General features: G+C 31.6%; 4 protein-coding genes across 26 annotated transcripts in view; 1 reads left to right on the top strand and 3 right to left on the bottom strand.

The window, feature by feature from the left end:
* Nucleotides 1-11323, top strand: part of LOC129889883 (oxysterol-binding protein-related protein 2A) — a 13991-nt gene extending 2668 nt beyond the window's left edge. For 2 of the 5 annotated variants that reach the window (XM_055965344.1, XM_055965348.1), the window contains exons 2-11: nt 1-4; nt 4794-4887; nt 6812-7200; nt 7965-8120; nt 8943-9110; nt 9215-9355; nt 9489-9710; nt 9822-9935; nt 10215-10415; nt 10801-11323. The exon at nt 1-4 is cut by the window's left edge and continues 356 nt beyond it. In XM_055965344.1, coding sequence (XP_055821319.1) covers nt 1-4; nt 4794-4887; nt 6812-7200; nt 7965-8120; nt 8943-9110; nt 9215-9355; nt 9489-9710; nt 9822-9935; nt 10215-10394 — 1468 coding nt within the window. In that variant the 3' untranslated portion in view covers nt 10395-10415; nt 10801-11323. Of the gene's footprint in view, nt 5-4793; nt 4888-6811; nt 7201-7964; nt 8121-8942; nt 9111-9214; nt 9356-9488; nt 9711-9821; nt 9936-10214; nt 10416-10800 lie in introns of those variants that run through there. The other 3 variants (XM_055965345.1, XM_055965346.1, XM_055965347.1) reach the window with 3 other exon arrangements.
* Nucleotides 11324-26565: 15242 nt separating this feature from the next.
* Nucleotides 26566-31571, bottom strand: LOC129889882 (protein NRT1/ PTR FAMILY 6.3-like). The gene is made up of 5 exons (XM_055965343.1): nt 31365-31571; nt 31035-31212; nt 30906-30945; nt 29605-30173; nt 26566-27685 (listed from the first exon to the last, which is right to left on the bottom strand). The coding sequence occupies exons 1-5, from the start codon at nt 31480-31482 to the stop codon at nt 26818-26820; spliced, it is 1773 nt and encodes a 590-aa protein (XP_055821318.1). The 5' UTR covers nt 31483-31571; the 3' UTR covers nt 26566-26817.
* Nucleotides 31572-53235: 21664 nt separating this feature from the next.
* LOC129889880 (pentatricopeptide repeat-containing protein At3g06430, chloroplastic-like) lies at nt 53236-63598 on the bottom strand. 19 transcript variants are annotated; one of them, XR_008766957.1, is made up of 7 exons: nt 63139-63597; nt 61496-62648; nt 60931-60999; nt 58985-60641; nt 57276-57358; nt 54681-54783; nt 53236-54591 (listed from the first exon to the last, which is right to left on the bottom strand). XR_008766957.1 is itself a non-coding variant. In XM_055965342.1 (2 exons), the coding sequence occupies exons 1-2, from the start codon at nt 63511-63513 to the stop codon at nt 61503-61505; spliced, it is 1521 nt and encodes a 506-aa protein (XP_055821317.1). In that variant the 5' UTR covers nt 63514-63598; the 3' UTR covers nt 61286-61502. The 19 variants fall into 19 exon arrangements, 1 of the variants encoding a protein (XP_055821317.1); XR_008766951.1 differs by having other exon boundaries at nt 60931-61021; nt 63139-63596; XR_008766952.1 differs by having other exon boundaries at nt 57276-57330; nt 60931-61021; nt 63139-63596.
* A 6515-nt stretch (nt 63599-70113) lies between these two features.
* On the bottom strand, nt 70114-71009 carry LOC129889878 (14 kDa proline-rich protein DC2.15-like). The gene has a single exon (XM_055965339.1). The coding sequence runs from the start codon at nt 70941-70943 to the stop codon at nt 70524-70526; it is 420 nt and encodes a 139-aa protein (XP_055821314.1). The 5' UTR covers nt 70944-71009; the 3' UTR covers nt 70114-70523.
* Nucleotides 71010-72089: the final 1080 nt, after the last annotated feature.

Here is a 72089-nt window from a genome sequence, read left to right as displayed (position 1 = left end):
GGAGGTAACTTTATTATATTCTCCTCATAATTTACATGTTGAAGTGAATGGAACCAGTTCATGCAAATTAGTAAGGAATATAGCTTAATGCTTTTGATTCGATTTTACTAGGAATATTCATTTCTCTAAATATCGTTGGATTTGAATCTGTGACTAAACGTTCTGAAACTATCTGAAGTAACATAGAAGTTTGGTTTTCCAGTGATTTTGGTTAAAGCTAAGCTAATGTCATGAGAAAGTCCTCTCTGTATTATCTTGGTAATATGATTTCTGGATCATCTTAGAATAAGATCCTTAGTGGCTTAGATTATAATGTTTAGAATTCTCTAGTCATATTAGAAACAAAGGTTTCAAAACACATTGTCGTTGTGACTTTTAACTACAGTTGTGATACTTTTTGTTACCTCTATGGCCCCCTTATAAAGGTTTGTGTCTTCTCAAGATGAATGCCGATTGCACCTAACGGGTTTCTCCGACTCATTGTGAATAACAATAACAATTACATTTCAATCCCAATCAAGTTGGGTTGGCTATTCTCACTGACCATGTTGTTGAATTTAATTTCACTTTAGATCAATGATTATATTACTAAATATAAACAGCAAGCACTAGAAATCATTTATATTTTCACTAGCATATAAATTTCTGATAGGATTAGAGAGCTTCTAGAAAACATGAGACCTAAAGTAAACGACTAAACTTACTGATATGACTAAAATATATTCCCAAATTGTACAATCTTTTGTTCTTCCCTTGTGTCCTATTTTTGCTAGGTACATATGCTTCTAAGAAGTTGTTGGTCTTTTGAGATAACCTTTTTCCGTTTGTTGTTAGGTCTACCTTGTTACCTTTTTAATACGTTCATTCACCTAGGCTTAACTCCTACATACAGGTGCATCTGAAGGTTAATGAAGGATATGACCAAATCATTTTAAGCGAATTTCTCTCATTTTATCATTGAAGCGTGCTACCCGCACCCTTTGCTGAATGTGTTTACTTTTAATCCTGTATGACTTCACATCTATCTTAGCATCTGCATCTCTGCAACACTCAGTGGATGTGTTGGACTTTAAGGGGTCGTTTGGTCGGAAATAAGTTATCCCAGGATTAATTATCTTGGGATTAGCTATCCTAGAAAAACTTATCCCACCATGTATATGAGATAACTTATCCCATCACTATGGTATAAATGGTGGGATAAGTTATCCCAAACTTGACAACCAAACAAAACACCAAAATTTTATCCCGAGACTATTATTTTATCCCAAGATTATTTGTTTTTATCCCTCACACCAAACGACCCATAACAACCCAAATTCACTTCCATATAACATTGCTGGTCTTACACGGTGTTATAGGAATAGATATATACAATCCTACTTAGAATAGAAATAGAAATAAGAATAGTAGTAGGAATAGAAATAGTAAATAGTATCCTACTTGGTAAAGGATTGTATTGTAGTGTCTATAAATAGGGGCTCTGTGTAATAATATAGATACACAATTCAATAATATTTTTCTCTTATATTTCTCACTTGGTATCAGAGCCTCTACGATCTTGGTAGAGAATCAAAGAACTTCCGTTGCCGGCGGGCGGCTATTACCCATATATGCCGCCCGCCTGGCCAATGATTATGTTAGCAAAAGTCGGGGTCATCGTGTATCTTTTCGGTGACTATTTTCTCATATCTAATTTGTGTAGCACTGTGCATCTTTCTGGTGATTACTATTTCATATTTAATTTGCGTAGTACCGTGCATTTTTTCGGACTACTTTCTCATATCTGATTTGTGTAGCACCGTGCATCATTCCAGTGACTACTTTTTTATATCTTATTTGTGTAGCACCGTGCCATGTTTTCGGCGACTACTTTCTCATATTCGATTTGTGTAGCATTGTGCCATCTTTCCAGTAACTACTTTCTCATATTCGATTTGTGTAGCATCGTGTCATCTTTTCAGTAACTACTTTTTCATATCTGATTTGCATAGCACCGTGCCATTTTTTCGATGATTAATTTCTTATTTGTATAGGGCCGTGCCATCATTTCGACCCAACCTATATAATTTCTATTTTCCAGTAAGCTCGTGCTATCATTCCGACCCTACCCATATCATTCTCTTTCTCAGTAGGGTCATGCCATCATTCCGACCCAACCTATATAATTTCTAGTTTTCAGTAAGCTCGTGCCATCATTCCGATCCTACCCATATCATTCTCTTTCTTAGTAGGGTCATGCCATCATTCCGACCCATATAATGTTATTTCTCAGATTGTAACCACTTTCAGCCATCAAATCTAATAATCAAGCGCATGAGCATGTTCCTGCCAGTTTCACGGTGACTTTCTTGTTTAAAATCTAGTCATCTCTTGATTTTGAGTCATTCCATATATTTTATACCATATTTTTTTAATAGTTAATGTACAATAAAAATTTATCCACATTTAATATTTAAATTAACCTAAAGAATACATCTTAACTTATATTTTTATTACTACACCATAATTAAGTAATATATGCATTTTAACTTACCGAATACTGAAACCGAAATTGCTCTGAAGCCACATTCTACGGAGGAAAAATGATACATCGTAAACAAAGAGAAAATAATTTATGAATAGATACAGAAGAAAAAAAATATTACCATGTAATAAAAATGATGAAAAAGAGTGAAAACAAAAATCTCTAATATATCACACATAATTTTTATACATATGTTTTTCTTTGAATTATCCAAAATCTCTACATTACTGCACTAATTATTAATTAGTTCCTACAAAGATATGAAAGAGTTGGAATTTTTTGGTTTTCAATATAACTACCAAACAGTTTGTGTATATAACTGACGTGGTGAATCATGCAAAGTGAAATTGGAATTCTTAACCAATTGCATAAATTTGAAATTAAAATTTATAATTTTTACATGTACATGAATTTAAATTTTAGCAGTTATCCATAATGTACGTGTTTGAAAGTGTGCATATAGTATGCTGTAAACGTGGGAAAGTTGAAATGAAAATGGTAAGGGAAATGAAAAAATGGGATAGTTTCCTCTTACTAAACTCTTCTCTTTTTGGTAATTTTTCTTCTTTTTTTTTCCACTTTTTTTGTTGTAAAAAAAATAAAAAATCGGTATTCTGTATTTCCCAAAAACCAAAATCGAAATACCGAAACCGAAATATCAAATTTTATATTTCAGTACCGAATACCGAACCGAATTACCGAATTATCGAATTACCGAATACTAAAATAGCCGGTTCGGTTCGGTAATTCAATTTTCGGTATTTTATGCCCGACCCAAGTTTCAGATTACTTTTGCCAAAAAAAAAGGAGGATATACTCAGATATTTGAGTTCGATTAGAGTGATATTTTCTCTCCTGTGGCTAAAATAGAATATGTCCCTTTTTTCTATCTATGGTTGTTGTTCTCCATTGACCTTTTTAATTAGCTGGACAGTAATAATGTTTTTCTCTACGAGAATCTTGAGGAAGAAGTCTATATAGACCAACCACCTGATTTTGTTGCTCAAAGGGAGTCTGCTAGCCTTGTATGTCGATTGTGTAAGTCACTCTATGGTGTGAAACAGTCTTCTCAAATTTGGTTTGGGAAGTTCAACACTGCAATTCAAGAATTTATCACTCTGTGTTTTATCGACATATGCATCAAATTTAGTATTTCATGAGAAGACTAAGCACATTGAGATTGACTGGCATTATACATCAAATTCAATATTTCATGAGAAGACTAAGCACATTGAGATTGACTATCAATTTTGTGAAGTCGAGCGATCAACTTGCAGATATCTCACCAAGCCCCTCATCTGTCCTGGTATTAATTACATTTGTAACAAGCTAGGTACATATGACTTGTATGCACTAGCTTGAGGGGGAATGTTATAGGAATAGGTATATACAATCCTACTTAGAATAGGAATAGAAATAGGAATAGTAGTTGGAATAGAAATAGTAAATAGTATTCTACTTGGTAAAGGATTGTATTGTAGTGTCTATAAATAGGGGCTCTGTGTAATAATGTAGATACACAATTCAATAATATTTTTCTCTTATATTTCTCACACACGGAATAGCTGTTTTACAGAACTTGCCTTTTAGTTTAACGCGTATTTCATGTCCTTCTATTACATAACATCTTGTAGCAATTCTCCATTTCAGCCATCATATTTTGATTTTCTGTTAACATAAAACATCTTTATCTATAATGACCAGCTCACTGCTTCAGAATAAATTTGGAAGACTGTTGCAGATTCTCTTTTAATAATTGACTACCAGTGTTCTTTATTTGGGGGGGGAAAAAAGGAGAGGAAAATTGACTGGCAGTTTCCCAAGGTTATGTCATTCATATATAAGTTCGACACACAGTCATCTCAAATTATAAGATTCTGTTTGTGTGACATATTTTAGGCACCACGCAGATCTATTTTCCAGACAGGTTTTCTCTACCTTTCTATAGCCTCTCTTTATTTTCATGAGCTTTCTGCACATATAACTGTGAAACTTTGTCAGTTATGTGATTCTTTAGTTTAAAACTTGTGAAATATTTCAGTGAGGTCGCATTGCAGGATGAATAAGTTGGGTTTGTCATATTACTGAATTTATTCATCTGCACGAATTCCTTTTTAAGTTGAATACACAGTATTGTTCTGGACTTCTGATCCATATAAATTTTGATGCAGTCATGTTACATGAGTTAACTAACTTTGCTTCGATGATTTGCATATTTCTGTAAAATGAGCTCCACTATCTCTAAATTGCATAAGTTTTGCTTCTGAAGGCAGCTAATATCGAAGGTGAAGCTTCCGGGGTTCACGATGGTTCATTCCAACTGATGAAGCAATTTTCCAGTTTAGGACGTGGCAAGTACAGCGGTATGTTATACATATACTTCATCTACTTCTACCTGTACAAGTACAATTAAGTAAGCAAAACACACAAACAAAAATATATTTCCCTTACAAGTTTCTTCAACTTTTGACAAATCGTTGCACATTAGGCCTATGATATCAGATGAACTAATTTGAATGAGTGAAAGTTTTGAGGTTATCTTCCACTCATAATCCCTTTCGTTAAGCATATTGCAGCAGAAATGCTAGTTGTTCTGCTAATACTATCTGATTTACGGCCTCATTGTCAGCTCTATTTCACTTCATTATGCTGACATTCGTTGTAGTTGTAAAGAGATAGGGATTCAGCAAATTATTTGCTCCAGGTTTTCACAATTTCTCTTGCTTATGATGTACTGGAATTCTGCCACACATCACTAAAATAGTTTCAGTTGCTGTACCTCACATCATATGTTCAAGATGCTGAACTTATCTTGTATATTAATAGAACTGGAATATCCGTTGAATATTGGCATAATTTTAGTGGCTTCAAATAAGTGTAACTTCTTTGAATTGATTCTCATACTCCCCTGCTGAAATACACTCTTTCTAGAATTGATTTATGCTCGTATCACATTTTATATGACATTGTTTGACGAACATAGAGTTTAAGATTGTAGTTTAAAATATTTATTGTATTTAGTGGTAGGGGAATAAATATTTGAGTAATGATTGAAAAGTTAGTTTGGCACCGAAAACATTACTTTTAAGTTTGAAATTGGAATATTTATATGTTTTTGAATTTTTTAAAGGTGCGAAAGTTATGTAAGAGTAATATTATTAGTGGAATAATGTCACGGATTTTGGAACATCCCGAAATTGGGTAAGTGACATATAATTAAGATTTTTTGGGGCATTTCCTTTTCCTGATTGTACCAAGGCAATAATAGATTAAGAGTCTTGCAATATTTCGGAGAAGAATTACTGAAGCTGGCTGTGCTGAAACATTATCAATTGTTATGAGGCGGAGACATCAGATGTTTGCACGCAGAATCTAATAGTTGTCCCAATTACCATTTCACTTTCTCATATATATGCACTGAGCCCAATAACAGCCTACTACAAGGCTGTGCCTGCTTTTATCTATTTATCAAAAGATCAACTCTGTCTGCACTATTCCTTGTCAATATTTTTCAATTATAATTTCTGGATGTTGGAATGGTGAAATAAAAGTTGGGCAAATATATTTTGATGATTTGTTGGCCAGCTAAATCAGTTATGGACACCACCAAAGAATCATGATAATAGACCTAAATAGATATATCCATAATCCACAGGGCTTTATCTCAGTGGACCATTGAGAAGCATTTTTCTCGTTTAAAGGTGCTTAGTATGTTAAAATGTAGAATTTTGAATAACTTAAAATGTTTGAACTTTGAATAACTTAACATAGTCACGGTAGTCTATCGTATTAGTAGACTCTTTAGCACACTATAATTTCTTGTTCACTGATGTCTGCTATTATCTAGTACTTTCCGTACTTTCCTTACTTTTCGTACTTTGATTACTCTATTTTATTTGTAGCGCTCCCGTTATTTGCCTTTTCATATCGCTTTGAACTTATTAACCTCTTAACTTCTTATCTTTATCTAACGTCTTTTTATGCTTTATTGAGCCGAGGGTCTCCCAGAAACAGCCGTCCTACCTTGGTAGGAGTAAGGTCTGAGTACAATTTACCCTTCCCAGACCCCACGTTGTGGGATTTCACTGGGTTGTTGTTGTTGTTTGAACTTTGAAAGCTGTACATGACTCCGGCAAACTTCTGTTAGCCTTTGGTAAAACATCTCAATAAGGGATGAGAACCTTTCAGTTCGGAGATTTATGTTTTCTTAGTCAAAGAGGTACAAACTGTTATGTGGAAGAGTGTTGGGTGTATGCACATCATTTGACCTCATACATTTCATTTCAGAATATAGTACAACTGAATCGTCTGATGATATTGAGAAGCAAGAGCTTGATGAAGCGTCAGATGAAGAGGAAGCCAACTATCTTGACGCAAATGAATGCTTTTCTGAACTTCATATATCTGGTGGGTCAGTAGTTGGGGACAACATGGAAAACAATACCATTGATGCATCTGTGCGTGCACAAGTTGTACGCAGAACGAAGCTTCCAGATCCAGTTGAAAAAGAGAAAGGGGTCAGTCTTTGGGCTATGATCAAAGACAATGTCGGGAAAGATCTAACTCGAGTTTGCCTGCCAGTGTATTTCAATGAGCCAATTTCCTCCCTGCAAAAGTGCTTTGAAGATTTAGAGTACTCATATCTTCTAGATAGAGCATATGAACATGGAAAATCGGTACGATCTTTAATACCTTCACCTCTTGTTACTACGAGAACATGACTTGGCATTTGTGTTTACCTTCTTGCTTTCTACTCTAGAAGGTGCTTATCAGGCTTTTCTAAATAAAATGATTACATGAAGTTGATATTGCTTGAATTCTATTCAGCTAATTTGTTACTTGCCACATATCTCATTCAAGTAGTAAAACAAGTACACTTGGAGTTTTTCTGTCAGATAAATGTTTAGGTATTGGGAGGCGCAGAAAAGGTCTATCTACTATCTCCCTTTTAATCATTCTATCAAAAGAAAAAAAAAGGAATGTAATTAGTGAATCTTCTTTTGTTAGGGCAGTCATTGCTTGTATACTTCTAGACTGCAAAGATGCCAACTCTTAATTGCTAGGTATAATTTGTTTGTCAGAACACACATTTTTGGAATAATTGTTTCAGAACATAAGTTATAATCTTTTGTTTTGATGAACAACACAAGTTATACTCTTATTCAGATAATATAATAGTCCTCACATGACAGCTATGGCTCAAAACTTGATATTGCGTGTATGAGCCGAATTTATAACTTTGTACGTGGTACTAAAGCATAACTGTTGCTTTCATTCCTGTCTGTTTTTCCCCCCTAAAGGTTTATATAAACTTGCTATCTCTCACTAGGAGCAGGCTTCTTCGAGTTTTTTTCCAATTATATTTACATGGTGTAGAGCAATTCTTGGTTAGATGTTTAGCTTTATGTTGATCATCATTTGAATTGTCTTGCTCTTCCAGGGGAACAGTCTTTTAAGAATTCTAAACGTTGCTGCTTTTGCTGTGTCTGGTTATGCTTCAACTGAAGGCCGGAATTGTAAACCTTTCAATCCTTTGCTTGGAGAAACCTATGAAGCTGATTTTCCTGAAAAAGGAATCCGGTTTTTCTCGGAGAAGGTATTTTATCAAGAATATATGGTGCTGTTATATATTGAATTGATTCTAGAAATACTAGGTTTATATCTGGGCATGCAACTTCCCCTTGCAGTACTATTTTGTTAGCAAAACTTGGTTTGTCGTCAATCAAATCGTACCCATAAAAGCATGTCATATGACTACGGCTAATTCAAACAGCTTCTTCATATTACATTAAGAATTTGCAAAAACTGGATGTACACATATCAGATCTTACACCATTTGCATCGGTTATGTTTCCAGAAAAGACTGTCTATAATAGAATGGAATTTATTTATTTTTGTAGTAGTGTCTCTAGGATTGGACATAACATGATTTGAGATTGAAGGATACGACATATTTTCAACACGCTAGGTCGGTCAAGTCACTCCATTGCAGTTTGTTTTCCGTGTAAAGTTTCTATAAATGTGAGGATTTACTTTTTCAACTTCTTTTCTTAAGTAATCAAGGGAGCTTATTCTGTGGAAATTTTTTTATGGTAAAAGAGACAAACATCATATTAGAGAATGATAACAAAAGAAAACATCTTATGTTATTGAGGGAGCTTATTCTGTGGGAAGCTTTTTATGATAAAAGAGACGAACATCATATAGAGAATGATAACAAAAGAAAACATCTTAGATTTTCTTAGCTTTTGCGACCAAAGTGAATTACTATGAAAAATCAGTAGGCGCACTTGGTAGTTTAACTTACCGAAGAAAGAATGAATTTGGAACACGAGACGTTGAAGCTGGAATTTCTTATTTAAGTATCTGATTGAATGAGTTGATATTTATGATAGTAATTAGCCAATTCTTGAAACAGGTTAGTCACCACCCAACACTTATTGCCTGTCACTGTGAAGGTAGAGGATGGAAATTCTGGGCTGACAGTAATCTTAAGTCAAAATTTTGGGGGAGATCAATTCAAGTTGATCCTGTTGGAACACTTACCTTAGAATTCGACGATGGGGAGATCTTCCAGTGGAGCAAGGTAGACAGAACGTCATGATGATCATTGAGCAGTTTAAAAAGATAGTTTGGTTCCTATTGAGGTTCTTGTTTTGTTTGTTTAATTCGAGACTTTAATATCCTCAGGTCACAACAAGTATCTACAATCTTATTCTTGGTAAGATATATTGTGATCATCATGGGACAATGCATATACGTGGCAATCGTCAGTACTCATGCAAGCTCAAGTTCAAAGAGCCATCTATTATCGAGCGTAATCCTCATCAGGTAATGAGAAATCCTGTAACTAATTTAACAAATGTCTTATTTTTGTCTACTACTCCACACACTAATATGTGTATACATTAAAATTTTGTTGTACTGTTGGCTGGATAATTCAAAATTCAAACTAACTCTACAGGTTTATGGATTTGTTGAAGATGTCTCTGGGAAGAAAGTTTCTACATTATTCGGAAAGTGGAACGAGAGCATGTACTATATCAATGGAGAATGGGCCAGCAAGCCTAAGGATTTATCTGATTCATTTTTATTGTGGACAAGGAATAATCCACCCCCAAATCTCACTCGATACAACTTGTCTTCTTTTGCTATTACACTGAATGAATTAACACCAGGACTTAAGGTACAACAGAGTGTTAATGAAATTTTTATGTGAAAGATCAATTTCCTCTTTTATGTTCAGCTAATTGTCGTGTATAACCTGTCTAATCTGCGTGTTTAATCTTGAATAAAGGAGATTCTCCCACCTACAGATTCAAGACTCAGACCTGATCAGCGACATCTGGAGAATGGGGAATATGACAAGGCAAATGCAGAGAAGTTGCGGTTAGAGACACGACAGAGAATGGTATGTCTGCTTCCACTCTATTCTTCCTCATTTATTTCTGTGCACACTTTCTTTTTTTGACTGTTTATCGTTCTTTCTTTAGTCCGCAATATTGTTGTCAATCTGATAACTCAGACTTCTTGTGTGTCTGGCCATCTCCTTGGGTTTGCCACTTGCCCTGTAATCCTCTCAAGTTTCCTAAAATCTTCAAATTGTCACATAGCAAACTTTCAGCTAATATTATTAATTTATGAATCTTTATTTTTTTAGTCTAACAAAGCAGTTTCTCTTTCCTTACAGTCCAGGAAATTACAAGAGAATGGTTGGAGACCCCGATGGTTTCAAAGAGAAGGTGAAGATGGGACTTTCCGGTACATGGGTGGCTACTGGGAGGCAAGGGAGACGTCTACTTGGGATGGCTGCCCAAATATTTTTGGCGAGATTGATCAAGATCTCCTCAACTCCTTTGAAGGATCCTGATGGTTTTAGAAGGCATAAAAGGTTTGAGAAACTACTTTTCTACTTAAATTATGTGCTTTTAACACTTCCATTTCCTGGCTATTACTTTCACATACGTTTTAGAAAACAACTGAATGGCTACGTGATCAACTCGTGCCTTGACAAGGCTCCGCTTCTAGTTACCTTGTTACCTTTTCAAACACTGTTATCTTGACAAATTTCTTTCTTGACACATACTTGTCTGATTCATATCACATTTGTTGTAACCTCATTTATCTTTGTTCCCATCATATGAACACATTTAGGCCTAATACCAAATCACACCTTCAAAAATTTCCTCTCTGCCTCGGTAAACCAGAAACCTAATCTTGTTATATTTTCCCTGCCTGTTTTCTCATCAAAAGTCAATTTGGTACACATTTTTCAGGAACCTGAATATTTGTAGATTAAGGACAACATCTTGAGCAGAGTATTATCGGGGAATTCTATAGACAGATGGGAGTATGTGGTCAGTCTGCGACTGCCCGAATTTATAGTAGTTTAAAGATTGTTCTCAGAGGTTGATAAAAGTCAATCCAGAATCCTGAAGGCTTTTTTCAGAACGAAGAGACAATCTTGCAAAGAGTCGACAAACGATGGAAGCAAAAAACGTGAGAAGTTTCTTACTAGATCTATGCATCAAGCTGCTTTGATCAAGCTTATATTTTGTGTTGAAATTGATCCCATTTTCATTATGCTTCATTTTTCTTTGGCTAGGGATTAGTTTAGGTTAATATTATTATCTGTACTTTTTTTGTTGAAAATAAAAATTAGCAAAAAAAAAAAGTGGATGTACTAAAGAAGTAAACTGAGCACAAATAGCTTTTGTAAAGACCTAATGTAGATTAGTGCTACACATGTTGAGATATACACAAAAGAACTAGCTTCCTGGATTCTCATTTACCCAAAAATTCAAAGTTTTTCTAAAGCTTTTTTGTTATTTATCCTTTTGAAACATCTTGTTAGATATTCAATTATAAATATTACGGAAATGATAATTTTATAAATAATAATTAATTATTGTAATTTAAAACATAATTTTGAATTGAATATTACGGAAATTATAATTTTACTATTTTTTAAATTAAATAAATTTTTTATGTAAATACATATATAATGCATTTCTAACCCAATAAAAGAAATAAATATAAATGATAATTGTAATATATTTTTAATTCAATATATTATACATATTGTAGACATTTTCAATGTACGTGGTGAATACATAACTAAAATATTTTTAATACAACAATATATTCCCTTAATAAGAGAAAAAAATTAAAAATAATTATAATAGATTTTGAATGCAATACATTATATTATAGGCATATGTCAATGCATGTGGTGAATATATAAATAAAACATTTTTAATACAATAATATATTTTAGCACCGTTAATAAGCGAAAAAATTAAAAATAATTACAATTTTTTTAATTCGATATATTATACATATTATAGGTATGTTTCAATGCACGTGGTGAATAAATAACTAAAATATTTTTAATACAAATGTATTATAAGTATTATATGTGAATTTCAAACATTCCAGTACTATTCAAATTAATTTACGTTAGAAATGTATTATATTTTTTGAAATAAAAAAAATTGAATTCATAACAATGTACAATATTGAATACGAATTGTAATATATTTTGAATTTAATATATTATATATAGTATATACATATTTTAATGCACGTACTGAATATATAACTAAAATATTTTTAATACAATAATATATTCCGTTAATAAGAAAAAAAATAAAAAAAAATTATAATTAATTTTATATTTAATATATTATAATTATTATTTTTAAAATAGGGAAAAATAGAAAAAAAAAAAAGAAGGAGAAACACATGCACAAAGAGAGAGAGAAAAAAATAAAAAAATAAAAAGAGAAGGAGAAACAGGGGCACAAAGATAGAGAGAGAAAAATGGAAGGCAAAAGAGAGAGAGAGGGGGGGGGGGGGAGGGAGAGACTAATGGGGTGATTTTAATTGATAATTGCAAGAAATATGTTATAGCTCATAATTTTTAAAAAATACCTTAAAAAGGATAATTATTAATCTAAAATAGTTTATTTATGTAATTTTTCCACATAAAATCAGGAATATTATGAGTATTAAATTGTAAGGTAAAATACATTATTCTTTAAATATGTCAACAATATTATATTTAAACACTTGAACACTTGTCGAGATGAGAATGTTGAGATGGATGTGTAGGCATACCAGGAACGACAGAATTAGGAACGAGGCTATTCGGGACAAGGTAGGAGTGGCCTCGATGGAAGACAAGATGCGGGAAATGCGACTGAGATGGTTTGGGCATGTGAAGAGGAGGGACCCAGATGCCCCAGTGCGGAGGTGTGAGAGGTTGGCCGTGGATGGTTTCAGAAGAGGTAGGGATAGGCCGAAAAAATATTGGGGAGAGGTGATTAGACAGGACATGACGCAGATGCAGCTGACCGAGGACATGACCTTAGATAGGAGGGTGTGGAGGACCCACATTAGGATAGAAGGCTAGTACATAGTCACGGTAGTCTACTGTATTAGTAGACGCTTTAGCAAACTATAATTTCTAGTTCTCTGATGTCTGCTATTATCTATTACTTCCCGTACTTTTTCTACTTTGATTACTCTATTTTATTTGTAGCGCTCTCGTTATTTGTCTTATCATTTCGCTTTGAACTTATTTTTTTCCTCTTCACTTCTTAGCCTTATCTAACATTTTTTTTATGCTTTTTTTTTAGCCCAGGGTCTCCCGGAAACAGCCGTCCTACCTTGGTAGGAGTAAGATCTGCGTACAATTTACCCTCCCCCTGACCCCACGTTGTGGGATTACGCTGGGTTGTTGTTGTACACTTGAACACGTTTTTATATTTTGCATCTAAACACATGATACAATGTTCTTATTAGACACTTTCGACTCAGGTTTTTAAAAAAGCTTTTGCGCATATTATCAAGCATCAATTATAATTTATACCTAGATAATTTAACCACTTTAAGTATTTCACATTTTTTAGTTGCAACATTAGCTTTAATAAGTCGTAAAATCTCAAGTTTTTTCCTCTTGATGTTTATATGTAAAAAGATTTTTAAAAAAGATTTTGTGCGTATTATCAAGCATCGATTATAATTTATATCCAGATAATTTAACCACTTTAAATATGTCGTTTTTTAGTTGTACATATTAGCTTTAATAAGTCGTAAAATCTCAAGCTTGTTCCTTTTGATGTTTATATGTAAAAATAAAAGAGATGACATATTTATATAATTAATTTATTTACGTAACAAACGCTTTAAAACAAGCGCAATTTTTTCTAAAAAATTGAGGCCAAAGTGTCCAAGTCCATAGAAATTGGGTCATGTGGCCCAAGTGAAGGATTGGGCTGCTGGGCTCCTAAAGCGGGGTGGATTGCATGAGGCTCCATTCAGTGGAAAGATAATGGGCTGATGTCGTTCAAGCCCAATGAATGCATGTTGGGCTTCTTTAATTAACGTTGAGATGAATATATCTGGGCATATATCGACACATTTAAGTGTACAATAATATCATTTAGAAGATCAAATATGATTAACTACTAAAAAGCAAACATTGGCGACAAGGTAATTTTTATAGCTAAGCAATAAAAATGTGATTTTAGTTCTATCTAGCAACAAATTAATGACAAAATCTATATAAAATTATTGTTTGCTACAAGTTATTTAATGATTAATTAGCAACGAAGTTTATAGCAGATTTTAAGTAATTATTTTTTTCAAGAAGGTAAAATGTTGGAGTAAGAGGTAGGCTTCGTCGATTTTATATTAGAAGGCATAATAACAAGTTATTTTAGTAATAAAAACTATAAAGAGAGAGTTCTATATGAAAAGATGGAACCATATGCTTTATGAATCTATCTATCTATACTATATTAAAAGCACGAAGATCCTTAAAATGTTAATTGAACTTTTTGTCCTTCATTAAAAAATTTCTCTTTAGACAAAATCGTTTTTTCACCATTTTTCTTCAATTATTATATTATTATTTTAATAATATTGAATATTGAATATAATAAATATAACAAATATTAAATGAAGAAGGTTTTCTTATTATGGTTAAATTCCTATCCAAAAAATCTTTCTCCAACTAAAATAGACTTGATCTAGAAAGAAAATAGTCAAAAAAACTTTCAAAATAATAATTTAAAAAAGTAGAAAGAAAAGAAAACGTCCGAAAACAAAAACAAAAACACTATAAGAAGTCTTAAAAACCGTCCAAAAAAAAAATTAGACTTGATCCACGTCAAAAAAAAACTTTCAAAATAATAATAAAAAAAGGTATAAAAAAAGAAGAAAAGAAACGTCCAAAAACAAAAACATAAACAAAAGTCCCCAAAAAATTTTAAAAACCGTCAAAAAAATTAGGAAAAGAAAAATAAAAAATCCAAAAAAATAAGTAAAAAAGTCAAAAGAAAATGTCCAGCCCGCCCCCCTCCCTACGCCCAAAAAGAAAGGCTAAATTTTTCTACTAACCTAAAGTTCTACGATCCAATACTAATTTTAATTAGATAATAACACTCAAACACACACTATCTATATAAGGAGTAAATTTGTGTTTACGTTTTCTAAGTCTTTCATCTTATTTTAGCTCTCAATAATTAATGTAATAATATTGTAGTTTGTAATTATCATTGTTTTTTTCTATCTTATGTTATATTATGAGGATAAATATAGTTTATACTAGGTTTACAAGTGTACTACTTATTCTTTCTCTTTTTTTTATTTGTAATAATCTTACACATGTCATCATTGAGATTTACCTTATTTTAGTTTAAAACACGAGAAGCTTCACTTGCTTGAGAATGGGGCCCTACGTGGCGCAAATTCAGATTAGTCGGACTTCAATACGGATATCAGACACTAATGAAAAATAAAAGTATCATGGCTTGGACTATCAACATAATGCAAAATTAAAGGAAGGGAGGAATTAGTTTTTCCGATTTAATTTTCACAATTTTCAGCAGTATAACACATTATTCAACTCTTAGCAATCAACTAGATTATTATAATTTCGTCCAACTTCTAAAAGGAATAGAAAGCCATAGCGGCAATCTCAAATAAAGCTTCTCTCGACCTTAACAACTTTACTTTTGTATATTATTATTTGGACTTTTTGAAATATGAACTTTGTTAAGTAACTATTTTTGCTATTTTTTGAGCTTCAGACTAGTGATACAATGGATAACAATCAAGGTTAATGGAAGATTATAAGTGAGATCGGAGATAAGGAAGCATCAAACATGTTAGTGTTGCAACGTGAGGAAGTTAGTTAAACATCTATATAACTTTCATCTCCTATATTTCAACTTGGTGTTTTGTCACTAGAAACTATTATGGGCATATATGAAAATACAATGTTAAAGCAAAAAGTGTTGCAACATGCTTTTTTATAGAAATAAATAATAATTATGTGTCGAATATATTGAATTTCTAAAAAGAATGTCAATGTCGTTAACGGGAGTTATGATTATGATGAAAATATCAAATGAAAAAGTTGCCAAAAAAAAAATAAACGATACTAAAAGGAAAGTGAGATAAATCAATAGAAAGGGAGTATATCTTTTTGGCCTTTTGGCCATCTCAAAAAGAAAGAAAAAAGTCTTAAGCGATGATTTTGTATGGTTTCCTTTTGTCTTATATTAATAACAAAAGGGACTTTAATACTCTATCCTTTTGTAGGAGGAAAATTTGACAGCAATACATTTTCAATAATAATCGCATAATACACGTGCCATCATATGTACTAAATACACATAATAATTCATATATATATATATATATATATATATATAATAATATATATATATATATATTATTATATATATATATATTATTATTAGTTAGCGCGACACACACGTGCAAAGCACGTACTCTAAACTAGTACTATATTAAAAACATGAAGATCCTTAAAATGTTCATTAAATTTTTTATCCATCATTAAAAGACTCCACTTTAGACAAAATCGTCTTTTCACCATCTTTTTCAAATTAATATTTAATTATTTTTTATAATATTGACTAGACTCCTAAAATATATGAGAAGAAAAATTAAATAGTTTTCTCTTACTAAACTCCTAAAATATATGGGAAGAATATAACTTGAAAATCAATTAAGTTTTATATATTAAGTTCTTCCCTATTTAAAGATCACTTTTCATTCCTTTTAATTTACAAACACTAACGGGATTATTATTTTTCCAAAAGAAAAATTTAATCACATTTTATTGGGTTTTAAATATATTTTAAATAGTATTCTTTAGATATATATGTTAACAAATAAAAATATTGAATTCTTTAATATATTTAAGAATAGTAATTTATTTTTTCTTTTCCTAATTTTTAGAATTTTAAAATTAACTAAATATTGTGTATTAATTATTTTCTTGTTTGTATGAAAAAGCAATTATAGTAGACCACGGCAAGAAAAATCCTAATTTGTCATGTGTTCTTAGGGATAGAATCTATATATATGGCCTTTATAAAAATAAAAAAAATAAGAAAATCTTGAATAGGGTTTATTGTTAGGTGATTTGTTCTATTTTTCTTTTGAAGCTTTTACATTATATCTCACATTCTTTATTTCTTTTTCGTGTTTTGTTTTTATTTAACTATATTTTTTATTTTTTTAATAATATGATTTTGATTTATGTTGTAGTAGTTCATGGCATAATTCATGAACTCTACCTTTTTGAAAAAATTCAGAAAAGAGTTGATTGTGACAATTGATGATTTATCAAAAGTTGCAACAAATTTTTAATGTCTTACTGGTGAGTAATGTCATTCATTTTTTATATTCAAATTGGATTTGTCATATTTATCATTGAAATATTCACATGCACCTTACTACAACTAATTTAATTTTTTTAGTAACTATATTTAATTTTCTGTCAATAATTAATTTTATATATCTAATTCAAAAACCGTAAGAAAAATTGATGCTTGAAGAGAGTAATCAACATTCAATAGAAATTTATTATTTTCTCTAAGAACTAATCTATGATCGGAAGCTGATTACACAATAAATCGATAATTTTCAGAAAATAAAATTTTATTCCTAATATTAAACTCCTAAAATAACAATAAGTAGGTAAATGTATCATATATTTTTTTTCCACTTTTTCATTCATTCATTACAATTTTGTATTGTTAGAATAGATATACTAAAAATATCATTACACTAGTTTAATAATTTGCCGAGGAAAGCTATAGATCAGTACCAATGTAAAAATTTATATGAAAATAAATTTTATTCATAATATTAGACTACTAAAAATAACAATAAGTAGGTAAGTACTTGTAACTAAAATATATAGGAAGTAAAATTAAGTAGTTTTCTTTTATTAGACTCCTAAAATATATGGGAAGAATATGACTTCACAATCAATTATGTTTTATGTATTAAATTATTCCATATTTAAACTATATAAATTGTTCTTTTAAGATTCAAGTTTTTGAGATAAATTTATATTCTTAAAAAATTATAAAAAATAATATAAATCATGATAGTTAATATATTTTTTATCGGTGAATTATATAGTCATAATCTATCGGGAAGAATAAGAACTTCTTAAGTCTAAACCAAAAAGGAATTCTAAGTGCACACTTTATTTATAGTTTTCTACTTATTCTCTTTCAATTAATTTCTTTTGAAAAAAATTAATATATGAATATTTAAGCGGTGTATTCTATAAGGAAGAATAAGGACTTCTAAACCTAAAAGGAAATCTAAAAGGAAATATAGGATGCACTAAGTTCCTACTTTGATTTTTCTGTTACTTTTCTTTTAAAAGTATGGTATATAGTCCAAATAAATAAGGACTTAGAACATAAAATCTAATTGATTTAGAAATTTTAAATATTAAAAAATAATTAAATAATTATTTCTATATATTAGTTAAATAATTAATTGATCCCATTTTCATCATTTAACAAAATATTGTATTTTTTTCGTTAATTGTTATTCCCCAATACTCTATTTTTAAATGTATTTTATGCTAGTTAATTCATGATGCGACGTACATATCCAATACTAAATTGCACAAGCACACATTTTTGCCATTAAAATGAATATATAATATTGCATATATTGTAACTTTATTTGCAATATTATATACTTCATTCTTTTTGTATGAAATCTTTTATATTGAGGTGACACACGTGAAACACACGTACACTAAACTAGTACTATATTAAAAGCATGAAGATCTTTAAAATGTTGATAACTTTTTGCCTTTCATTAAAATATTTTGCTTTAGATAATATCGTATTCTTTTTATTTTCCTCCAATTATTATCCTAATATATGTAGGACTTTAAAATTAACTAAATTCTTATTTGATCTACATAACAAATCATAATATATTAACACTTCTATATTAATTACCTTATTAAAAAAATATTTGTATTTTATTTGTTTGTGTTCGTTGCTTTTGGGCTTCTAGACAACTTTGTATATTTGTTTTATTTAACAAAAAATGGTCTTTTGCTATGTTACTTTTTTTTTAAAAAAAAATATCATTAATAAAATAAGAGTCCTACGTACCGCGAATCCATATTCCAATGTGAATATTGAATACCGGATGAAAAATCAAAGAAAAAAATCATGTTTTGAACTATCAACTTTGAAATATAACTTTAATAATAATCGCTAACTTATACATATAAAACACGTACACTAAACTAGTTTGACCAAAAAGCATAACGATTTATAGGGACCAAATAGCATAATAAAAATTACTAATTTACTAAAAATTCAAATAAAGAATTAAAATGGAGGTACATGATAAACTTGGAGATGAAATATGTGTGGACCTAGAAGTCTAGAGCTATATATACATCTATCTCTAGAATAGCATTCAAAAAGTTCAAATATCTTTTTTATTCTTCTTTTATTAATTTGGAGATTTTAATGCTCACTTTCTTTTAATTTATTTATGTGATTTTGACTCACTACGAAGTTTGAGATTTTTTTTTTGAATTTTATGGTCTTAAATTAAAGAATATATCAAAATATATTTTAATCTTATAAATTATGATCTTAAACATGTCACGTGGAAATTTGATACTAAAAATTGCCAAAGGGAAAAGAGATTTTTTTTAAAAGCAGATTAAAAAAAAGGACAAACAGATTGAAATGGAGAAAATATATAACCGATAAAAAAAATATTCATGTATATTAAGGCAGAATATATGGGATTTAGATGTTGACATATATAATACTTTAATTTGTGGTTTGACTTTAAATAGACATTTAGAGGTTCAATTAATGTTGTTTCTGCTCTTAATAAAAAATACCAGGTCCCCGGTTTTCCCCTTCCCATTATCGCAAAATAATTTTTAAAAAGTTGGCATATCATCTGTAGACTTTACATCTAGCTAGTAGGACAATAATCGTATTCTTTAATTAATACATCTAAAAGAAATTCATCATTTAATTAAAACTATAGAAAAAAAGAAAAATGAAGAACACTTTTATTGACTAGGAAGAATATTAATAGTACTATTTTCTTCCATTGGTTGCTCGGACAGAAAGCGGGTTGTCGATGAAGGGCACATCACATAGTAATAAATTAAACGAAATGCTTAGAAAGATCAACATAAATTTGGAGATTTTTTATTTTTTTTTTAAAATCAAATATAATTGGTGTTTTAAAAAAGTTTAATTTGTATATAAGGAGGTAGTTTAATGTGGGAATAATTATATGTGGACACTTTGTGTTGGGTTTTAAAAGTATGAATGAGAAATAAATAGTTGCGACCGTTCTAAAGGTTATGACTTTTGCAAAAAATTGTGATTTTTTAAAAAAATTGTGACTTTTTTGAAGAGTTACGAGTTTTCTAAAAGATTATGACGATTGCGAATGGTTGTAACTTTTCCAAAGAGTTGTGACCTTTCTGATAAGGCACAATAAACATTTGTTCACACTACCATTTGTTGTCTATAAATAGAAGATTTTCCTCTCATTTTTTAACATCGAATTTTCTCCTTCTTCTGCATACATTTCTTACAAAAAAAGTTAGGAGAATAAAATTTCTTAAGAACACATAGTAAATTCTGTGATCTCAGAGATTTATTTAGCATATTTAAATTTTTTGTTTATCTTTGTTCTTCGTATATGTTTTTTGAACACAGTACCCATCACTTTGTGGTTTCATAATCTTTTGAAACTATTGAACCTATGTAGTATTTTATTGATTTTTTTTTTATCCCGTAAAAATAAAGTAGTCAAATTTAAGTATCTAATCTAGAAGTTGGTACTTTTGGATTCCTTGCATAGGTATCTCCCCTCTTGTGACAATAACTCTGCAATATAACCTGACAGCACTTGATTCTTAGTGATTCCTGGATCGATATTTTCTTTTCTTTCTTTCTTTCTTTAAATAAATATATGTATATATGTAAATATTTGGATCTTATTTTATAAAAATTAAGAAATAATTTAGTGAAAATACAGAGAGAGAGTGTTGGGGAGTGAGGGGACCCCCAGTAAGAAAAGGTGGCTGATTAGGGCCCGTAGGATTTGCTTCCCACAGTATAGGAAACTGGTAAAAATAATAATCACAAACAGTGCTGGCTATTTGACAAACACGTCAAATTGTTCCTGGCTGTATTTTTGCTGTACCTAGTGGATTGACAATAACGATAATAATATCTTTTTCCGATATTTATTTTGAAGTTCCTATTGATTAAATATATAACATGTAAGACTTGTTAAAAAGAAAAGTATCATGTACTAGGATTGTTTTAATTTTTAGGATTTCAAATTGAAATTTTTTACTAGTTAAAAATAGAGAAATTATAGTCAATCCACCACAATTTTGATTGGCGATCGTCATCAAGACAACTTTTGAATCTAGTCATTTAAATTTGTGTAATCATGTTAGGCGAGAGCATAACAAAATAAAACACTTCTATAAAAATGTTTTTCATTTCTAAGACTTGAATCTAATCTCCTCATCCTGACTTTTTTTTAAAAAAAAGTAAAAAAAAAAGTTCCTTTTTGTATGTGTGGTTTGAATCAAGTTTCTGATTCCATTACAACAGGCAACAGCTACTGATTGTAAGACATGTATGAGCTTGAAAAATGTCATCCTGTTGTCATAATAGCTTGATTTTTAGTTCAAGAGAAAATGATTTTGAATCTCTTTTGACTTCTTCATGTATGTACTTCGTTATATTTTGATTTGTTTTAATGAAATTTCTAATTCCGTTATTATATTGTGCTATCGAAAATTAAGATTAAAAAAACAAAAGATATAAAGATTACGCAGAAGTGGATTTACTCAAGCGTACATATTTAATTATTATTTGCTTCATGTTTCAATACTTTTAATCATCGTTTGAGTACTGATTATATTAATTTATAATTAATATTATATTTTTAATATGTATGAATCAAGTAGTGGGAAGATAAAGAGATTTATGGGTAAGCCAATGACTTTTAGTGCATACATATAAATTTATTTAAGTATGAGAGTAGTGCTTTGATATTGATTCTTAAAATTACACTTGTTTTTTTAATTTGAGTGTGGATTAGTTCTTTTATGAGTGTACTTGTTTCACGACACACATGGGATGTAATTAACTTTTGATAGAATAGGTGAGCGAACTTAAATTTGATGAGTTAGAGATTGTCTCTAAGGTTAGGAGGTAAAATTGAAAAAAATAAAAATATTTTTTTGGAGGTACAAACAATCCTAGATATTTAGTGGAACTTTCTAGAATTTTGTAGAGTCAAAACTTTAGTATTTGTTGTATCTAAGAAATGTGCAGATGTTTTAGAGAATTAAATATTTGTATTAAATTATAGAATGGTCTAGATTCTTGTTAGATAGTTAAAGGATGAGATTATCTAGATTGTTCTTGTAAATATATCTAGAGTAGTATCTAGAACCATCCTTACACAAGTATAAGTACGGATTGCCTTAGTCATTTGTAACCAACCCAACCAATAACCAAAAGTGAAAGCAATTCAAGAGTCTTTTCTCTACCAAAGTTCCCACTCTCCTTTCTACCTTCATCTTCTTTAGTTGAATTTTTCGATCTTAATTAACCTATTCTCTACAAGAATTTTGTTGTTTTATTCTGTTGACATGTATATCTTGCATTATGATAAGAAAGTGTACTTGATGTTGAGAATTAGTAATGGCCTAAGTGTTTGTACCAACCAATTAGGTGTTGGCATTATTTTTACTGTCACGCCCCAGAGGGTACCCTAGGCGTGACTGGCACTCGGAGGCCATTGCTGGCCCCAAATGAATTACTTGATCCAATCACTCGTTTAATCACATCAGCGGATAATATAACTCGAAAGAAAGAGTATTTTAAATAACAATCTTATATAAGTAAATCTCATCTCAGAAAAATATAATTTTCAAAACAGACTCAAGTGAGACATCAACTTTAATCTACGCAATCTAAGCCTATCAAGCCTCTATCAACTGTCAAGAAAGTGTAGAGACAAGCCCACATCTATCTCAAAAGAAACTTCTCATAAGTAATGACTTAAATAAATGCGATTCCTCCGAAAGTAAGAAGGTCTCACCACTATCAAGAAGGGAATGATCCTTAACGAAGAGACTGTTGATGATCTCTAACACTTGTATCTGCATCATGAAACAATGCAGGCCAAATGACGTCAGTATATGAAATGTACGAGTATGTAAAATAGCTGAAAGGAGAAGCGGTCAACAATGCTCAATCAACTCAACAATAAACTCAAAGGACTCAACTCAATAGGTATGCAAATTAGAATTTCACAATGTTTTTCAAAATGACTCAATCTTAATCAATCCAATCATATCATGCACGATCATATCTTATTTGGGAGTTTCACTAACCGACAACCATCACCATGAGCCGGTAATGTACAATGAAGCGGTGTCGTTGCCACATCCGTCTTAATATTTTAGTAGGGTAAGGAACGAATCACTATTATTGAATCCACAATCAATCAAAGTCCATCGTTTTGGGACTTAAGAGGTTTAACCCTCCATCCTACGCTAGCTACGTAGTTTATATGATTCGAGTAGTAACTATACTTTTACCCAATTCGGTGCTCAATACTCCTCCCAAGACTCAATATGCTAATAAGTCAACTTAATCAATTTATGCATCTAGTCATATTGGACTATTATCAAACTCAATTCCATCTCAATCATCGAACTCTTTCATTTAAAACATTCTTTTAAACTCATTCATATCCCATCAAAACTCTATCTCAAAACAATCATTTATACTCAAAATACTTAGGTTTAAATAATAATACTTTTAAAGACTTCTCAGACTCAATTCATTCTCATTCAAGACATTCACAAACCATGCTTTAAGACTCAATCAATGCATATAGTATTTAAATGTCAAAACTCAATTCATATGTAAACTTAAACTTATTTAAATTTAATGCTTATGCTCAAATCATCAAGTTCTTTCAGTAAAATATGCTTTCAAAAATCATTCACATCTCGTTAAAACTCTTTCTCAATTTCAATCAATCATGTTCGACCCTCATACTCATTTAGACTCAATAATATATATATATATATATATAGTGTTAGTTCAAATCACTCTCTTCATCAATGTATAAAAGCCATCATCTTTACTCAAAAAGAAATATGTATGTAAAGGTCATAGTTGTCAAATCAATTAGGGTTCACGAGAAAGTAGCCATGAACAATGAATTGAGATATATAATTATACGGAACTCAATAGAAGAAGAATTATACATCAATACATAATTATACAGAACTCAATAGAAGAAGAATTAACTCAATCGTAATTGAAGAAACTAGGTTAGACTCAACTCATTCTCAATAATTGATAGAATTAGATGTAGAGCGAGTGGATGAACTCAATCCAACGCTATGAGTAGACTTACATACCTGGAAGATTGATATTATAATCGTAACCTGAAAAAAATAATAGCTTTCTTGGAGAAAACCTTTGATCTTGAAACCTCTATGCTTGGTCTCGAGAAAATAAACTCTTTTATGAAGTTGTTAGAGTGGAAGAACTTGGAAAAACTTTGCATGAAAAGTTTCTCTTCGTACCTTGAATTTTTGACTTGAAAGCCTTAGGGTTCTCGTTGAAAAAGATGAATCCTAGGTTTGTTTTGAGAGAGATTTTTGAGACTAGATGGTTTAGATTGATGATTATGAGAGGAAAAAAATTAGTTGGATGATAAACTCAGTTAAAACACTCAAAAATGACTTAGAATAGGGCTAAAAAGCACAGGAAAGGACCAAAATAGCCCTGAAAGATGTGCAAGAATTTTTTGAGAAAATGACTTCTATGGTTCGTCATTTTTTCTACGGGTCGTAAGACCCATTCTACGAGTTGTAACCACTTATGATCTTGCAACCTCAAGTAAAACAGTCATAACTTTTTACTCCGAACTCAAAATGAGGCATACTTAGTGGCATTGGAAAGAAGACTCAAATACCTTTAATTTGATAGGTTATGGGTCACCTAATTCATTATATTCTAGGAGATATGATTGTTTGAAGTTGACCCAAGTAAAATCTTTTACCGAAACTCAATTAGTAAGAAAACTTTCAACTCAACTTTATGCTAGAGGATCCTTATGACTTTAATTCATCTCCAAATCTATTTTCATACTAAAGAATGAACCTTCACACATGCACACAATTATGAATTATTCGGTACAACCTCATACCCCTATGAAGGATGGCTCGGTCTTAGCTAAAAAAAATAAATTGGGATGTTACACTTAGGCTTAATTTAGAGAAATGAGTTTTAATACTTGAGGATGAGCAAGAGAGTTTAAATGTGAGATTATAATGGCAGGTCAAAATTAGTGTATTTAATCATTATTTATGATATATTTTAATAATTTTAATTATCGTTTAAATATTGATCATATTAATTTGTATTTAATATTATATTTTTAATATATAGAAATAAGATTGTGTGAAGATGAAGAGATTTGAAAGAATTATAAATGAAAAAAGAAAAAAATAATATAAAAAAAGAGATAAAGGGAGAAAAAGAAAAGGGATACCATTATTTTGTCCTCCCCTCCCCCATGTGAAAACAAAATAAAACTATAAAAGGGGCAAAGAAGTGATGCATAGAAGCGAGCCTTGAGTCACAGGAAAATTGGTTGTGCGCGGGCTACGATTTACGAGGTCTGTGTTGTGGTAAGTTAATTTATTTGATTTTTAAAAAAAATTATTTGGACTTGGAATATTTTATGGGTCTATACTTATAAATAGTCCATAAACGCATTTAGGAAGAGAAGTTCGATCAAAGGAGGGAGCAAGGAGCAATTATAGAGCAGTGGGAAAGATTTGATAATGAGTTTTTCATTTTATGACGTAGCTAATTTTCTATTTAGACTTTTGATGAAATTTTTTGAAGTTTTGAATTCTTGATACATTTTTAAATATTTGAGTCGTTCTTTTGTATCTATTTGTTCAACGACACAATAATTATAGTTGATTGACTAGCAATCGATTAACAATGTCATTATATCTTGTGTTCTCAAAAGAGAATGTGAGATTAGGTTGTCGTTTAGCAACACCACTTTGAAGTATTAAGAGATTAATGATTGAGATTTAAAAGTGGAGGTTAGAGGTAACAAAGCTTTAGCGTGATCCAAGTGAATAGATTAATTAATTTACTAAAGTTCATTCGAGAGAATAACTATAAAAAATTATCACACTTGATCAAAAGATATTTGTAGTAAAAAAGATCCATGGTGAATAGAGATTAATTCGGCAAGATTATAGTTAACGTAGCGAGAAGGGATCCTACAATGAAAAATCATAACTCCCTCTTGAATCTTGAATTCAGTTACCCATTCTCTTTAGTTAATAGTTTTTACTGCTTTATTATTTATAGTTAAATAGTTTAAAATAAAAACCTTGAACTTTAAAACTAAATAATTGTTCGAACTTATTTTTTTAGTGATAATTGAATATAGCTATAGCTATACTTTAGTGCTCTGTGATTTGACTTGGGACTTAACAATCATTTATGATTGCAGGGATTGTTCATTTGTTTGTCTTTTTTAAGAATAATTTTAAACGTGATTACGCACCCAAAAAATAGTGATCACAGATTCCTCGTTAACAACAACAAGAAAAAAGATACTTTCTTTGTGAAGTTGCTCTTGCTCTTGCATTTGATTTATATTATTTTGGTTGTTGTACAGATACATGCATGGGAGAAAAGAAGATTGGAATGAGCTACAACTTTTCTGTCTTTTAATTAACTTGGCTCTTTCCCATTCTTTGTACATATATTACTAGGTTACCATAGACACGTAACCCTTCCAATAAAGTTAAAGAAGCAAAAAAACAAAAAGGTTAAAAAAAAAACTAATTTACTTTTATGAAGATCTTAGTGAGAAGCTGGTCCTGAATCCTCCATTTCAATCCCAACCTCAGCAAGCCTCTTCTCCTTGTAGACGTACCGTCTTGAGAAAAACAAGAAAATCATCAAGTTCAACACACTCAATATTGCCAATAGCCAATAGAAATCATAGAGTTTTCCTTGGTTCAAATTATCAGCTAGCCATGGTTTGTTCCCCGTCACTTTGTGCACAATTGTCACTAAAATTGAACTAAAGAAAAATCCTAGTGAAAGTGTACTCAAAAACAACCCCGTACTCATTGTCTTCATCCCTTTTGGACATTCCCTCAAGAAGAAATCAAGTTGTCCAATGTATGTAAATGCTTCACCTGCCCCTACTAGCAAAAATTGCGGCACTAGCCAAAAAACACTCAAAGGTAATATGGCATTACCATTATTGGTCAATCCGTGCAAACGTGCTACGTTCAATCTCTTCACTTCGGTTAAGGCGGCCGCAATCATAGCTATAATCGAAAGGACTAAGCCTACTGTAATACGTTGCAGTGGGCTTAGTCCTTGGGGGTTGTTGAGGACACGTTTAGCAATTGGCACGACAACTCGATCGTAGAATACGCAAGTTAAGAGGATGCTTCCGACGAAAAAGAGCGTCAAGGAGGCAGGAGGGATTTCGAATTTTCCGATGTGACGGTCCATGGTTGTAGCTTGTGACACGGAAAATGTTGTCATTTGGGCATAGACAGTCCAGAACATAATCGTCGTGGCCCATGTTGGTAACATTCGGACTACCAATTTTACCTCTTCAACGTCAGTTAAAGTAGATAAACTCCATTTATTTACCGCGGTAAATCCAGCAGATTCAGGGTCATTTACCTTAATAGCAGCCTTGTCCAAGAAACTGTAGAGAATAATAAAAACAAAATTCATGGTCATAATCTTGGTCCACAAATAATTGGAATTTAATAATGCATTTGTCTTTCAATATGGACATTCTTGTTTTAAAAAAAAACAAAATTGGAGAAAAAGCTCAAAGCTATTGTTATTATTATTGTCCTCCACTTCTTTTTCTTTAAATAAATATATTTATGTTTGCTAGATTTAGAACTTGACAAGATGTATGGGCACAGGGGCAAGGGTGACAGACTGGCTGAGAGTATCTCGTGATCTTGGTTTTCTTTAATTCTTAAAGACAAAGTGTTCACTGAATCTCTAAATTAAAATATTTCTTTCTATTTGAGATGAGAAAATACTATATTTATGTAATTTTATTTAACATATGACGTTGTATTTGTACTAGAAATATACTATATTTAAACTGCCTTGAAGTTCTGAAGTTTATCCAGTCTAAGTCTAGGTAGAGAGGCTAACCCCCACCCCCACCCTCCCCACCCCACACCCCATAAAAAATGAAAAATTTCAGGTTATTTTTTGCTTCTAAAATCACTTGTATATAACAAATCAGTAAAAGAATTGGGAATCATATAATCATAATAGAAAGGAAGGAAAAAAAAAGACAAGCTATATAGCAAGAAGTTTCAAAATTTGTTTCCAGGACAAATCACAATCAAGGAAAAGTTAGTGATAGAATTATTCACCCTTTTTTGGTTGTTAATAATTTAAAAGGTATATGATTACCACCTTTTGAATTGTAAGCAAGAAAAATAATTATATCACGAAAATAAAATAAAAAAGGGTATTTGAGGTACTATAGTCATTAGAAGTGCGCTCGTGTTAGTATATAAAATAATAAATTACTATAACAACCCCAAGTCTATATAGGCAATAAGTGAGGAAGGTTATATATATACAGTTTCCACACATATAAAAAGAAAAAGTAATTAAAGAGTTTAAAGAGGGTCTACTCCAAATTCCTTGGGGTGGTGGGGGATGGTTTAATATAGGCTACTGTATATTCAATCATATATTATAAGTCAACTTGCAAAAATATTATAAAAATCTAGAATATATCTTGCCCATTTGCTAAGACATTTTGACAAAATGAAATTTTTGAGTAGATTTGATTGGAGATATGTTTGATTAATTGTTTGATGGTAGTGGTTAGCTATCAAAGATTTGGCCTACCATTGGGATAAGTTCAAAGCACTTGTAAAAATAATGCAAATAATACAAGCCAACTACAAATGAAGATAATTTGCACATAAAAACTTCATTTTCCAGTTGTTGGCATCTTTTCTTCCTCGATCTAGAGATTTCAGGACATTGCACATGGTTTAAACTTTAAAAAGCATCATTTCTCTTTCTAGATTTTGTATAGAACTCATCAAGTGCGACTCTTTTAAAAGGATTAAACTACTATTTGGAAGTTGATTAATTAGCTTTTACCTATTTTTGTTTCCTACCTATTGTTTAATATAAATTTTAAAGCCTCATTAATTTATACAGGGGTCTCGAAAGGGTGAAACATTTGCTATAAGGATATTTTTTGTTTCAAATTTAAAAATTGGGACGCTTAATTAAGAATGAGAGAAATCCTATTTATTTTTCTGACAATTTTTAGCGATAACTTTTAGCTATAGAACTCACTTCTAGAAAGTTAATTATATATAGAAAAACTACTCCAAGGATTGATGTCTATACCTTTTTTTTTTGTTAATAAAACAAGTGGAGTTCATATAATTCCGTCGTTAATTCCACAAGTAATAAAAAATCATTTTTTATTTAAAGAAAAAATAAAAGAGTGAAACAAAAATTTCTTTTTCGTTTTAAGTCACCAAACAAAATAACAAAAAGTAGAGAGTTACTGTATGATAACTATAACAGTATCATTATTACGCAGAGGAAAAAAGAAAGACTCACCGGTACTCTTTGCTATGTGGCAATCTTTGTTTAGCTTTTTTATTTCCATCACCAGGAATATCATCAATATTGAAAAGGTCTGAAGGATCAGAAGGCAATTCCAAATGTCTTTTCCTCAAAGCAGCCACAAAAACTGAAGCAATTTGTGTCAATGGACTCCCCACAAGTTTTTTGAATCGATATTTTCTAGTACCCGATAAGAAAATCACCAAACCAATAACAATAGCACAAGCACAAATTCCATAACCCCATTCTCTTCCCAAATTATCTTGAATGTACACTAATATTGTCACTGCACCTAGTGATCCCACGTTGATGAAGAAAAAAAACCAATTGAAGAATTTTATCATTTGTCCTCTTTCTTTTATGTCCGTTTCGTCGAATTGGTCCGACCCGAACCCGGACACACTGGATTTTAGGCCCCCGGTCCCTAGCGCCGTCATGTATAGAGCGGCGTATAGGACCATGAGCTGTTTGCCACTTGCGGGGATGCATGTTGAACTACCTGCTTCACACTTTGGTGGTCGGAGGCTTGGGATTATGGTGGAGATGGTTAAGATGGTAACACCCTATAGAGAAATAAACACGTGAAAATGTCACTAGATTCAATATTTATGGTATGAAAATTTAAAAAAGGTAATTTAATCGATTATAATATATAATTATACTTTTGAGTTACCATATTGGACTTTTATGAAAAATTATCTATTATTATAAGTTAACTATGCAAAATATATATTATATTTTATTAATATATTAAACGTAAATTCTTTTTGAAGAGAGCGAAATGAAATAAAATCTTTTTTTTTTCTTTTCGAAAGATTCAACTAGGGAAGTTAATATATGTTTTTCTCCTCCTCTTCTTCTTTCTTCTCTCTTTCCACTTTTTTATTTCCTAATCAACCATATTCGACGCCTATGCTTTTCTCCATTTTATTCATCATAAAATAAGTTAATTTAAACCAAGTGTCACTAAATTTTTCCTCATCTTAATTCCCTTTTTCATTCGATTTTCCTCTTCACAACATTTATATATTGATTCTTTAATTTCTTCATGTTTATCATTCTTGCTCTTTCCATTTTCCTCATCGCAGATTCTTAAAAAAGTTCAATTTCCATGCATCAATCTGACGTAAGAAAAAAAAAAGAAAAGGTTGATTTGATGATCAAGTTAAGTCCAATTCCAACAGGATGGCACTTAAAAAGTGAATAAATTAATTAAAAGTCACTTCATAAAAAGAAAGATTTTCTATTTAAGTTACGTTATCATCCAATCAAGATTCAAGAAAATTAGCACGTACCATGGCTTGAATAGTAGTAAAGATACCAATTGTAAGGTACCTGAAAATAATAAAAAGTAAATAGCATAAAATATGTTAATGACATAATTATATGAACCATCCAAATTTTAATTATAGAAATTTACGAACCGTCCAAGAAAAGTGTCGGCTACAAAACCACCAAGCAAAGTTAACATAAATGAAGTTCCAAGAAAATTTGTAACGTTGTTGGCTGAGTTTGCATTTCCTAAATGCATTGTTCCAGTCAAATATGTCACCAAGTTTACAGCTATACCTAAAGTCGTTAGCCTCTCCACTGCCTCAATCCCTACATAATAAACGAGTCGAATCCAGGATCAAAAAAGTCAGTGGATATCGAATGACTTTAATTTTTATCATATGTAGAGTCTGAGTGTAAACTGTTAATAAATTCAGTTGAACTCACAAAACATGTTGTACGAATAAAGAAAAAATTATTACCTAGAATCATGGCGGCGCTAGACCAACCACCGGACGAGGATCGAAGAGCTGGTCGGCCTTTGTAATCCCAAGCATCTGGGAGAGTTTTTGTGTCATGTTGTGTCTGAGGAAGTGCCATTTTTTTTAGCTATTTTTTTTTGTTGGTTTAGGAAGAAAGGTTTAAAGAAGTTGGAGATATTAAGAGATAGATAGAAAGGTATCCAAGACTATGATAAGATTCAATTGATTCCATTACCCTTTTATAGCCGTGGATTTGAGGCTATTCCTTTTGTTTCTTTTATTATTTTAATGCCATAATTTATTTATTTTTTGTTTAATTTACATAGGGTCCATTATCAGTGGGAATGGTAAAGTCCACATGACGGTTTTTTCCTTTTTCTCTTTTCTTTTTATTTATTTTGGGAGGAAATTTCGTGGTCCCTATAGCTAGTTTCAAATTATACACAAAATGATTGACAGTGAGCTTCAAAATGCTTGTACCCATGAACTTAAAAGTGCCTAATTAGTAAGGATTTACAACTTTATTTTAAGAAATCAAATTAACCATTTAAATATCCCTTTAAACATGTTAAATCAAAATAACAGCTTATCCAATTACTTTATTTAAAATTAGTCGATGAATATATAATAATAACGAGGAAATCGTTTCTAGAGCAAAAAATCTGAGATCATTTATGTCAATGTTTTGTCCGTATCGAAGTAACAGATATATGATACTTGTCCTAGGTGAAGAACAGAGTTCTAAGAATGTAGTGTTTGATGATAACTTTTTGAGTAGTAGAAATTGACAATAAAAAAAGAGGCAAGAGGATGAGTTGTGATCAGATCGAGTTGGAATCAAGATTTTTAATTTATGAGTTCTGAATTAGAATTTATTTGGTTACTTCTAGATTATGAATAAATTATTTGCAAATATTAAAATAAATACAGAGTTTGAGTCCAAATTATTAAGTTTTAAGATATCCATATAACAGACAAAAATAAAATTTGTGAATTTTTTTTGATAATGGGCGGCACTGAAACTCAAATTCAGAGGTTGAATTGTGTTATGTTTTTTATACACTTCAATTTTGCATGTTAGTTGTAACTTTATGGCATATATAGTAAAATTCAAAGATTTTCATCTAGTAAATAAAAGTGACAATGCAATTTGGTGTAATAATCACAAGATGTTGTATAGTTCCCAGGTATCTTGTGAGTAAAATATAGCTTTGCAAAAATGGGTGATAGACAAAAAATTTGAGGATTTGCAGTATTTATTGCATTTAATTACCTGAAGAGCAAAGCAAATCATTTGTCTGGCCCAGGAATTTTGAAACTTTTTTGGTATTTTGTTTCTTAGCAACTAATAATTGTCTAAAATAAAAGTCTATAGTTGTTGTGTTCAAATAAATATTATACGTCAAAATATACATAATTTTTCTGTGGTGGCCATACATTCAAAAAGTGAAGATAGGGAAAGTGGTAGAATGCACCAAAACAATGGGGAAAATCACGTTTCTACTTTTTCTTGTAAAGTAATCATATTAAAATTTAAACAACATTAATACTATGTACCTAGTTTTTTTAATTAATACTAAGTACCTAGTTTTATTCCGGATCGATTGATTTTATAGTCTTTTATAATTTTTTCTTTTTTTTATAAGTGATTCTTATTTATAGATCTGAAAGAAAAAACTTATGATTAAATCTTATATATATATATATATATATATATATATACATATTTTTTTCTTTAGCTGTTATTTTTTTCATGGTTGTTAATCAGTAGAGGTTCATAAACATCATTAAGATTAATAAAATAAGATCTAACTCCCCTTACTTGTACATACCCTATTGTAAATTTTATTTTATTATTGATAAAAAATCGCTAAATATACTGTGTCAGTGGTATAAATTCAGAATAAAATACCCAATCCCCAATTTCAGGTTGTTTCTCCACCATTCTTTGAGGAGTAATATTTTTCAAATTTCCACCAACCACCACTTATATAACTTACCAATGGAGAAAAGGCACCTTGGCAAATGGAAAATCATCACTATAAAGCACTTTGCCAAACTTTAGGAACTGAATAGGGACTAAAGACAAATTTACAAATTATAGAAATGTGGAATTTCCAGTTTTAGACAACTCAAGAAAAAGAAGAAATAAAAAAAAAAAAGAAGGCTAAAGACAAGGTACTTTACTGAGTGCTTTGACCTTATAAAAAAGGTTGCATTAACAAATTAATTAACAATTAGCATGGCACACATGTTCTTACTAATTTTACTCCAATATTGTAGGTATAATTTTGTATACTATCGAATCACTTTTGAATTATTTGGACGTACTATCGATAGATATAAGAAAAAGTTCTCGTCCTTTCAATGTAACGCGGTCCATATTTATATATCCATCTCCTTCAAGGACCAAGGTTGCAGTATATACGGATACAAAAGGACATGACTTTTCATTTTCGATCTCTTTCATTACTGTTGCTTAAATATTGATTGAAGTTGTAGCCAATTTTTAGGATAAACAAACTTATGAGGACACAATTTTTCGTACGTGTAGAACAACTCATGCAAACAAATTAATGCTGTGTCTTTAGTATTCTACGCCAATTATTAGGATTAGATAATTAAAGGAACAGTAATTTCCTTGATAGAATATCCATAAATATTGCTTTTTCCGGTAGTTAAATATTCTTTCACTAGTTTAATCACGATTAATTATAGAATTAATGCTAAAATTGGACACTTTCAAGCAAAGATGGCTACGCAAAGTGATTATAAAGATTTTTCTTGTTTTGCGACTATAACTTTGTTGACTAGATTAGAAATCATTTATCCAATGTCTAAAATCTGCGGTTTACAAAATCTCATGATAAAATGAGAACTTATTTTTCTTCTGTTTAATTTGTATGCTGAAGCTGTCTAGCTAATTAATTATTTAATTACCATCGATGAATTAATTTCCTCCATCCATGATTAATTAAATTCTCTCAAGATCAAATTAACACCACTACTTATAATTAAGAAATATCATAATAGAGTCTGTCTCTTTTGTTGAATTAATTAATTAGTTTATGAGTAAGTCGATAGAAAAGTGAATGATATATAGATGTCTAATATTGATTCTAACTTGAATATTAGGCAGCTCTTGATAAGATCTCAAGAAATAGTGTTTCAAATATATTTTTAAAAAATATCAAAATGGAGACGTCGAGTTGAATAGAATCTTAGAGACATGGCACCCCCTGATTGAATAAGCTATGCATATTGCTACGTGTTATATAGCTTTTCACTGTGAAATTCATCTAAAATATCATTTATACCTTTCATTCAAAAAGCTCGTCACATATCTAACCTAAAAGTCTGATAGTTCTTCTTTTTGATATGTTCTCATTGGCTTTCCTATCATCATGGCATCGCTTAGTACTGTTGGAATATGAGGTTCGAAAATAAAAAATTAAATAATTCGACTTTGATAGAGTAGTTTTTATCCTTAAGAAATTTAGGCCTTTTTATTAATTGTTATAAGTTTGGTGACGAAATTCCTCTAGAATTTTACAAAGCCTAAGAAATACAAGTTTCAGCAACAACTTAAATTTTCACAAGAACAAAAATTGTTTTATATAATGAGTATTTTGGAGATGAGGGGAAGAAATCAATGTTAAGTATATATTAATTTTATTTCTAAGCATAAAAAATCCCTCCGTTATAAGCAAAAAAGCAAATACTTCATTTTTTAGGTAATCATTGACGTTAATTCATTCTCACTATTTCAACACTTACAATCTCCATTAAACCTAGATTTTTTCCATCACCATATACAAAAGGAGTGTTTACTCTCATAATAAAATTGTCTTATGGTAATTTGTTCCTTAACAATATTAATTAAGAAGTAAAAAAAAAAGAAATAAATGGGAAACGACAACTGGAGCTTATTCCTTCAACTATGTAGTGACGTTTCTATTTTTGGTCCAGCGCATACTAAAAAACACGTGTTAATCAAGTTATTTCCACTGTTTAGCTTCAAAATCTCTATTTCTTCAAAAGCCTAAGTGGTCCCGGATACTTACGGAGAGTTTATAACAGTTATAAAAAAAAATCCATCAAAAATCAGTTTATCAAAATATTTATGACTAACATACACGAAAAAAATGAGAAAATCGTTTAATTTCGATTTTACAGTCTCTAAATGCTATGAATACATCATGGATCGTGTCGATACCGCATGTACTGATCCCCGAATATCTATGGAGGATAACTCATAAGAATCTCACACATCTAGACTAGACATATGGAGCGTGAATAGTATAACACAATACTCCATATTGGGTAAATCAAAAGTTGTTATTGAATTTTAATTTTATGAATTCGATTTTCTGGATTTCGGAGATTTTCTGGATTTCGGATATATTATTTGTACCTACTCAATGCATTTGTAACCCAGATAAATAGTGTATGAGCTGAAATTATTGATTTTTTGTTGAACCTGCTCGTCTTATTATTAATTAGTTTTGGGATAAATTAAAAATTTATTGAATAAGTTTAATACTAACTATATAAAAATTTGAACCTCGAACCTAATTCAACCTTAAAAAAATACTCCCTCCGTCCCATTTTAGTTGTCATGTTGTGTTTTTTGAAAGTCAATTTGATTAATTTTTAAATTTAAATTATATTACTTTAACTCAATATATAAAGTAAAAAAAATTAGATATTCAAAGACTATAAGAAAGGTATTATAAGTTACAACTTTTTTCATATCAATATGATAAAAAATATATCTTAAAATGTTAGTCAAAGTTCATATAGAATGACTCTCAAAAATGAAATCATAACAACTAAAATAGGACGGGGGAGTAACTCATAAGAAAGATTACATAGAAATTAAGCAACAAATTCCCTCAACTAAGTGAGACACTCGACACTTTCCAATAATAATAAAAAAGGATCAATACTTATGGCACAAATTATTTTCTGAATTTCAGTTGTTTACTTATTCTCTAGAAAGTCAAAATAGACAAACTGATGAGCAATTAAATTAATTTTTTATTAGAAAAAAAAAACATTTTGTATGGGTTTGACTTAATCCCCCACTCCGCTTTTATGTCAATTTCTTTTTTGTTGTTAAATAAGTTCTATTTCTTAGTAAAAATATTTGGTAGGGCTCTAACTAACATTCACAACCTTTAGACCAGTTTTTATATAAAATGTTTCTAGCATTTATATGTGGGGTTTATAAGCTTTGATTGTCCTTTAATTTTCATCAACATCTAACAAAGAAAAATAGTAGTAGATAACTCATAGATATATTAGTAGAACAATTAAAATGATAAAATAAAAAGTCAGCTTTAAATTTGGAATTTTTACACTACACAAAACCCAACAAATTAACCTTTAAATAAAAAATAAATCTAATATTTATTTTCACAAATCATAGTCGGTATGCAATGTATAACTAATGTACAACCATTGTATATCTATGTGTACTTTACACTGAATGTAAATCGTCAATTATTATATATTATGGTTAAGTTGTGATAGCCCGAAGAATGGAGGTCGAGCGTAATGATCCCTCTATACAAAACTAAGGGGGATATCCAGAGTTGCAACAACTATAGATGTATCAAGCTTCTAAGCCATACTATGAAAGTGTGGGAAAGAGTGGTGGAGATGAGGTTAAGGAGAGGCGTGTCTATTTTAGAGAACCAGTTCGAATTTATGCAGGGACACTCAACTACAGAAGCCATCCATCTCATCAGGAGATTGGTGGAGCAGTATAGGGAGAGGAAAAGGGACTTGCATTTGGTATTCATTGACCTAGAAAAGGCCTACGATAAAGTGTCACGAGAGATACTATGGAGATGTTTGGAGGCTAAAGGTATACCTGCGGCATACATTAGTCTGATCAAGGACATGTATGAGGGTGCCAAAACCAGGGTAAGGACAGACTGAGGCGACTCAGAGCACTTCCCGGTTGTGATGGGGCTGCATCAAGGATCAACTCTTAGTCCGTTTTTATTTTCCTTGGTGATGGATGAATTGATGCGACAAATTCAGGGTGCATCAAGGATCAGCTCTTAGTCCATTTTTATTTGCCTTGGTGATGGATGGATTGACGCGATAAATTCAGGGTGAAGTGCTATGGTGTATGCTTTTCGCGGACGACATAGTCTTGATCGATGAGACTCATAGCGGAGTTAATGCTAGGCTGGAGGATTGGAGACAGACTTTGGAGTCTAAAGGTTTTAAGCTGAGTAGGACCAAGACAGAGTACTTAGAGTGCAAGTTCAGTGAGACACCTCCGAAGGTTGACACGGAAGTTAGGCTTGGTCACTAGGCCATCCAAAAGAAAAGTAGTTTCAAGTACCTTGGGTCTATTATGCAAGACAGCGGGGAAATTAACGATGATGTCACACATCGTATTGGGGCAGGGTGGATGAAATAGAGGTTCGCTTCTGGTGTGTTATGTGACAAGAAGGTGCCTCCAAAACTTAAGGGCAAGTTCTACAAAGTGGTGGTTAGACCGGCTATGTTATACGGGGCGAAATGTTGGCTAGTTAAGGTATTTCATGTTCAAAAGATGAAAGTTGCGGAAATGAGAATGTTGAGATGGATGTGTGGGCATACTAGGAGTGACAGAATTAGAACTGAGGCTATTCGGTACAAGGTAGGAGTGGCCTTAGTGGAAGACAAGATGCGGGAAATGCGACCGAGATGGTTTGGGCATGTGAAGAGAAGAGACACAGATGCCCCAGTGCGGAGGTGTGAGAGGTTAGCCATGGATGGTTTCAGAAGTTGTAGGGGTAGGCCGAAGAAATATTGGGGAGAGGTGATTAGACAGGACATGACGCAGTTACAACTTACCGAGGACATGACCTTAGATAGGAGAGTGTGGAAGATCCACATTAGGGTAGAAGACTAGTTCATAGTCTCGTCATTCTTTCTTATTAGTAGGCGTATTAGCGCACTATATTTCCCTGTGGTCTGATATCTACTATCATTTATTACTTTCATTACTTTCTATACTTTGATTGCTCTATCTTGCTTTTCCATATCGTTTTTAACTCCTTATTCTTATCTAACATCTGACTTCCTTCTTTCTTTCTTATCTGATTTTACTGAGTTGGGGGTCTTTCAGAAACAGCCGTCCTACCTTTGTAGGAGTCAGATCTGCGTACACTCTACCCTCCCTAGACCCACGTTATGGGATTTCACTGGGTCGTTATTGTTGTTGTTGGTTAAGTTGTGAATTTTTTGCCCAACTGACTAAAATTATCAAAATCCAATATGGCAAGCAAGTTGGAACATAGTTGTCGAATCATAACTTTTTGACCCACGTTTATTGTGAAGATATTTTAATTTTCGAAAAAAGGTCAAAAATATTCTTAAACTATGTGAAATAAATAAAAATGACTTTCGTTTATATTTTGATCCAACAATATATTTACTTAAAAAAGACATTTTTGACCCATTAAGTAACAATACGACTATTTTTGGACCAAAGTATTGACAGTAAAAGCATTTTTGGACAAAACTATAAACAGAGGACATTTTTGTTCATTTCACATAGTTGTTTAAGGACATTTTTGACTCTTTTCCATTTATTTTTTTAATTTCTTATTTGATATTCGATATCATATTGGTATCGACCATTTATAAGGACAACATTCTCAACAAAATTATTTATATACCAAAAAATTCGAATTCAAAATTTCTGATTAAGAATGGACAAATGCCAACTATCGGGTACAATCCATATCGGTAATTAGGAGGGTTTGATCCTCATGAATTGCAGGGATATATTACAATCTTACATCCACATAAATCTGACTCATAATCGATTTAAATATTAGGAGCTGACTAATGAATATTTATAACAACAGATAAAATTAGGTTCTAAAAAGGACCTTATTCGTCGGTTCTAAGAGGGCCCATTTCGATGTTTGAATTCATCAACCCTTTTGCTAGTAGTATATTCCTTACCAATCAAAGCTATCGTCAGAACCAAATATATTAGTATATTCTTGATCATGGTATAAAAAATATTTATATAATTATATTACTTACAAAATAATTATGCGTGATTCTATTTAATATTATTAGACTAAAGAAATAATAACTAATCTTAAATTATACTGATAATGTAAAAAAGTAATTTTACTGAAAGTATAAATAATGTAAAAATGACAATTTATTAAGATATCAGAACAAACGAATTAAAGTTTTGCGGTAAGCGTTACGTCCATCCGTTTTACAAAAGAAACATTTATGAGATTGCCTATGAAAATGAATTGTGTTATAAGCATAAACTAATATTTATTTTCTCAAGCTTTAAAATGAAATCATTACACCTATCAATATAAATTCATATTTTATATATGAGCATTGTCTTGTTCTCGATTCCCATAAAAGAATCATAATAAGTGAGAATTACGTGCATATTTCGCAATTCCTATGAATCAGCACCACAAATCATTTTTTTTTCTGTTAAAAAAAGCTTTTGAATTTAAAAAATGATTAAATGCAGATAGATTCAAAGGGGAATCAAAGATAGAGAAAAGAAAATATATTATTCTTTGCATATTCTTTCACGAGCTCCAAGAGCCAGCCTGCAGACAGGAAGTGCCAAATGGACGAATCAGAACAATTAATTGAAAATATATTCTTGATCATAGAAGTCCGCACCAATAATTCTAATTTCTTAATTTTCATATTAATATTTTAATACCAAAGAATATGGTGCAACAGATGACGTTACTCCTTCCTTAAACAGACGTTTTTGTTTTGACCTTGAGAATAAAAAAGTCCTTGGGAAGGTGTGCTTCTCCAAGAATAGGTCTTACGCAACGCGAATACGAATTAATCAAGCTCTAATACGGATAACAGACATCGAATGATGAAAAAACAAATAAATAAATCAACAATATTTTAATGTATTATAGAGGGGAGAGAATAGAGAGGAGAGAACTTGTCCCCATGGACTAGCTGACTATAGTTATATTAGTATTATTATTTTAACAAATTTTTTGTTTATATTTTCATGTTTTATCCACTAGTAATAATACATGCATGTCTCTTAGTTCATTGATGACATAACAGAGTTAGGCACAACGAAAATTAAGGAGCCAAAGCTTGTTTTTTGTGCTATATTTTTCTAGATAGGGTGATCTCAATAATTCTATTTATTTGATAGCCTATATCCAGAATGCTTCCAAATAAGAATTGCGCGTAAGCTATATTTCATTTTCATTAAAAAGAGTATATTTAATCAAGCTACCTTGGTGAAGGGTCGTTAAGTTAGTTACTCCATTTTTCTTTAATTTGGAGTTATCTCGATCTCAATATTTTGTTATATTTTTTACCTTATGTTTGATATTATTTTGAGCTTGACTAATTCAGATTTATGCAAGAAAATCCTACTATAAAGAATAAAGATTGTTCTATAAAAAATGATTCAAATTTAAAATCTCTAATTAAATATGAAAAGATGCTTAATTATCAGGATTTCAAAAGTGACATCTTATAATGGGCACCATCATGAAATTAGGTTAAGATAAATAAAATTAAAGAGGTCATCATTAGTGAGCTGCTTATCATGTTTAATTAACTAAGGCCGCTTTGCATTTCACCACGCGTAAACCAATTATCATACAAAAGGACTTTAATTTTAATTAGTAAATATTACTTTCTCAATTTTTTGTTTTGTTTCTGTAGGACCAATTAGAAGCCAATCTTGTGGATACAAAGTCATATTAGACTACTTTAAGTCAATTGCTAACGACCATACTCTTCAAGTCACTGTTAATATGTGGTACTAGTTGTTAATTAAGTCTTAATATCAGTTGAGTTGGCAAAATAGTTTATATTTAAATGCAATATTTATCATCCCGGAAAGCAATATAAATATTTGAAAATTTATAACTTCCATAACAATAGGTTACTTTTATATTTAATTTTATGGTTAGAATATCCATACGGGTTCAACTATATATATATATATATATATATATATATATATATATATCTATATCTATAAGAACTTTAAAGGTTAAATTAGTTAGGTATATATAGTATAGAAAATATAGAATTAGTTATGGAATTCATCGGTAATTTCTAGCTATTCCGTCACTAAAAAATTCTTAGCTAATTGAATGTTCTTATAATCCGTAGGTAAATGAGATTAGTATAAATTTTTTGTTATATTGTTGTTTTTCTCTTGATGGTCGGTTTTGGGGACTCACCATTTAACTATATGTATATCACAATAATCAAGATTTTGGTTTATCAACTAATGCACGTGAGATTTCGAGAGAAGAGTTGTTTTCATGTGAGTTAGCTCGATGGTAATTATATTATAGAGAAGAATTCATTAACCTTAATTTAATGACAAGTAATTAATTATCAACTCCAACATTGTTAGTGGAGTCTATCCATTTGTGAAGTTGAAAGGGCAACCATAATATTATATTTTAATACCATCCTCGTTTTATTTTACTTGATTCGTGGACACACAACAATAACATATTAAGTATAATTCCACAGCATCTGATAAAGATAAAATGTACATAAACTTTACCTACCTCAGAAATAGAGAAATTGTTTTCAATAGATCATTGTCTCAAGAAAAAAAAGTCCAAAACAATTTAGAAAAGAAATAATAAAAGAAAAAAAAACAAAAGAAAGTAACAGAACAATACTACAACAAAAAAAACACATCTCTTACTAAGTGTTTTGTTAGAAATTTATTTTACTAAATTAACCTAATCAATTATGTTTTGGAGTTTTAAATATGACTAGTATTTTGTATAGTTATTCAATAATAAGCGTAAAATTGATTGAAAATAATAACTAAGTATTAATTAATGTTGGATTTGTAGGCACAAATGTTTTGGTGTATATAGGAAAGTATCATCTTAGGCAGGTCATTAGTAGAATAATTGACTTGCACTACGCATCTTGTCTCCCTCTAACCTCCAACACATAAATATTGAAATTTGTCTCTCCATTTATTTTACAGATAAGTGTCAAAAATACATTTGAATTATCCTTTCTTTTTAGTTTCATATCTAAACTATTGAAAGTGTAAGTTTTATATCTAAACTATCACTTATTAATTTGAGAAACACACCTCTCTCTTTTATTCCACTTTCATCATAGTGTATGTACTACACTCTCTTTCATTTAAAAAAATTCGTCACATTACACTCCATATGGACAAAACATTACATCTTAACAAAAATTAAATAAATTACTAGTATTAGTTAAAATTAAGATTAAAGTATTACTATCTTCCGCCCAAAAAGTTTTTTATATCTGTTATATTCAGTATGCAAGTAGCTAGAAAAAAAAATTCGCTAAAGATATATGCACATATCTAACACAAAACGAGAATAATAATAAAAATATATAAATTGAGAGCGGAGGTTTAGATGGGGTAAGTATAATTTTATATTTTATAAAAATAAAAATAATAACATTTTTAGGAAGGAGTGGGGGAGGGGGTGAAGTATGGTTTTTTAAAAATATTTTATAAAAGAAATTTAAAATATTAAAAAAAATAAAAGGACGGGGATTATGGGGGGAGGGGAGAGGGAGGAGAGGTGGTGGAGTGCGTGAGATTATTTTTTTTCAAAAATAATTTCTTTTTTAAAAAAAAGTAATTTCTTTTTTTAAAAAAAGTAATTTCTTTTTTTAAAAAAAGTAATTTCTTTTATTAAAAAAAAAAATTCTTTTTTGGGGTAGAAATACTTTAATCTTTAACTTTTAACTAATATTAATAGTTTATCTAATATTTATCGAAGTGAAATATTTTATCCATGTGGCAAGATTTTTTCATAAAATAGAGAAAGTAGAGAGAGTGTATTACACACACCACTAAGGTGTGTTTCTCAAACTAATAAATGATAGTTTAGGTATGCAACTCACACTTTCAATATTTTAGGTATAAAATTCAAAAAAAAGAATAGTTTAAGTGTGTTTTTGATACTTATCTCTTTATTTTATTTATTTATTAGCAAATATTAATTAATCTAGTAATTAACAGCTTGCGGTAATGAATTATTGTTTGGACCATTTCTGATTGAGAGTTTTGTATGTATGATTAGCCTTTTTTATGTTTATTAGGCAATCATAGAGAATCGAAAATGTGTTTGTTTTTTTTATCTATAATGTAATTCAATGTTTGCCTCATTGAAACATGTTCAAATTTCCTCTTCACAATTTCAATTTTCATTTCAATAATTTGATCCAAAGGTCCACCTTCCTTGTTTTTTTTTCTTCCAAATGTTGCTTTCATTTTCTAGTGATTGATGATCATGTTCGAGTTTTCTCTTCTTAATTAGTGGCAATTTTTTATTTTACTTAGTGACCCATAATCAATTTTTCTCATCTTATCGAAAAGGTTATTAATTAAGCTTCTCTTTGTAAAAATATAATAAGATGCAATACTACGTGCTTATATATTATTTACAAGAATATTAATGCAGTATAAGCTGAGTTGAGCTCGATTTGTCTGGACACCCATGCGTATGAAAATTTCATCAGAGATATATTGTATAGAATTCAGGTGCAACATATATAAAAAGACTAATTTAAATATCTATGTATAATAATATTTTTAATGATAATAGACTTAATTACTGAATATATAGAGTATATAAAGAGAGAGAGTCCGAGTAAAAAATTTTGGGTTCATGTAAATCCGTAATTGAGCCTCTGAATTCGTCAGCGATGAAGTGAATCATATTTTTACAATTTATAACAATACTAAAGTCTAAAGATAGAAATTAACAATTGTTCACCAAATGTTGACTTGACAGTTTTGACTAACATAATCTTTTTAGTCAAAGTAAAAGAAGAATCATTCTTAAAAAAAATGAGCTGCAAATTATACTTACTTTCTAGGATTCTTTTTGTCCATCCATCTATTATATATGGAACATCAAAGTAATTAAATTTTAGTCATGTACGAAAAGAAAATTTCATTCAACAATGTAATACGGTGTTGGAACAATGTAATACGGTGTTGGACTAAGCTCGGAATATGAAATGGACGGATTAAACAGAATTTGAGCAAACTCACCTAAATGTTACTTCGATTGAAATGGACAGATCAAGATGAACTAAATAATAAATCATAATCTCAATCGATCTAACTCTTAGCAAAATTTTAATTTCTTTATTTGCTTTCTTATAATTTATTTAATTATCAAAATAAAACTAGTAAAATAAGTCCAATTTTTAGATGTGCTCAATTACACATGTCAAAATAGATAGAGCTAATAAATAATTAGATTATCATAAAGCTTTAATTTGCTTCACCTCAATCGTACCTCTTAAAGCAGAGCCAAAAGTATATATGTCACCAATTTGGGTATACTATAATATAGGCCCCTACTGATCAGGAAGATGACGTTGTATAGGTTAATACCAAAAAATCTATTGTGGCCCTTTGGCTTGAATTATTGTGACTTTAAAAGAGTAAGATTCTAAAATTGACATTGTACTCTTTGTACTGTAATAAAAATAACTTTTAGCTGTAATAAATATATATATTAATAAAGAATGTTAATTATCTCTAAAATATATATATATATATATATATATATATATATTTAGCTATATTTAAGTTATTGTCGTTAAATATACACGTTAGTGTCAGTGCATACAACTTGTAAGTTGTAACTAAAATTTCTTCATCAGTTGGTGTACTGTACCTTTTTGTGTTTACTATAAGACTTTCAGCCACGAGACAATGGCTTATGCAAAATTTGTCATTTTATGCCAATTTGCATCTAACAACGTTTACTTATAGTCAGTGTGGGTCTATAATAGAGATCGAACTTTCTTTAAACTTCATTACCTTTCTTTTTACTATTATATGTTATTCAGAATCAACTGACTTGACTAATTTAAATTCGTGTTGTGTAGAGTATTCTTTAGAGTTTTTATAAGAGGTTTCTCCATTTCTAGTACAAAGGAAGATAAAAAAGGATCCACTTAAAACCCTTCATGCATAGAAAATTACACTATATATAAAGGCTTAAATTTTTTTAATATATAATATATATAATAGTAAGCTCAGTGGTGAAAATTTTGTCGTTGTCAGCCTATCACTATGCCCGAGGCTTCTAATTAATAGAGGTGAAGTTCAGATTTCAACTTTATGTATTCAAATTCGGATTCGACCACAACTCCATTTGATTTATTGAGTTTAAAATCTATGTTTTGTATTATTTTAGTGGAATTTTAAACATATAGAATTTAGTCATAGTTAGTGTGGGACGAACTAATGATATCTAATGCACTAGGTCCGTCCCTACTAATTAAGAAATTTCATTCATCCTATCGTATCGTGTTCCCCGAGACCTTTGCTTCAATTACATGTTTATTTAGATTTTGATGTCATAATTCTCATGACTTTTTGATATCAACAACTAGTTCACACTTCATACAGCTCTAGCTAAGCTATACGTTTGGTGGAAACTTTTTTCGGAAAATAATCAAAGTAGATAAGTCTGACGCTAACACAGACAAATGGAATTATTGTCAAGACAAACAATAAATATAAATTTGTATTTTGTCCCAAAAGGCCAAGGGGATCAACAAAGTGACAACAGAATTGAAATCGAACTGCGATGCATGTCACAATTTTTTCAATGCCCTCTTAATTGGTCCCTTACTACATATATAGTTGAATCTTTCATATTTCCATGTAATACTATGTGAAAAATGAAAGAAAAGATAACATTTATGTATTTGTTATTTTATTGTTGTTGTGGAGGAAGAAATTCACAAATAATCATTTTTCAATTCCTGTAATTGAAAAATAACACAAAGTTTCAAATTTAATAGAGGAAAGGGCACGAATGCCAATTTTGATGTTGCCATTTAATTTGTGTCTCGCTTTTTGATTTTTTTCCTCATGTGTACTCATATTGGAACAACTTCAAATTACATACGGTGTTTGAAGTTAGTCTTAATCACAAAGTCTAACTTCATATATAATGCATGAAGTTTCATACAGTTGAAGGTCAAACACAACTGACTAAATCAGGCAAAAAGATTTAACCATATATCTATGAAGTTTAGTCATTTTTGTCTCGCTTCAATCATTTTTACTTGAACTTTAGCCGTATGAAACTTATCAAACCTAACTTTAGATTCTGAATATCTAAAGTGGATATATGTACAAAAATTAAAAAGACGGATACAAATTGAATAATGGTGTCAAAATAGACTGTACTCTGAAATTTTTACGTACAACTTAACAAGAGAAAAACTACCTTATTAGACATATATATGTCCATAGCATATATACTAATTCTACCTATTTTTTTAAAAAATCATTACATATAACAAACAACTAATTAAGAGTTCTGTACCATATATTGAGAAAGATATACCTAGATACATGTATTTTTTCTACCCTCTAAAAATAAGGAGAAAGGCGAGCGAGATGGGTAGGAAGGCGACCGAGATAGTAATGTATTCAAAATACATGCGAATCACATTGGATACATATATCTGTAAGTATCTGGTGTGATTCACATATATTTGGGATACCAGATAATTGGAGAGTGGCAAGAAATATGAAGGAAGGCGAGGGATGTGAGCAAGATTTGTTTATGTATCCCAGATACATGCGAATCCACTTAAAATACTGTGTATCTAGAGCAAATTACACCTAATTTTAAGCTCATATATCCTATGATACATGTATATGGACCTATTTAGACTGACCAAAATCTTGTTAAATTCATAATGTTGCAAATTAAAATGTATTTTCTAAACTAATGAAATTTCTATAAGTTTCTCTGGCACTATTTTTACAGTATAATGACAGCCAGCCTAGTGTAAGCCCAAGTTGCACCAAATCCACTGTTTATGGGCCTACTTTCATGATGGGCCATCAGGAGCATGAATCCTCATCCCAAACATATTCATAAGATATTTTTCTTACTAATTTTTAAAAATAATTATGCATTATTGCATATCACATAATCCAAAAACATTGAAACACTTCTTCCATAAAGTCAATGGTAGCATTCAAAGCAAAATATACAAAGCTGAAATGAAAATTAAAAAACTAAGTGCAAAGTTGTGAAAACAAATGAAAAAAGAGTGAGTAAAGCCAAATTAATTTCACTCATCCATCGAGAATAATTATATTTTATATATTTCTCGATTAATATTATGGGTTATAAAAGTTATAAAACAAAAAATATCTTTGAGGAGTTGTGTTCCCAATTGCCTTGCAAATACCGTTTTACATTCCTTTAGGCATATGGTGCATGTACTATATCTTGCTGTAATCTAAGCTTTCTTTGACCGTAAAAATAGGTAAACAACCCTTTGGTTAGAAAGATGTAAATTTAGTACCAAAGGATACGAGTATCACGGGCAGATCTAGAGTGTGGTGTATATACATTCTCCTTCTAGTCTCTGACTACCTGATTCATTAGCCTACAAAAGGTTGCTGGCGAACTCAATAGCTTTGGTTCAAATTCTATATTTATTTATTTTTTTTATAAAAAAAAACATTGAATATATAGAACTCAATAACTTTAAAAACTAGAAGCCTGAAAACATAAACTTCAAATCATAACCCTGCTTCTGACGAGTATATAAATATATATTAGTACCAATTTAAGAAGAGCGTGAAAACACATTATGGCAGCTTTGACACCGGCTTTAATGAATTTTGTTTGTCATGAATTAAATTTCATCTAATCATATTGTTTAGTGAACAAATCTCTTGTCTTCGATCGTAGAAAAAATATGATCCACTAGGAATTAAAGATTGCAATAGGGACCAAAAAGCTCTACACTGCATCTATGGGAAAAAGAAAAATCTTACAAATAATAGAACAAAAATATTATCCATTTTGATGCAGATCAATTCACGGGTGATACATACATACAAAGTATATATGGGAGGGGGGGGGGTTATTATTTAGTATAAACCATGAGAGCCAACAGAAAGGAGGGGGGTGATACATACATACAAAGTATATATGGGGGGGGGGGGGGGTTCTTATTTAGTATAAACCATGAGAGCCAACAGAAAGGAGGGGGGGGGGGGGGTGATACATACATACAAAGTATATATGGGGGAGGGGGGGTTATTATTTAGTATAAACCATGAGAGCCAACAGAAAGGAGGGAGATGGTTTTATTGATACTACTAATTATAATTGTCTTCTTGCATTGTAGGGGAAAATAATTTGACTATTGCCATAATTAATTATATTAGTAAATATGATATTATTTGACCTTATACAACTCACACTTATATATGCCGTCACCATTAATGACTTATTACTCCTTTCTTTGTCTTACTAATTAGTTGATAGTATTATATATTTATAACTCTTAATATGAATTTAAGTTATACATATTATCATCAAAAGAGATTTTGACGATAATAAATATAGGCGAAGTCAAAATTTTGAGTTTAAGAATTCTGAATTTTAAAGAATATAATATATTAAGATTCTTGATAAATTATTTATACATATTCTATTATTCAATAACACAGGTAACCTTAAAGTAACGGCAAGTAATTAATTTTATATACAAACATTAATTAATAGGTAACCTTAAATAATTAACTGTTGAGATGAGCTTGGTCTGTTTAAGATTTGAGTAAATAATTACAAGTCTAACAAATCAAAAGTTAAATGTGCTAAATCAGAAAATAGAGAGGCTTAAAGTGCAAATAAAGAGTAATAGAGGAACCAAAATGGCAACTTTCCAAAGAATTTTACTATTATCGAATAAATGGGCTTGTTCTCCTCTTCAATATATTAAAGTGAAGTGACACTGCTTCGCTTAAATTGTAATACAAATTGAATAAATTTGAAAAGTAATAAAACGACTTAATAGTTGTTTTTTAACGTGTTTAAGGAATGTAAGTCTTTCGTAATGTTGCTAGCTGCATAGATTATGGTAGAATTTGTTCCGACTTTATATGATGTCAACAAAATTTGAGTTTCAGTAATTAGCTCGAATTGTCCACAAAAAATCAAGAACAAAAATTGTGACTTGTGAAAACAAAAAGTCAGAAGAATAATATTTTGTATCGTATTACTCATGTTTTAGGGAGGTAAACATATACACATAAAGTTTTTTAAAAACCATTTCCCCAAATAGAACCTTTTAAAACAACAATCATCTACTTTAGTTTTTTTTTTTAAAAAAAAAAACTATTAAGACCATTTCAATAAAATAAGAAAAAATATTTTATTAAAATGATAACATATATAACACCCCAGTGGGTATTATAATCAAACGTTGCCTAAAATTTTCCAGAATAGTCTAATGGTAAATCTGGCTGAGAGACTCGCGTGATTGGGGTTACATGTTCTACTTATCTCTGAATGGAGCAGTAGCTAGAAACCTATTGAGTGTTAAGGCATACAGGTATTTCAGCTCACTCTTGTGGAAAAGTGCACTATTTGTTTACATTCAGATAACAGTTATTTTGTTAAAAGTCTGCATTTGAACTATGTGGATGTAATACTTGGAGAAAAACTCACCTAATTGGTATAGTTCCCAGTGGATATGGACCTGCAAAACCAAGCCAAAACAAACAGAATAATTGTATCTGCAATCCACAAATTTCAGTATCCAAAAGTTCAACATATTGTAAGATTTGTGGATCAAGAACAACAAAGAGCATTTGATTAATCTACATCATTTATTTGAATTTTAATATTTTAGCGTTAATGTAAAGTCAAAACTGTCCATCTTTGGTGCAATCACATTGAAGCTATTTCAACGTTATTAGCAATAAAAAAATTTGCTAAAAATTTAAAAAGTTATTCAGTTGATTTGGGCATAACATCAGACATCTTGGCGCAATTGCACACTAATGTTAGTTGATGTCTCAATAATTCAGAACAAAACCACGAAAATTAGAACTTACCCAACAAAAAGTCGGTTTGGGAATCTCTATTTGAAACCTTTAACCCAAACCTTGCAATTATCCTATCGTCTTCTCTTCTCATCCGCATTTCGAGAAACGTAAACTGAAAAACTCCATTGTTTTCCAAAATATGAATACATATGATCGTTTTTTAGTAGGGGAAACCAAAAAATGTAATAAATACAATTATACAAAAAGAGGGACATGAAGATCCCAACTTATAAGGGCAAAACAGTCTTATTTTCTCCTTTAGTATTTGCATTTAATGTAATACAAAATTTAGTCATCAGATTAATGTGGAAAGAGAGAATAGAATGTAAATGGATGGAGATGAGTTCAGTTATAAGCGTACGTGATGGATACGGGCGGTGCAAGTATCCAGTACGGGTATGACAAGCCTTTTTTTGCTAACTTTTGGTTTACTTTGAAGATTACATCTTTATCACACTCATTTTATATTAGCTTACATCAAGGCAAATGAAGGATCCGTGAAAATATGAACCTTGTTACTAAATTCTTTTATCATTATTTTGTATACAGAAATTCCTCCCTGCACGTACAATACCACCTAAAAAGACTGAGAGATCACGAAGGAAAGTACTACAACAACTTATTCGGCGCAATTCCACAAGTGGAGTCCGAGAGACTTAAACGGTGAACTAATTTATTGAAGTAGAATATCCCAGTGCAAGCTTTCTTCAAACTTTGGTCCCACAGTCATAGACCAGTGAGACCTGAATGGCGTATGGTTTGGATCCTCGGGTCAATTAAGCAAGCAAGCAGATAGGAATAGATGGACCTAGGAAAAATCACCTGGGAATAGCTTCTGATGATATTCAGTTCTGATGTTATTGGCGAAAGTTCCACTCCTACTCTATAGTAATAGCAGCTTTAACAATTCTATCATTGACTTCCTCTTCTCTTGATTATCTTCCATGGTGAATGTTCCATTGGTCCTTAAGCAAAACTAGAGACACTATAACCATAAAAAACTTACATCATCTTGCTATGTTAATATGACCATCTATATGTCTAGCATGGAATTAAAGACGAAAGTATTTTCATGTTTAGAGAATTAGAGTTGAAGGGATTGGGGCTTTAGTTTGGATACCTAGGAATTCACAAGTAAACAAAGGTAGTAAACAAAGCTAGCCTACTTTATTTTGTAGGTAATGTTACGACTACGTAATACTATGAACTACCTGTATAGACAAACAAAAAGGAAATCCAAAGAAAGAGGGATACGTACATAGTCAGGCTCAAATTCTTTAACAGTCCTTTGAACTCTAAGGTCAATGAGGGGCAAACCTACAATATATCAACTGAAACTTTGATCTAAAGGAATAGTTGGTAGCTTGAAAGGTTCATCAATTGTGGTTGGAATTTGGTCGTTATTAACCTTAACAAAGCGGACAAAAATACAAAACCAAGTGAAGAGTTGATAAATTCAGTAAACAAAGTAAAAATCGTAGGTTGTTCTTTTCATTTTTGGTAAACGTGCTTGGATGAGAATTTCGTCAATGCAGTTAGCTTCAGAAGGTCCTTTTTATTCTAGTTAGATGGTTCGTTTGGATTTCGAGGCTATCATTTTGAGTTTATGCCGTTAGGCGTTTTAACTTTGAAGTTTTGGCCAAAGTTTGACTTTGGTCAATATTCTTGATAAATGTGCTCCAATGAAAATTCCGTTAGTAAGGTTAGCTTCAAAAGGTCCTTTTTATTCGAGTAGGATGGTTCGTTTGGATTTCGAGGCTTTCATTTTGAGTTTATGCCGTTGGGAGTTTTAACTTTGAAGTTTTGGCCAAAATTGACTTCGACCAACATTCTTGATAAACGTTCTCGGATGAGAACTCCGTCAATGCGGTTAGCTTCAGAAGGTCCTTTTTATTCTAGTAGGATGGTTGGTTTGGATTTTGAGGCTTTCATTTTGAGTTTGTGCCATTAGGCGTTTTAATTTTGATGAAGAGCAGAGTTCATAAATAAAAAACAATGATACAGTTAAATTATCCATTATATTCAAACAGGAGAGAAGATCGATCAATGAGTGGTGAGTAAATATGATTCAAAAGCAGCAAAGCTATAATTTGCAGATGAGGGAAATGTTGTTTTATGAAGATCTACAGGGGATCTTAGTGAGAGTACAGAAGATGCATGCATCTGTTGCGTGGTTATTCCAGCAAGTATTCTCACATACACCAACTTTAAGGGGCCATTTAGTTGCTGATTAGAGTTATGCAAGAATTAGTAATGCAAGATTTAGTTATGTAGGTATTAGTAATACAGAATTTAGTTATCCAAGTATTAGTAATGCAGAGTTTAGTTATGCAGGTATTAGTAATGCAAGGTTTTGTTATGCAGGGTTTAATAATTTATTTGGGTGTTGGTTTGTTATGTTAAAAAATTAATAAACATTATATACTTAAAAACAAATTATTTGTTGACATTATATTCTTGAATCAAAAGTTTGGATCAAAAAGTTTCACAAGGTTCAGATTTTTTATCATGTCCTTGATGAGCTGAAGTTACGTCATATCATGCCTAATCACCTCATTCCAAAACTTCTTAAGCATACCTCTACCCCTCCGAAACAATAACAACAACAAGGAACAACATTAAATTTTGGATCCACCGGAGCTTATCCCCAAGGGACTGGACACCACTGGTCACGTCAAATGCTTTATATATTTTCTTTTTTTTTGAAAAGGTAATATATATATTAAAAAGGGAACAACTTTGCACTAAGACGGAATAAATATCAGGAACCCCCGTACAAAAAGGGGGAAAAATCCTACTGTGAAAATCTTATCCTTGTAAAGACACCATTAAGACAAAATTAAAAGTCCAGTGTTCAAGCAAAAAAGTAGTGACAAAATAGATTTCATAAGATGAAGAATACAACAAATCTAACACACCATTGAGACAAACTTGAAATTTTAGTATTGTGGCCTCAAGGAATCAAACTACACCCATCTTCATTTATCATGAATGAAACTTACATAATTCATTGTTAAATTACATAAACTGGCACATAGCACATAGAACATAGACAAAATAAAAGTGAACTAGGCCATGGTTAAACCTTACAAAGAAGCTAGCTATACCAAATGCCATTCAAAGGTTTAAAGTTATCATTAATAATCATTCATACCATAGTGTTACGATCAATTTCATTGATGCTTAAAAAGCACACCATAAACTTTGTGTTGCTTCAGTTGATACACTAGGTTCCTCTTGAGCAATTTGATCTTCTTCAGCTGGAGCATCATCTTCATCGACAACAATAATAGAAAATTCCAAAGACATGTTATTAGCAACTTCTTGAGCTACAGTTCTTTCTATTTCTTCAACATCTTCTGGCCCCTCAACAAACTGTCTAGTAGTTTTATCATTGCCAAATATCTCTTCCCAATCAGCAAATAATGGCCATTTCCTAAAGTTCATTGACTTGGCATATGGATCAACCTAAGAAAAAAATTGACTTGGCATATGGATCAACCTAAGAAAAAAATAAACAACATGAAATAACTGAAAATACTCCAAAGACAGAGGTCATATTCACCAAGAGAAAATATAAGTAACTAGCTTTAGTTTGCTAATAATTTAAAAATTATAAATCCCCTTTATCAAGTCATTCCAAGCTTTTGGATCATTAACTAAGATAGATCCATAGCTATATAACATTTTTTCAACTCTTATTTTAGAACAAATATGTGGTAGAGATTGCAATCCGCAATTAGGATGACGAGTATTGATGTGTTGTTCGAGTTCCATCAAATATCCATGTGTAAAGGTTCCATCATCTTCTTTCCAACCATTAACACACAACTTTCTTATGAACCTCACACCAGCTCCACGTAACAGAAGAAGCCGGGAAATGAAAGAACACAACACAACTTTAATCATTTCCACGGATCCGCACACACTCGTTGCATCACTGGACAAGTCAACATATGACCAATAAGGACTCTCTTGGCTGCTCTCGACTTGGCTCAACCCCACCAGCCTGATAGCTTTACAAGCACCTTTGCCAGCCACCCAATTTCATCATCTAAGATAGGCCGCTTCATCCAATCACCCTTGTATTTAATATCGACCGACCATTGCTCTATTTGCAAAACTCCTGGGTTTGAAGATTTCATCCCTCAAGTACTCACATTGTACAGTCTCTAGAGTATTCTGGGACTTCATAATAGGGCTACCAAATAACTGGCACAGCTGGGATTTCAGTCTGTCCAAACACTGGAGGTTTTGAGAAAGATTTTCCCCACCAACTGATTGCAGTTCAGATTCTGCTCGCAATACAAACAACTGAAAGATAGTTTGGCCTGAGTTAGTAATACAGACACACAAGTGCAACCTATACAAAACGGATGTCTAGAGTGCTAAATATTGATTACCTGGAGCAACTTTTGTCCACCATCTTCACCATCACTGAAGAGTCGTAAATCTTTGTTCCAGTTCTCATGTAAAAAAGATCTCAGATAGCCCATCCTCCCAGTCCTGACACAGGGGCAAATGAATATAAGAATTGGAAAGAAGCATACCAAGTCTTTGGGATTTTGGGTACTGTAGGTGCTTTAGGGTTGAGGAGGTTAGACGTGCTATTAATCGGATGAGGAAGGGGAGAGCGATCGGACCCGACAAAATTCCGGTGGACTTTTGAAAGAGCACTGACAAAGCGGGTTTGGAGTGGTTGATTAGGTTGTTTAATGCTATTTTGAAGACAACTAAGATGCCCGATGAATGTATGGAGAATACTATGGTTCCTTTGTACAAGAACAAGAGTGATATCCAAAACTATAATAATTACAGAGGTATCAAATTGTTAAGCCATACTATAAAGATTTGGGAGAGGGTGGTGGAAATGAGGGTTAGGAGCAGAGTCTCAATTTCAGAGAACCAGTTCGGATTCATGCTGGGGCGGTCGACTACTGAAGCAATCCATCTTATGCGGAGACTGGTGGAGAAATTTACGGAAAGAGGGATCTTCATATGGTGCTCATTGATCTTGAAAAGGCATATGACAAAGTTTCAAGGGATGTTCTCTGAAAGTGTCTGGAAGCTAAAGGTATTTCGATGGTTTATATTAAGGCGATAAAGGATATATATGCTGGAGCCAAGACTCGGGTTAGGACGGTGGAAGGAGACTCTGAGTACTTTCCTGTTGAGATGGGACTACATCAAGGATCTGTGGTAAGTCTTATTCTTTTTGCCTTGGTGATAGATGAGCTGACACGATCTATTCAGGAGGTTGTCCCTTGGTGTATGTTATTTGCGGATGACATAGTTTTGATTGATGAGACTCGAGACAGAGTCAATGATAGATTGGAGGTTTGGAGACAAACTTTGGAGTCCAAAGGATTCAAATTGAGCAGGACCAAAACAAAGTGCCTGGAATGCAAATTCAGTGGTACGTAGGATGGAGAGGGCATGAAGTAAGGCTTGCCACTCAACCTATCCCCAAGAGAGAAAATTTTAAATATCTTGGATCCGTCATCCAGAGTAGTGGGGACATCGACGATGATGTCACGCATCGCATTGGGGCAGCATGGAAGAAATGAGGGCTTGCCTCTGAGTCCTGTGTGATAGAAAAGTACCACCTAAACTTAAAGGGTAAGTTCTATAGAATGGTGATTAGGCCGTCGTTATATGGTGCAGAGTGCTAGCCAGTTAAGAACTCTCATATTCGGAAAATGCATGTTGCGGAGATGAGGATGTTGAGATGGATGTGTGGACATACTAGGAGGGATAAAATTAAGAACGAGGTTATTCGGGAGAAGGTGAGAATGGCCTCTGTGGCAGACAAGATGAGAAAAGCGAAACTAAGATGATTTGGGCATGTGCAGAGGAGGTGTGTCAACGCCCAGTTCGGAGGTGCGAGCGGTTGGATTTGGGGGCTATGCCGAGGGGTAGGGATAGACCGAAAAAGTATTGGGATAGAAGGCTAGCAGGGGAAAATGTTGTATTGCCCTGTAACGGTTTAGGGTTGGTCTTAGACCTAGACGTGCTAATTTAGTTGTGTTGTTATTGCCCTCACACTGTCATATCTTTTGATATTGATTTTGTTCTTATTTAGTAGAATTTGCAGCGCTTCTTGTTTTAGCCGATATGGTATATATATATTGTTGTTCTCTCTTTCTCGGGACAAGTACTTTTGAGCTGAGGGTCTTTCGGAAACAGTCTCTCTATCTCCATGAGGTAGTGGTAAAGTCTGCGTACACTCTACCCTCCCCAGACCCCATTGCGGGATTTCACTGGGTATGTTGTTTGTTTGTTTTACATACCAAGTGAAGGTATTCACATCCCTAACATAGGTTCATGACTATTGGAGCTAGTATGGGCAAGCATACAATTAGGCTCCACTAGAAAGGTTACACAAATGTTCCTAATACTTTCTGGAAAATCTGATGAGCCCTGCGCATGAACAAGCTCATTAGACACTTGGATTTATGTTAAAAAGATTAACCTAGAACACTTGCATTCAGAGACAGTTTCATAATTTTGGAAGTCCATTCCTAAGCTACATCACCTACATGACCTAATTTAGGAAGACGATAATAGGTTTCATAATGGTCTAAACACAATACACTTAAATTACTCCTCTCTTTATGAAAGCAGAAATTAAATTTCAGGCCCTAAAGAAAACAGGCCAACCTCATCTCTCCAAAATGACTCAGAGATGGTGGTTGAAATGTGCAAGTGAAGATCGGGGCACATAAGATAAAACAATATAAAGTTATTCATATCTTTTGTCTATTTTCATTCATTACTTAAAGGGAACTGTACATCATCTACATGTATCATACTGTAACCACTATTACTGTGGCAGGGGTTGCCATTTCTCCATTTCTGATGCTGGCTGACAAGATATTTCTATCAGTCAAATGAGAGTACATTTTGTTTAATAACTCTACGAGGAAAGATCAAAGTGAAGTGCGCTAACGGCTAACAATGAATTAAGAAACCACTGGTAAGACCAGCTATTAGAGTACCTGTAGTTGCTCATGAATAGAAGGAAATCCACATTTTTTATGAGGTCCATCAGTTCTGTAGATGAGGTTAATACTGTTATCACCTGCACAATAAAGCATAGTTCAAAAAAGGAACAAGGAGAACAACAACAACAACAACAACCCAGTGAAATCCCACATCGTAGGGTCTGGGGAGGGTAAAGTGTACGCAGACCTGACTCCTACCAAGGTAGGACGGCTGTTTCCGAAAGACCCTCGGCTCAATAGAAGCATAAAAAAAGGTCAGACAAGAATATTAAAAGTAGATAAATAGATAACGAAATAATCAAAGCACAAAAAGCAGTAGGTATTATTAGATAGTAACATAAATACCATAAATCAAAGTACAAGGAATCATAGTGCATTAATACGCCTACGGATAAGGGGGAGAAATGCCACTATGTGCTAGCCTTCTACCCTAATGTGTGTCCTCCACACCCTCCTATCTAAGATCATGTCCTCGGTAAGTCGTAAATGCGTCATGTCCTGTCTGATCACCTCTCCCCAGTATTTCTTCGGCCTACCCCTACCTCTTCTGAAACCATCCATGGCCAACCTCTCACATCTCCGCACTGGTGCATCTGGGACTCTCCTCTTCACATGCTCAAACCATCTCAGTCGCGTCTCCCGCATATTGTCTTCCACCGAGGTCACTCCTACCTTGTCTCGAATAGCCTCATTTCTAATCCTGTCGCTCCTAGTATGCCCACACATCCATCTCAACATTCTCATCTCGGCAACTTTCATCTTTTGCACGTGGGAGACCTTAACTGGCCAACACTCCGCCCCGTATAACATAGCTGGTCTAACCACCACTTTGTAGAACTTGCCCTTAAGTTGTGGTGGCACCTTCTTGTCACACAACACACCGGAGGCGAGCCTCCATTTCCTCCATCCTGCCCCAATACGATGTGTGACATCCTCGTCGATCTCCCCATTGCCTTACATTATAGAACCAAGGTACTTAAAACTACTTTTCTTTTGGATGGCTTGGTCCCCGAGCCTAACTTCCGCGCCAACCTCCTGAGGTGTCTCACTGAACTGGCACTCTAGGTACTCTGTCTTGGTCCTACTCAGCTTAAACCCTTTAGACTCCAAGGTGCGTCTCCAATCTTCCAACTTAGCATTAACTCCGCTACGAGTCTCATCGATGAGGACTATGTCGTCCGCAAAATAAAAGCATGTGGAATACCTAACTAATCCAAACGTCAATCAGGATAAAGACATGCAATGCAGATTTTAACAGAACACTGGAGCTAAAGGGCAGGGCAACCCGGTGCATTAAACTAACAACATATGCTCTGAGACACATAATTAATTGCCTTCTGTCCTCTAATACCATGCGAGTTATTCAAACTCTCAAAAGTGCGGGAAAAAACTTCCAAAGAACAAAGAAAAGTTAAATTAGTATCTCCAACAATTGCCAAAATAAAAATACACAGTATTTGTTTAAAAACTGAAACCACAAGATTCATGTTATCTGGAGCAGTTCTCATTTAGCTAGCTGAAAGTTAAAGTAGTCATATCAAGGTAATTGATCACCAGACATGCCAAACTATGACCATGCACATAACTGGCAGACATGTCATGCATTCGGTCGCTCATTATTGTAACAAACACCCAAGAAATATGCACCAGAAGCTTCTCTATAATAGTATCCACCAAAAGGAAAGATTTGAAATGGAACAAACCTATGAAACCATCTTGACTATCACTTCTGGATCTGTGTAAAGAAACTTGTGGGCAAAACCAATAAAATGCATGACCAAAGATCTGTAGTATAAGTAGTTGGCTAATACAAAAACTTGCCAAGAAGAGGTATAACCAAGTGGCATTGGCGGGGTAACCTCCTTTAATGTACTTCTGTTAGACTTCCCCATATCTGCATCAAGTTCTGCAAATTCTTCCATAGAAATAGACCAGGGCTCCAGGTAACTAACCCACAAGGTGAAATCTGTGACACATTCTTAATAGAACTTTCCATTGGACAATACAGAATTATACTAACTTATTTTCACATGTATAGCTCACAAAAAAATTTAACATGTGATGCAGGGGATATCATAAGAGGATATCCAGCCAGTTTAAAACTCCAAAAAATATTTTTATCACTGCAACAATAAACTTAATAATGACATTGCTACTCATAGATAAGCAAAGTTTAAGATTACAAAAGTTTCTAATCTCAAAGAAAGAATTTGGATTGAACGTTCTTCAAGATTTGCCTGTGAGAAGATGAAGAAATTTTTGATCTACAAAAAAGCATATATATAATGAATTTGATTGTATCTTTAGAAAAGACTTATATTTAATTAGGAGTCAATTCAAGATAGAAAGTGCTTATGGTCATCAAGGACTATGCTGTCAAGTGACGATTGGCCGAGGGGACTTCCATCATGTAGCTGGGTACAAATAAGCCAGTTAAAGACGAGTAGGAAGGGGAAGCTCACTGGAGGTAATAAATTCATCAGTCCAACTAAATTTTCAGTTCAATCATTAAAACTTTGGCAAAAACTTCAAGAGTTAAAACGCCTAAATGCACAAACTCAAAACGAAAGCCTCGATACCTGAACCAACCATCCTATTATAATAAAAAGGACCTTCCGGAGCTAACCACACCGACGGAATTCTCATCTGAGCACATATACCAAGAATGTTGATCAAATTTTGGCCAAAACCTTAAAGTTAAAACGCCTAAGTCCTAATGCCACAAACTCAAAATGAAAGTCTCAAAATCCAAACCAATCATCCTACTAGAATAAATAGGACCTTCTGGAGATAACCGCACTGACAGAATTGTCATCCGAGCATGTTTTCTAAGAATGTTGGCCAATGTCAAACTTTGAATAAAACTTTAAATTTAAAATGCTTAACGACACAAACTCAAAATGAAAGCCTCAAAATCCATACCAACCATCTTACCTATATAAAAAGGACCTTCCGGAGCTAACCACACTGACAGAATTCTCATTTGAGCACGTTTACCAAGAATGTTGACCAAAGTCAAATTTTGGCCAAACCTTCAAAGTTAAAACGCCTAACGGCACAAACTCAAAATGAAAGCCTCAAAATCCAAACCAACCATCCTACTAGAATAAAAAGGACCTTCCGAAGCTAACCGCACTGATGAAATTCTCATCCGAGCACGTTTACCAAGAATGTTGGCCGATGTCAAACTTTGACCAAAAGTTCAAAGTTAAAACGCCTAACGGCACAAACCCAAAATGAAAGCCTCAAAATACAAACCAACCATCCTGCTAGAATAAAAAGGACCTTCCGGAGCTAACCACAGTGACGGAATTCTCATTGCATGCAAGGGCAGACCAGGTTAGTAGCTTTTCAACAAATCTTGCCTTAGTAGAAATTCCCAAGAAATAGGAGGTCAAGTTGTTAACAGCAAATCCAGCAAGCGAAGTCCGCACATAAATTAACAAACCAACCAAATAAAAATTAAGTTTAGGTAGAAGGCGATAATTTTGGATTAGCAAAGATAACATTGAAAAACACATAAATCCAGCAAATCAAGCCAAAAAGGCACCCACTGTAAGAAAGTTTTGCAAATCTAAGAAGCAACACTTCAGATTGAAAGGGAAACCCACAATATCCATGAACAAGAAATAGGGGAAAGAAGGTGTACCTTTTCCTTCTTGCTGTTGGACGGAGCAGAGATCTCTGGAAATGGGATGAAATAAGGCTGCTTGTTTTCCTTGAAAAAGAAAAGGACGACTCTGAGAATAGAAGATGTGGAAGATTTTAGATCCACCGCATGGGTTCTTTAAAACAGGTGGCAAGCAAAAACAGGAATTGGAAAAGGGAAATTACAGAATCTTGGCCGAAGAAACCCGCACTTATTATAGATTCCTAACCGAACCATTCCTACAATATACACACCTCAACTCCCACATAGCAACATATACACCATTTCACCCCATTTTCCCAATTTCCCATTCCCTCTATACCAGTACAGCAACATACAACTACTACTTTTTTTAAAACAGAAAACAAAATCTTCATTTCAATTTGGTGTACACAAGAAATAATCATCAGTAATAAGTATTTAGTCATGCCTGGGTCACCTCTTAACTTCATAAACTCAGCGACGGTGGACAATTATTAGTTTCAGAAAAACAGCTAGGCACTAAGTTATATATAAAACAAACAAAAGATGTAGCCTGGATACATTGTTCAGAGATATTGCATACTTAGCTCTCAAGTAGGCAGCAGCTCTAGCTTTTCCTCATCATTGAAGCGATCATTGGAGTGAATGGCAACAATCATGAGCTTTTCTTGTTCCAAATCATAAACTTTGTCAGTCATGCATTCTTTCTGGTATGCATCAATCATAGTAGAGTAAGTCATGAGATCAGGTTGACATTGCTTATCTTTCATTCGCTTGAAAACCCTCTCCATCTCCATTACGTCCTCAGCCTTTGCACACGCATAAATAACAGAATTGAAAAAGGAAGTGTTTTCAGGAATCTCCAATTTCCCAGCTAACTGGACAGTGTTGATCACCTTATGAAAAAGGCCTGCATTGGCATATCCTCTGATGAGACAGCAAAAGGTCTTGGTGTCAGCTTTCATCCCTTCTGCACGCATTTGATCAAAGGCGTATTCCATATGCTTTGCATCACCTGCATCTGAGAACGTCTCAATGACATTATTGAATGTTGATGTTGTCCATGGAAATGAGAGTTTACGCATGTACTCCATTACAGAAGACATTTTATCATACATCTTTTTCTTCCCATAAGCACCAATGAGGATATTAAATGTCCGCGTTTCTGGCTCAATCCCAAAATTACGGAATTTTTCATACCATCTCTCCATCATTTCAATCAGCCCCTTGTTGCCAAATATGCTAAGGATAGTGTTCATAGTCCATACATCAGGTTTGCTGTCAGCACTCTCTAGCATCCCTAAAAGCACTTTTTCCATTTCTGCATACTTGCCTGCTCTACCATAACCACTCAAGACTATATTTTGGGTGACAGTATTAGGAACTATGGTACGATCAGCCATTTGTTCATAAAGTGACTCAACCAAATCAAATCGGCTGGCGTCCACACATGCCTTGATTAATATACTGTAGGTGTAAACATCTGGCGGACAATGAGGTAGCTCAATCATGGCATGAAGAAGAGCAAATGCTTTATCAAGTAGGTTGCTTCTACTATAAGCACCTATCAAGGCGGTATAGAGTTCTGAAGTGGGTTCCAGTCCCTCTTCAACCATTGAATCAAAAAGCTGTTGAGCGTGACCTGGTTGTCCACATCTTCCAAGAAGAACAAGGAGCCTCATGTAAGTACCTTCTTTTGGTTGATAAAAAGGTTGCTTCTTTAACATCTCAAATACCTAGAGGTAGGTAGAAAAGGTAAAAGATAGTTAAAGTTTCCACCCATTACTCAATAAATTCGAAACTTGTGTCAATGCGACTATGCGAGCCAGAGCCAAAGACAGTATCAAGAGAATGCAGTCACTTACGGCTGGCAAACATCATTTATTAGCTCAAACTATTTCAATCCAATACATTAAGAAATTGAGCTGATAGTGATTAATGAGAAATGTTATCAAACTATTTTCAAAAAACATATTTATTTTATTTGATTATAAAAAGTAATAATTTTATTAGATACTAAAAATAATTATTAGAACTTGATAAGAATCAGACAGATTGGGTTATGCATACTCATTAACTAGAGCAACTTTGTCATTTATTAACTCAGTTCATTTTGATTCAACTATATTCAGTCCAACTAGTGCATTTCTCACCACTAGAGACGCCACTAAAAAAGAAAAAAAGTAAATAAAATCAACGATCCTCCTAATTAAATGAAAAAAAGACCTGAAGGGCTTGTTGCCATTGCTTTTTATCAATGCAATCAGAAAGAGCTTCAGGAACAGTATTGACCCAAGGATTGGCGGTATTCTTTCTATCGATTTTTTTCTTAATAGGGGTCCTCCTCCCCTTCTTGTTGTTCAGGTGGGAAACAGAAACTTCAGAGAAACCTGGGTATTCACCTTCTTTCCAGTGTTTCTTCTTCTGAAATGCAATCCTAGAAGAACAGGTTGTGGCGGCCACAGCGCAGCGAAGGCGGAAGAGTCCGCCGGCGCCGGCGCTGGTGATGATAAGACGGCGACCACCAATAGAAGTCGGGCTGGGTAGAGGAGAGGGGATAAGCGAGGAAGAGGAGGATAAAGTAAAGGAAGCGCTCGTCATTCCTCTATTCTCTCGTGTGAAATGGTTGAGGAGAGGGTACTGCTTATCTTATATTGAGGTAAATGCTCCACTCAAAATATCTAATCTTGCAACACACAACTACAATTCCATTATTTCCATTACCCAAATTCTCAATTATTTATTGGAAAAATTACTAGGAAAAATATTTTTTTAATAAATAATTACTAATTTTAATGATATTTTTTATTTATAGCATTATTATGATAATTATGCATGAAATATAAATGAATCGATAATACGATAATTTTTTTTATAAAACTATTAAGAATCCATTAACCTAATAACCCAATAATATTTTTTTGATTTGATTTATTGATCGGTTCGATTTTTGCATGTTCCATGAAAGATAGAAAGTTAATATCCTTTGGTTGTTAATCATCACAGGGTTCTTTTAGTTTCACTTTGCTAATTTATTTTTTTCTTTAATTTGCATGTAAATCTCTCGTATGAGTTCTTTGGGATTCTCTCGCTTGCATTTTGTTGGGTTGACAAACCCAACAACTCTTTCGAGTCAGCCTTGATTTTTCTGGAAGAAATGGAAACAAGCAAAGGAAATGGAGCAAGAATACAAGTCCCGAAGGCTAAATCAAAGGTCGAGATGCACCATATATACATTGATATATAGCAGGTGTATACATGGTATGCAGATTAGAAATGGACCAAAGTCCAAAAGATTTTAGCAATTAAAGGCCCAAAAAATCAGTTCAGGCGGACAGATCTGATTTTTTGGCCCAACGGTCCAATTTTGGACACTTATTAAATTTAAATTTCCTTTATTATATGGGTCATTTACTTAAATAATATAGTATATATCATTAATTATGAGTTTTAATACATTTTTTAGCTTTATCAAAAATGACAGTATTTTTTTACTCGAAATAGTAAAAAGGGAATAAAAACATTTTTCTGTTTCTGCCCCCTCTCTCTCTCCTTTTTTTCTTTTGTCCGTTTTTTTTCTCTTTCTTCCTTTTTTAAAAATAATAATTAATTATCTTAATTTAAACTTAATTTTGGATTAGATATTATAAAAATGATAATTTTACTGCTTTTTAAATTAGATGATTTTTTTATGTAAATACATATACAATGCATTTCTAACACAATAAAAAAATTAAATACAAACAATAATTGTAATACATTTTGAATTTAATATATTATATAAATTATATGCATGTTTCAATGCACGCGGTGAATATATAACTAAAATATTTTTAATACAATAATATATCTCGTTAATCAGAGAAAGAAAAATTATAATAGATTTTGAATTCAATATATTATATTATAATCATGTTTTAATGCACGTGATGAATATATAACTAAAATATTTTTAATACAATAATATATTTTAGCATTGTTAATAAGAGAAAAATAATTAAAAATAATTATAATATTTTTAATTTAATATATTATATATATTATAGGCATGTTTCAATGAACGTAGTAAATATAACTAAAAACAATTTGATACAAATTTATTATAAGTATTATGTGTGAATTTCGAACATTTCAACACTATTTAAATTAATTTACGTTGTTAAAAATTTATTATAATTGTTGAAATAATAATAATCGAATTTATAACAATGTATAATATTGAATTTGAATTGTAATACATTTTAAATTAAATATATTATAGGCATGTTTCAATGCACATGCTCAATATATAATTAAAATATTTTTAATATTATAATATATTTTGTTAATAAGAGAAAAAATAAAAAATAATTATAATATATTTTGAATTCAATATATTATAATTAAAATGTAGTGAATATATAATTAAAATATTTATAATACAATGATATATTTTAGCACCATTAATAAGAGAAAAAATAAACAATAATTATAATATATCTTGAAATTAATTTATGATACATATTATAGACATTTTTCAATGAATGTGGTGAATATATAATTAAAATATTTTTAATACAAATTGTGAATTTCAAATATTTTGGTACCATTTAAATTAGGATAATTAATTATTATTTTTAAAAAATGAAGAAAGAGAGAGAGAGAAAAAGTAGATAGAAAAAAAAGTATGCAGGAAGAGGGAGAAAGAGAGAGAAGAGGGAGGGGGGTAATGGGGTGATTTTAGTTATTAATTAAGATAAATATGCTATAGATCGTAATAAAAAAAGTACCCTAAAAAAAGGTAATTATGAATCTAAAAAAATTCATTTATGTAAAAATTTCTTATTATATTCATGTTTATTTAACTCTTAACATTAATTGCTTGGTTTAGCTTAATTAAGTCCCTTGAAGAGAAATTATTTTTTTAATGATCATTTATTCCATTTAAATGATTTATTTAAATTATCTCTTCTTTACTTAGTCATTTTTATTACAAAATTTATTTTCTTTATAAGTTATTCGAAATGTTTTAAGTATTTCTTTCAAACATTTTAAATGTCTTTATTTATTATTTCCCCAAGTTAGTCAAATTAGAGTTTTCAAATCATCGGATAACCGCGCGTTAGCGGCTACTTTGAGTGTTAATACCTTCTCAAAGTGAAAATTTGAACTCTTACTTCTTTCTCTGAATTTTGAAGACTTAAATATGTTAGGGTCTTTTAAATTAAGTTTTCTTAATTTATTTTAAAAATTAAGTGACGACTCTTTTTTAAGTTGATTTTTTTTAAGAAGTTTAAATCAATTTTAAACTGTCTTTTTTAAACGACAAAACAAAAATTTTCTTCGCTTTTGAATCTTCTCTACTTTTTTTAGATTGATACAACCAGTTGTATCTATGTATTAATAAAAATTGTATCTGTTTATCATAAAATTGATTCAGATATTATCATATTATATCTTCTTCTATTGATACATATCGATATAGCCAACTATATTTATGTATCAGAAAAAAATTGAATTGATATAATTATTATCAAATCGTATTTATGTATCGAAAAAAATCGACAAAACTATTATCAGAAAAAAATGTATCCGTATATTTATTTTAGGGGTGACACAATATTCAAATATTGTATTAGTATTTTTTTCATTTGTGTATCACAGTTTTGACTGCATTTGTGTATTTAGTTTAGGATTGATACAATGTGCATCTGTGTATATATATTTTTGTTTCAAAGCTAATATGTTTATCTATGTGCAATATTCCGAGAGAAAGCATTAAGGCGATCGAGATTTGAGAGAGAGAAGAGATTGTGTGAGCCCGTTTGGATTGGCTTTAAGTTGGTCAAAACCAACTTAAAGCCCCTTTTTTGCTTTTGGACGTGTTTGCCTAATGCTGACTTTAAGCCATAAAGTTCTTAAAGTCAGTCAAAAATGAAAAGTTAGGATTCCTAACTTTTTTTCCAAAGTGCTTAAAGTCATTTTCTTTGACCATGAAAATTACTTTTATATCCCTTATATTTTAACTAAATTCTCAAACTACCTTTTTTTATTCTTTTAACCCTAAAATTCACATCATAAGCACTTTTATCCAAACACTCAACTGCTTATTTATAAAAATAATTTTCACCACTTCAAAGTTCTAAAAGCACTTCATACATAAAAGTTACTTTTTTAAGCCCATCCAAACGGGCTTTGTATCTGTGATTTATATATCTCTGTTTCAATTGAGATACATTTTGTATCTAGATACAACTTGGTTGTTTTTCTCCTCCATCTCTATCTCTATCTCGCTCGTCTTTCTCCTTTATCTCTCTCGATCTCACTAGCCTTTTTATTCTCTAAAATTATTGCTCTTATTTATAATTAAATAAATTATAACTATTATTCATAAATATGGTGCACACTATAGCCATTTATCAAAATATAATTTTGGGTTTCTTATTTGTTCAAGGCCCAAGTGCACCTTTTTGATTATTAATAATATAGTCAAACTTTAATTGCCTTCAAAAACTTTCGTCATATAATTAAGGAAATACTACTTAATTAGATGAACATTCCTATTATATTTAGTAATTCTCCCAATAGTTTAAAATAATTATATATTGTCTCATTTAATAATAATTTCATATTAGCTTTCAAGTTAGAAACACATAGATATATATGCATTTTTTCTACAAGATATACTAAAATAGGGAGAGGTGCGAGCGAGATAGGTGGAAGACGAGCGAGATAGTTAATGTATTTCAAATACATGCAAATTACACTAGATACTTTTATCTGGGATACCAAATATAGGAAAAGAGGTGAAGGAGATAGGAGAGAAGTAACGAGAGAGTCAGATACATGCGAATTCACTTGGATACAACATATCTAAAACAAATTACAAGTAATTTTAACCTCATGTATTCGAGATACATATATTTGAATATGCCTGATATATGTATCTAAAGTTTAAATTCTGATAAGTTTTCTAATAATGAAAAATGAAAGAAAAAAAGGTAATTAAGTACTAAACTAGTGAAATTTGTATAAGTTACCTTATAATTAAACCAAGATGATAAAGTGCCAAAAAGGCCAAAACACTTCTATCCTTTTGTATATTACGACAAACTTCTTCTCAAATACTAACCAATCAAACACTAACTAATCTAACATAAATAATTAGAGTACATAGTTTTTTTGTATTGTGGGTTCCATGTTTTTGGTTCTGAAAACAGAAAACTAGTCCAATAATTTGGACTCAATAAAGCAACTTGGACCAAACACGTTATCCACAGTTTGTGCGACAATTCATAAATAAAAATAAGGAAAAATTGACTTTTTAATAAATAATTACTGATTTTAGCGATACTTTTTATTTATTAATATTTATAGCAATATATAATAATATTATGATATATCTACTATGTATTAAAAGTGAATTATGAATGCAATATAAATGTATTATAAGTGTTTTAAAATATATTATACTTGTTTGGTAAGAAATTGATACAATATATTATAAGTGTATTAAAGTATGTGATAAATTAAGTATCCATGAATAAAACTTGTATTATATGAGTTTTATAAATTATTCTCGCTAATATGTATTAAAATTGTATTATAAGTGTTCAGTGAAAAAAAAATATTATTGCTATAAATAGTAAATATTTTCTTAATGTTGTACATTTATGTAAATTTCCCTAAAAATAATACATTTTTCTCTAATCTTGTTCACTATTTTTAAAATAGTTTTTTTACTTTTACTTCTCACTTTCAATATATCAAAACAAATAATTAGTTATTTCATGTTTTATCCTTATTATTTGTTTCTTAATTCCCAAATTATTTTTCAAGACTTATTTCTAAACATTAATTAATATGGTCATTATGGTAAAATCATCATATATATCAATTATTATTTATTAAAGAATGTACAAAATCCAAAATGATTAAGTTAAAGTGAACTGAGAGAGTACCTAGTAACTAAATATGTCTTTCTGTTGTCACCTACCCTATTAATGACCTAAAAATTACTAGGGTGGTTTATAAGTAAAATTAGAGAAAGGCGGGGGTTAATACTTCATTCGTCCAATAATATTTGTCCACTTTTTATTTTGCACACTTTTTAAGAAATCATAAATAGAAGAATAATTTTATCATATCACCTTTTGAATATAATAAATATAATGTCTTGAAAAATGTAATAGAAAAATGACTATAATTAATGATGAGGGTAAATTAGGAACTAAGTTTAAAATTATCACTTGATTTCATAAACTGAACAAGTATTGTTGGACATCTATTTTTAGTATAGTAGACAAATAAATATATATAGAGGGAGTAGTATCTAACTATTTATGGAATGCTTAATTTCTATATGTGGATGTGGTTTAAAGTTGTCAAATCAATTAAGAATATAACTAATCATAAAAAGTAGTATTTGACTAAATTATCTTATGATCTCTTCCTTAAATCAGTAATTAGTTGACTATATGTCTTCTTGTAGTTAGTAAAGATTATATTAGAATTTTTTTTTAACATTGACTTAATATTTTTAATTGACAAATATTGAAGGGAACGGGATCAGTACTTTTCATCCGAGTCAAATTAATCCTCATTTAAAAATTTAATGGACTAAATATTCAATTTTAATGTTAAAAGCTCAATATTCATATCAAAATAATAAAATTTTCTATTTAAATGTTAAATACGATTCATTTAAATCTTGTGATGCGAAAAAAACTATGTTTGAGGCAAAGGGAATCTTTTTTTCCCTACCTAGGAGATCTCATTTTTTTTCCCGCTCCCTCGGTGACCCACAATCTTAGGTTGGGAGGTGAAAGTACTTACCATCATCTCAGCAATCTCCTGGTTGGGAAAATGTGGATTAACACAAAAATATTTATGGTCAAAATAGTGAAATAAAATGAAAAAATAATGACATAAATTTTTTTACGTGAAAATCCTTTTAAATAAGGGAAAAGGACCCCACACTTATCAGGTATTATTAACCCATTAATGATTAAAGGAGAATCGCTCCGTACCAGAATTAATTCATGCGAAACTATTAGTTAAGAATTCTATATAAGTACATGAACACTCTGTCGTGCTTTATTCTTAGGTACTAAGCTGCTCAAATTAACTTAATAACCACTGGAACCTCAAGTATCGTACACTAATCTACATATACTACCAAATTATTTTTAATATCCAGCAAGGAAATATATGTAAAGGAGAAATTAAAAGCAAATAATATTGGTGAATTAGAAATTCAAGTCAACAAACTAAAGAAAGCACTATAGTAAAACTACAAAAGAGATGGAATAACAATCCCTTCATACAAATTAAATCAAGTGCTCAATCCTAATTAAAATGAAACTTCAACAAACAAAAATAGAAATTCCTAGAATGATACAAACAACAAAGGCAAAAATAGAAATTCCTAGAATGATACAAACAACAAAGGCAAAATACTTCACATCAACACATGACTACAACAAATGCGACTTTAATTAGTCGCCACAGAAAATGATAAAAATTCGTCACTAAAAGTTATTTTTCGCGCCAACTTGAAGGTCGCTAAGAATAGTCTAGTCGCTAAAACTTATTTTTTTGTGACGACCCAAAAGAGAAACATTTATAGCTTATTAGGCACAAATGAAATCAGATGGGAGAGTTTTGCCACAAGTATTAATAAGCAAGCTTAGTGCAATTGGAATATTAATGTTGATTCCAAGAATATTAGCTTTCAATGCAGTGCAAAGACAAATAGCAGCTTCAAGATCCAAAAGTCCACCTAGTACGCTACAACAATGTGGGTCGGGTGGGGTCCCGATGACCGCTCCGACCGGCCCGTTCAGCACGTTGGCACATACTCCTAGTTTTAGGGCATCTCTAGGGCAATGTCCCTTGGATGGGCTCGGGTTCGGGTTTGGGTTTGGGTTCGGGTTAGGGTTTGGTTTAGGATATGGTGGATTGTTGCAACCACTCCAGCAACCACTTACAAGGGTAAAGAAAAGAATGTTGGAGAACAAAAAGAGAGTAACTAAGTATCTGTTTGAATCCATGACAAAGTAGAGCTAACTTATGTTTTGTATTGCTATTATGTTTTTGAGGTTTAGGGCATAGAGGAATTGAGGTGTGTATTTATAGACAAATTCGTGGCAAAGTTATATATACTATCAATGTAAGAAACATTTACTATCAGGTATACTTTCTGTCCCAATTAATGTGGTACCGTTCGAATTTCGAGAGTCAAACTTAAATTTTTTTATTGTGAAATTCGACATGACATGACCTGAAGGTCTTTCGAAATAACTTATTTACTTTCACAAGTTAGGAATAAAATTTGCATAGACACCACCCTTCACGTACTCCACTTATGAGGTCACAATAAATATATTGTTGTCGAATTCAGCACAAAATCTTTAAAACTTTTGGGTTATAAATTATAATAATTAACAATTTCAAAATATTTATAGAACATATAAAAACTTGTGATTAAGAAAAAATCATTTGATACTCAAAAGATTTCCATATATATATTGAGTAAGAGATTATATATAACTTAAATTCTATTTGAAATAATTGAGAAATGAAGGATAGAATTTTGGCATGCATGCAAAGTTGCAGACATGTGAACAAATGCTAGCCTGGAATGAAAGGTGGCTAATAATTTAAAAACAGAGAATTTCTGGCCCCAATTAACTTGGCCTAGCTTTGTGTAGATCTTTTTCTTGAAAGTTAAATATGTTACTGCAAGTGGAGTTTATTTTATTGGTTTTTTGGGGGATCACAAGACAGACCAATAGGCACAATAGGTACAGAAAACAAACCCGTGACTACCCATTGGTCTTGTAGTTCGTGTCATTCTTTCTAAACTTCAAATTCGATCCACTTAAATAAATGACAGTACTCCCTCTTTTTCATATTATATTAAGTATTTTATTTTTGTTGACTTGACACTCCGTAAAATTTATCAAATATTTTTTAAAATTTTATGATATTAATTAAATATGTTATGGAAAAAGTTAAATTTAATAAATTGTCAAAAGAGAAAAAAGATATATTATTTTAAATAGACTAAAAAAAAATGTAAGACAAACATATTGAAACGCACAAAGTATCATGTTTCGCTTCTTGAACATAAAATTACTGTCAAGCCGCAATGTTTTTAATAACTGATGTAGTAAAGTGTTGTTGTATATGTTTAC

This window comes from Solanum dulcamara, chromosome 5, assembly GCF_947179165.1.
Source record: "Solanum dulcamara chromosome 5, daSolDulc1.2, whole genome shotgun sequence".
NCBI classification, from domain to species: domain Eukaryota; kingdom Viridiplantae; phylum Streptophyta; class Magnoliopsida; order Solanales; family Solanaceae; genus Solanum; species Solanum dulcamara.
Note: the sequence above shows the minus strand (reverse complement) of the source record. Positions and strands in the feature narration are given on the sequence as shown.

What these genes read in the sequence shown, in the direction of transcription:
- LOC129889878 (XM_055965339.1), bottom strand. Translation starts at nt 70,943, where the DNA reads ATGGATTCAAACAGATACTTAGTTACTCTCTTTTTGTTCTCCAACATT.
- LOC129889880 (XM_055965342.1), bottom strand. Translation starts at nt 63,513, where the DNA reads ATGACGAGCGCTTCCTTTACTTTATCCTCCTCTTCCTCGCTTATCCCC. An exon ending in AATGGCAACAAGCCCTTCAG is followed by an intron (nt 62,649 to 63,138) that starts GTCTTTTTTTCA and finishes ACCTACCTCTAG; the next exon opens with GTATTTGAGATGTTAAAGAA.
- LOC129889882 (XM_055965343.1), bottom strand. Translation starts at nt 31,482, where the DNA reads ATGGCACTTCCTCAGACACAACATGACACAAAAACTCTCCCAGATGCT. An exon ending in TTACTACTATTCAAGCCATG is followed by an intron (nt 30,174 to 30,905) that starts GTACGTGCTAAT and finishes ATTTCTCTATAG; the next exon opens with GGTGTTACCATCTTAACCAT. An exon ending in CCACATAGCAAAGAGTACCG is followed by an intron (nt 27,686 to 29,604) that starts GTGAGTCTTTCT and finishes TATTCTCTACAG; the next exon opens with TTTCTTGGACAAGGCTGCTA.